Here is a 54143-nt window from a genome sequence, read left to right on the forward strand (position 1 = left end):
TCTTGGCCACCTGGGCACACTGCCGGCTCAAGGCTTTACCTGTTCTGCGCCATGCTGGTCTCCTTGGCTCATTTCCACTGCTTGTGCCACCAGCATGGGGACAGTCTGTTCTCTGAGCTCAGGTCGAGGAAACCCTGAGCAGCCAGAACTGAGAGGGCAGGACTGGGACAGCTTCGACACTTTTAGCACGTAATATTTGACAAATTTTCACTTTAAAAGCAAAATGGAGAATGCCAATATTTTAAGAAAGATTGTTTTTATTTCACACACCAAAGTCTGCTTTATTAAAAACAGGAGGAAAGAAGAAGGACATTTTCAGTAAGCTTCGATAGCCTGAATAAATGTTTTTTATAGGAGATGTAATGCTTTGTTTGCACTCGGAACAAAACCCGCAGCTGGCTAAGGGCTCCCTGCCGCCTCCGTCCCCTTCGCCCTCAGCGGCTGCCATTGCCCTCCCGCTCCCTCCTTCCCCGGGGCAGGCCCAGGGCCCCGGGCTGGGAGGCGGGCACGGCGGAGCCGGAGGCGGTACCTTAAAGCGAGGCGCGGCGGTGGCCAGGCTGGCAGAGCCGGGCCGCTACCCTGGACAGCGCCATGGTGAGTGCGCGGCACCCCGTTATGGCGGACCCCCGCCCCGGTGGCCCCCAACATGGCGGCCCCCTGACCCGGCGGCCCCCAAAATGGCGAGCCCCTGGCGGCGGCAGGGCGAGGGAGGGATGAATGGAGGGGGCCCGGCGGGGAGCGGGAGGCCGGGGGAGCGGAGCCAGGGACTGAGAGGAGCCAGGGACGAAGCGGGGTGCGCGGATGCCGTGGTGCGGTTCCCCCGTTGGCACTCGGCAGCGGGCGGGAGGCGGCTCCCACAAGATGCAGCCCGATCCGATCCCTTGCTCCTCGCAGGTGCATTTTGCTCTGCTCCAAGCACGTTACACAAACAGATTATTGGTGTGTTAAGAGAAGCTCTTCTTGTGTTAAGCGTAAAAACCATACTGGAACGCTTTCCTTTTTTTTTTTTTTTTTCCTGTAATGAATGAACAATAGAGTTTTAGACTCCAGTTTAGCATTTAAGAGAGTTACAGTGGAACAATGCCATCATCTGTTTATCAAGGAGGACCATTTCCCCAACGCATATTGTGTCTTTGCAGTCATGGTGACTTCCCCAAAGGATCTCATCCTGTTTATGAACAGTAATGTATTAAGTGTAACGCTGGCCTTATAAAGGAGGAGAGGATCATGCCAATATTTGTGCCTTGAAATCTGAGCTAAGATGGGGCTGAATGCAGTATCTTCCAAGCTTGTTGTATCAGAAGTTGTGACATGATTAAGAATGGTACCTAATTCTTCTTTAACAGCAAAAAACACTTTTTCCAAATGTCTTTGCAACATATGCTGTAATTTTTGCCTTTCATGCATAAAAATCATTTTGAAATCAAGTGACTGAGACATGAATAATGTTCAGATAGCCTTTACACGAATTAACGGGAGTCTCCCTACAGTCAGTTGCTGTAAGTCTGAATCTATTTCTGCTATCCAGTGTGTCTGCAATAAATTCAGGCATAGGATGATAGATGGGAAAAGACCCTCTCAAAAAAGACCAGGAGTGGTGCCCTAGTTGATGCTGCCTTGTAGCTCCAGAATGACTTTCCACTGCATAAATGAACAGCTATTTCTTATAGAACTGGGTAAGACATAAAACCGAATTATATGACCAAGTTACTATTACTGCATGAAGCCTAAATTGGTAATGTCTTTCTTATGATACAGTGATGGCAGCTACAAAGAAACCAGAAGGTAACTTGCATTATTTATCAATAACTGTTACAGATAACAATCAGGTGCTCAGAACTGCAGAGTCAACTTGAAAGAAAGTTAGAATAACAGTTAAAATATTTCACTTGGACTCCTTATAGGACAGATATGAGATCAGTCACATAGGTGCAAATCAAAAAAAAATAATAATATTGGTAATGTATGCATTGACAACTTTGTATTTCTGCTAATAAAAGCGATAGTGGAGACTTTTCCTTAATCTGTTATTTCTGGATCTTAGAGCTGTTTCATTAACCTTGGAATTATTCTTGGAACAGCTGGTTGCAATATCCAGAAATGGCTATTCAGAGCTGCACAGGGTTTTCTTGTAGCAAGTTTTTGCTCTTCTGTATCTCCAGCAATCTGTGAGAGTTGAAAAGTTGCTTAGATTTCTTATGCCTTGTTACTCATAAATAGAGGCATCCTGGGGAGAGAATGGCCAGTTTGGGGAAATCCTCTAAGAGGTGTAGAAGCTGGAGGTTGCTTTGGTTCTAAACGTTTGAAAGAATGTCCTTGGAGAATTAGCTACCTAAGATGAAACCTGAAGTTTTTCTGAAAACTGCTGTAATGATACTAATGCAGGGTTAGAAGTTGCAACACATAGATCCTTAAATTGACCTAGAGCTGACTGGAGGGAAGAGGGAAGGATGCTATTGATGGTACCAGGAGTAAATGAATGATGAACTTAGATTTTAGGACAAGTAATAGGAACAGTATTTTAGCATTCCCTTCTATAGTGGCATAGGAGTGATCAGGTGTATGTTACTTCAATTCAAAGAAGAGAGTTTATCACCATCGTGGGTGTTAAATCACTATTATTTCTAGAACGCAGCAAACCACAGTCTTCATGAGGCTTTGAGTGTTTCCATATCATTCTCACAGTATGAAGATAACCACAGTGGGACATTTCTGTTTATGTGGTTCATTACAGCTCTACTTACTTGAGTGGATCTAGGTCAAATTACACTGGCTCAGGATTTGGCTGCACCCTTGAACTTTAAACCGATTATAAGTTTTGATTTGTCAGTATATTTTCCATGGGGTCAAATCCCATTTTTACAGAGTAAGAGAGTACATAACCTTGCACAGTGCATGCCAACTAATGCTTACGAAGAGGCTAGGTAACACTAAGGTAAGCATAAACACGAGGACTGTACGAAGCTGTATTTAATAGGTTCAAGTATCTTGAACCTCTACAATAATCCAGTTGCAGAGAAGTTATACAGGCAGAAGCTAGATTTATTTTATTTTATTTTATTTTATTTTATTTTATTTTATTTTATTTTATTTTATTTTATTTTATTTTATTTTATTTTATTTTATTTTATTTTATTTTATTTTATTTTTTAATTCCCTAAGGAACACAGATAACCAATGTAATTTGAAATCAATGAAGAAAGATACCTAACTCTTCCAAGTGCCATGACCACCATGTCAGGGTATGATGCCTGATAAGGGCATACGGTCATTATAGGATATACAGAAAAGGTCCCTAGACAGAAGCAACTCTCTTGTTGGCAGTAGCCAAATGAAAGCCCTGCCTTATTGTCCACTGGTATTTGTTAAATGCCCTGAGCACCTTCTGAAAAAGAGTTGAAAGAGTTGAAAAAGTTGAAAGAGTTGCTTTTCTGAAAAGCAAAGACAATGTTCCAGCCCTTTCTTCTGGAGTCCCTGAACTCCAACAGGAAAACAGAAACTGGAGGAGAAAAATTTCTGTAAATAGTGATCAATCCACCACAAATTCATGGCTGACATGGGACCTACACCATCCACTGCCAACATGATCTCTTCAGCTCCATCAGAGTGAAAAGGTAACAGACTTCAGTACCCCCGACATCAAGAACCAAGGCAGCAAGCCAGGGTTGTGCTAGGTGAACAGAATTAATGAAGCTGGAGAAACTATGTTCAGAAACTACATATAGAACAGACAAATGGACACAAGTACTTGCACAGAAACTGAATGGGATGTGCTGAAGTCTTTAGCACATGATGAAGTGACAAGGGATTAATTAAGAAGTCCTCTAGGTCCTTAAGCTTGAGTCCAATGTTTAATTGGCAAAGCTAACAGATACCCACTTACAAAAACTTGCATATTACCCTTGGTGTTGTTTCCTTTCTTCTTAATGAATATCCTCTGATTTATTTATTTTTTTTTAATTCTGGTTGTTGAATCTTCATTACAAGTACTCTGATCTGTGAAAAGAAACAGATACCTGTTCATCAGGTACTTCATTTTACATTCATTTAGTTCAATAGCTTCTCTCAATTTTATTAAAGAAAATAGTTAATCAGATCCAAACACTTTAAAAATGAACCTCTGACTCAAAAATAGGGAAAAAAAGAAAAAAAAAAAAAAAGCAGTAGTAAATTCTTTAGGTAGTAATAAACTCAAGAATAATGTCAATATGTTGGCCTGGTTTATTATGTGGTTTATGCCAGCTTCAAGTGTAAGCCACATCAGGTGGGAATTTTGCCTGATGTTTTCATTCCATGCTATATAATCACTGCCTGTAAGACTGATTTAGACACCAAGACATTTAGAAATAAATCTCATACAATTTGAGTTGAAGTACATATTTAGTGATAAGGTAATATGTCCCAAGTGCAGATTGACTTGTAATTAAAGAAAGGAGGGAAATTAGGAGTTTGAAACGAAGTGTACCACTGGTTGTTCAGAGCCAGAAAGCTTTTGGGATGAGTCTGCCTTGTGACAGAGTTGTGGAAGGGCACAAGAACCATTCCCTTGCTACAGCGGAGAAGAAACACCTGGTGAGACAGTGGCCTGCAATTCTGCTGCATTATAAATGACACACTTCAGACTTCAAACATATAAATTAATTTGCCAATTTATAAGAGCCTGGCAACAGCTGAGCTTATAAATCTATTATCTGCATGTAGCCCACATGCCATGTCTCATCATGCGATAAATACATGGACCTAGGATTGCATCCTTACCCATTGGACTGCTGCACAGCTGACAGGTAGAGTTCAATGTGAAATTAAGTGAATATTTTTGTCTTCTATGGGGCTTCTTATCTACTTAAGTAACAAAAAGCAAAAAAATTCTCATTTTGGGGGGCTAGTTACGCGCAGATCTTGGAGAGTAGGAGGGATCACTTTAATTCTTGCATTATATTGGCATCAATACTGAAGGTACTCTGATTAGATGTCAATCTAACAACTGTGTTTTTTCTTAATGTTAAGTTCATCCAGCTAATGACTTCTAAACTTCATTGCAATTTGTCTTCCTCAGTCCACACTGACCATAATAAAATGGTCAAGGTCAGATGTGGTAAACTGAAGGAGATAAAACCCCACATGGCAGAAATGGCTACATGAAGATGTGTAATTAAGGGACGACAAATTAAAATTGTTTTCATCACTGCTGGGAGACTTTTACATGCCTCCTCCTCCCTCCCCCCTTCCCTCAGGAGGACGGGTAAGGACATGAAAGAAGTTCTTCATATTCTGTCATTATTTGAAAGCCAACCACAGCAAGAAATGGAAGCTGGAAGTAGGGTGGCCAAGCTTCAAGGAAATAGCCTAATACCAAGCAAAAGGAAGCTCAACAAAACCATTCTTTTCTCAGTTTTTTAAAGGCTCCCTGCAACATGCCAGTCCCTAGTTATCATTCATGACACTTTGCAGCTAGTGAAGTCAATGTGCTCTTGTCAATGTTCTCTTACCAATCTAATGGTAAGAGAAACCTATAGACATGAAGAGAAGTCCCCAGTTGCTTTTATCTCCCCTGAGCCAATAACTCAAGCAGTTACAGACACATGGTATTGTTAGGGCCTTACCATGCAGCACAGTCATTACCATTTTTATTTTGTTTTGAGAGATGCAGCAGTCTAGATGTTTCCATGGTATACGTGGTTTAAAAGTTTAGGACTTAACATTCTCATTATATGCGGGTTAAACTCTAGGATAACTACAATTAGAGATAATGCAGTAAGGGAGATAGCGTGTGCGCCTTTTTGTCCCATGTCAGCAGACTGTCCTCTGTTTTGGGGTTCTGTACCCTTTAAAAAGTTCTTCTTGGAGTTCATTAAAGTGATTTAAGGCTTTAAAAGAGGTAAATTTAGAACTTTTTTGAGGGGATAGTGGGGGAAGGACTTCCACAGTCTTCTTGGCTTCTTTATTAAACTGAAAAAACAACCGTCATTTCCCTTCCTCTCCTCACCCAATCTTAATTATGATTAAAGTAAAAATCATGAATTAGCATTTGAAATCCAAGTTATCCAAGTTATTACCCTGTAGGATTTAAGGGAGAAAGGGAGGAAAAACATAAGTAAGGACCGATTAACAGAACAAGAAGATATTTTCCTCTTTAATTGTTTTTTGTTCTTATGTAACACTTCAGAAAACACTCATCAGATGCTGTTTCTTCGTTTCCCTATATTACACATGCATTTTCACAGCCAGCATGAAGTAAAAAATACTTTGTTTCTTGCATTTCACTCTGAGCACGGATGAAACCAATCCAGAAAGCAATGTGCTTTCAAATTGGCAGGGAATAAATGGTTGGCAAAGTTGTGAAGGGTGATTTCCATGTTCAAGAATTGGCACATCTTTTAGTAAGGCAGCTCTGAATAATACCATCCACACCTCTGCTGGCTAGAGCAACCCAAGTTACTTCTATTGTAGTTTAAAAGGTCACATGAGGTAATGTGAGCTCTTCACCTTTTCCAAAAGGTGGTATTTGCGGCAGAACACTGTTTCAGTACATACATGGTTTAATTTTTTTTTTCAGTGTTTGTCAATAGTCCATACAATTTTGAGGAGAAAGCCATGAAGTCCATTTTCTTATCTACAGGCTTATTTGTTATTCACAGCTCCTTATGGACAAAATAGTTTAATCAATTTGCATTACTGTCTGTCTGCTCAAAATTTCTTTCCAAATGCAAAATTTTCTTTAGTCTGAAAAAAAACATCCTTGTACAATGTTTGTAGGAACATCTGCATCTTTCCCCTCAGCCATTAGGATTGTGGGGCCTCCTGGGGTAGCATCCCAGAGTCACCCTGCTGTACATAGGAGACGACATTGTGTCTTAAAATGCAGCAGCCTGTCTTAACTAGGTTGTGTGTACTGGATCCCACTGGAACATAGTAAGACTTGGCCTATGCTCTTTCTGAGATGTCTCTCTTACTACTGACAGGAAGCTATGCATGAAGCAAGACAAAAAAAAAAAAAAAAAAAAAAAAAAAAAAAAACAAACATAATTTCATAATTTCAAGTATTTGGATGAAAAAGACATAAGAAACAAACCCTATCCAAAACCACTTCAGATTGGCAAAGTGTCTATAAGTTCCTTTCTTCTTGCTACCTTCTGCTTTAGAAAGCAGATATGAAAGATGCCTTCTAACCTGTCAGTGTGCAGGTATGTTGATTTCAGCAGTTATCTTCACTCTTCCAAACAGTAAGCTCCAAATTCTGGAGTAAGTGTCTCTATCCAGAAGCTTAATGATCAAGAATCATGAATCTGTCTATGCTAAAAAGCACACAAGACAAAGCATATCACTTTCCTAGTTTTATGTTACTCTCAGAAATTTCTGAACCTCTCTTTTCTGGCAGTAGGCTAGTTCTTATATATCCTAAGATTTTTTTGTTGTTGTTGTTTTTCTGGCACATGTCAAAAGCATCATGGGATGTTCATGCTCCTCTTGAAAGCTGAGACACAGCTTGTGATAAAACACATTTGAAGCTTGGCTTAAAAATAGGCAACTTGTATTTTATACATATATATATATAATATATAATAATAATAATAATAATAATAATAATAGATAGAAAAGGTAGTATTTAGTTTTATTGCTCTGAAAAAACATCAGTAGCTCTCCATTTCATTGAAAAGCAATAGAGGACTTCTCGGATTTAACGCAGCTATTTCTTCCTTACTGCTGGAGATCTTGTAAGCCTGCATTTTAATAGTATCAGCAAAAGAAACCTTGAAAGATAAAGCACTAAATTAGAGTTATTTTGTGGGTAAAGCACCAAGTTTTTTCCCCTTTGCATTTACTGAACTACCAGCACATTATTTCAAATCAGATATCATTGAAATTTCTCCTCAGGATATAATAAAACTGCATATAAACTTCTTTTTCATGAAATAGATTATTTTTCATCAAGCATAATCTGTGATCCATGGTAGTATTACAATGTATCCGAGCTCTAAAAATAATAACTTAATCATATTTTTCTCTAAGAACAAGGTTTAAAATATTAGCCTTTTCACTTATTGTGGGTGAGAGGAAGTCATCTCCTTCTGTGACACCCTTGAGAGATGGCAGAGTTCAAATCTGAAAATGTTTTCCTTGTAAAGTGCGAAGCTGAAGCCCAAGCCAGAGAACAACTTCAGTAAGACAAGTATGAAAGGAAGAAACAACACAGCACTATACCATTTTTGCCTCCAGGTGTGTTTTCATGAGTTGAAAGGAAGGTTAGTATTTCATTATGTTGGCTCATTAAACTTTAAGCTTTGCTGAAACTTGGCACACACTCCAAAATACTCAAGTCCTGAACACTCAGTAATTGGAATATCTTGAGAAGAAAAAAAAAAAAAAAAAAGAAAAAAAAGAAACCCATACCATTCTCCTAGTCTTCAGCAAATATGGGGCTCGTACTAGTTTCTTTTATGATGTCCTGATCCCTCACTACTCACAAGTCCTCCTGCAGATACAAATGGCATTGATAGACATTGATGCACACATGATTCTCAGCAGTTCTCACTGAATGCAATAAGATGGTTATTTAAATGAAGAGATGAAGAGGACAACATTGTGGAAGTAATGAGGTCATGCAAATTAATACTGAGCTAAATAACAAGGTACTCACTGCAACATGACCCTCTGTGTTCCAAAAAGCAAAGTGATGTCATTAAACACACATGAGTAATTCATTTATCAATCCGGAATTAGAAGAGGCTTGAGAATTAATTACCTGTAATTATCTTGTATTTGTCTTGATAAGCCAGTTTGGTATATTGTGGTCAACATCCAGTTGTTCATAGCTTCAGGTTATTGTAACAGATAACTGAATCTTAATTATGAAGGAGAAATGTATATAGCCAGGATGGAAGAAGTGTTAAATTCTGTTAGAGCCTCAGATGACAGTGCTTAGACCTAGCTGGAAAAGTACTGAAGGAAACCTTCAGACATAATTTCTTTGCTTATTTCTTTATATCTTGCTAAAATACGTTGTTTCAGGCAGATGGATTATCTTAAACACTAGGAATACTTCCATTCCTTTTTACTTGCTTACTTAATTCTGTTATTGCACATTTACTACCCCATTGCACATACAAATTCCACACACTTCAGAGGTGTATGTTTCTTGCTAGTCTGTTTCTAGGCAAAATGCATGTCTTCTGTTTCCTTTTTTTTTCCTGTAACCCTTTGATACTGTGATATTTAATTATATTTATCATCATTATCTTATTTTTCTTTGTTTAGTTTGCATTCCCATACCCCACCTCCTTTTCTTCTAGGGTAGGCAACTTCCCATTTTCTCCGTCTTTAAGGATAGATGTAGTGATATGTGTAGTGATACTTAAATCATCTGCAACAGCTCTAGATAACATCAATGCTACTTTTAACTTGTCACCTAAAGTGAATACATTTATTACATTTACTTCTTAGAACATGTAATTTCTTCAAAAAGTTATTCCCATCAACCCACATTTAATGCAAAATAAGGAGCGATGCGTCTCCTCCTTTGGAGCATCTACTTCACATGTTGGAAAGTTGAGCTCCTGAGGATATTAATTTTCTGGAAACTAGTACCAGAGACTTGATTGGTGCCTGTGATGTATATCAGGTCTCACTTTGAGCTGACCAGCAACTCCTTTTTCCTCTGGACAGCTACCTGCCAAAACAGGGCAGCACTGAACCTCATCTATACTTAACAGTTAAGGGACCAAGGTTACAAGGAACAATTAGAAGATCAAAATTAGAAGATGTTTGTTAAACTCATAAGCTTAAAATCTGTATGATTTTAAGTTTAATGTACAGATTTTAGTTTTATAAGCAGACACTTTGACCTAAAAGCTCAGGTTTCTCTTCCAGAATGAGTTATACTTACAACTAACTGTAAAGTTTCCAGTACTCAGTTATGTACCTGGATTCCTTACGCAGTATTTAGATGGTTTCATACTTGGGTAATGACCTAGAAGTGAAATTGAAAGGCTTTGTGCATGTTGGAAGATTAAGGCTGAAACTGTAGAAGCTTGGATCTGGACTCTAATCCATGGCATCACAGTACAAACACCTCCTCCTCCACTCTTTCCCTTCCCCTTCTTCCACTTACATCCCTATAAATCATTCAGGAGAGGGTCTGTGCTAATGGGCAGCAACTCCTCAAGGCTTAGCAAATGACTGCTGAACAACAACTACCCATTTCTCTAGTGGGCAGATAAACTAAATCAGATTTCCTTCACCAAAGTAAGAACAAATTTGTGAGTTGAGTGTTGTTACTGCTAACGATGTGGTTAAAACAGGCTAAAACAAGGCCTGTCTTACCAGCCTCTGAGAATAATGGAAAGAGCACATTGTGGCATTTTTATCCCCATACAGAACAAATCTCTTTTATTCGTAGCCTCCCACACTCCAGCATATTTCAGTACCTTACCCTTCTTATAACCACGTTCTGAGTAAGGAAGAAAACTGGATGACTTCTTACAGCTGGTACAGCTCTGCCATTTCTCCAAGGCAACCAATTAAAGCACCTGTAGCTAAAGACACTGCTACAAGTTGCCCTGCAGCACTAAGCTATTCTGCCAGATTCCCTCATTACAAGTTTTGAAGAGAAATTAAAGTATGAAGGCTGCACTCCTGGCAGTGGGCCTGGTGAGTCAGCCAAGTGGACCAATACACCCACGTGGAGCTCTGACAGTCTTGGTGGCTCTCAGTGGCCAGCACAGATTTTACCCCCAAACTGATGGGTCATAGTTAGGCAGTGTGCCATCCTCCTCTTTGGTCTCCTGCTTCTCTCAGGTTTGCTCCTATATGGCAAGAAAATGTGAGTGAATACAATGTATAATTCAATAATTTTGATGCATTTTGCCTTTGAGAAGTTAGCCCAGTCTGACTGTATGCTGATACATACAGTTTTCCACAAAGGAAATAAAACTGAGTAGATTTCATCTCTGTGTCTAATTTAATCCTCACAATAAAGCTATTAAGGGGTTTGAGAAATAAAGCAAGTGTACACGCATTACTGTAGATGTGTTTTTTGTGGGTTACAATACAGAGGTCAGTGATAATCTTGATTTACAGGTATTTTTAAAAATATAATTCTAGTTTTACTGTGGCAGTAAAAAGTTTGAAAGCCTAACTTTAACCTCTAGAATATGTAACTTTAGGAACTTAGATCCATTGTAGCTGGAGTAGTTACTACAAAGGCCAACCAAGTATATGAACATCTGATCCAATTCCAGCTGTGCCAGTAGACAAGACTACTACCCTCAGCCCCTTTGCTGCAGGTCTGTCCTGTGTGGTTGCACACATGAGTTTTGCTTAATTTATTTAACTAAGGATGAGCCCAATTACCAAAGAGATCCTATTTGGACAGTTTTAATTAACTGGCTGCACTTGAACAGTTATAGCAGTTGTACAGCCAGCACTGCCAAGAAGTCTGAGGCATCCTATGCTATAATTGTCTATTTGCTCCTAGAAGTTTATATACTTAAAATAGTATTCTGTACACATTCAGTAGCAATAAAAGCTTTAAATTACTCAAATAGCATGAAAAAATAGTTGTGAACTCCAGAAATTCATAATACATTGACTGTATATACTGTACAGAATTAAATGTTGTAAACAAAATGTGTTTCCTTTCATTCATTTTCTTATGTACAGTATCTTTAGCATTACATATATTAGAAGTATGTTTTACCCTCTATATCTTAACAAGGTGAATTCCTTGCTGATTTAGGTTGAAACAGGTATTACTTACATATATGCATATAGCTGTTAGTTTTTCCAGCAGCTCTCAGACTTTCATTTTTGTTATGTGCTTCACAGGCTGTATTCAGTCTTCTGCTGCTGTCCATACCAAAAGCGTGCCTATAAAGGGAATTAGTATTGCAGGAAAAAAAAAGTCTTAATTAAGCAATTAATTAATAGTTAGCATTTTACCAGTTGAGTTTCTGACATGGTTTTCTAAAGGGCTAATGAAAATTGTCTGTCAAGGAAGGTAAGTTATATAAAAAAAAATATTTTTTTTTTCATTTCAATTTTAAAAAGAGAACCCCACAGGCTGTCTTTTAAGCTTGTACTGAGGAATGAGAATTTCAAACCACAGGGTATTTCAAGTATTCCTGATGTGTTTCCCCCACACACACCTCTGCTACACAGATGCCCTGCAGCACTGGAATGAGCTGCTGAAGGAAGCCAGGCAAAACCCTCCAGTACGGGAGAACCCTGCTCAGGGAACACATTTTAGAAAATCCTTTTTTGATCCTCCCTGCCTGCAACAGAAGGGGCACACAGTCCCTTGCACATTAATCCCTGTCATGGGGACACAGGGTTACATTGCAGACATCTGGGACAGCAACCAAGAAACCTACTTTTCAGGCATAGAGTACCCTTTGTCTCACTGTTCTGCCAGAACTGTGGGAAAACTGAAGCTTTGGCTTTTTTTTTTTTTTTTTTTTTTTTTAAAAGAAGGTTTCTTGTCCAGCTAGCCATGAGATCCTGCAGACAGGCTTAGGATCTGCTATTCATCCTCAATCTTACAGTTTATTACAATGGAAAACTGTGAAAAAGATATTCAGAGTGCTAGCAAGGATGTGTTGTCACTTTTGCTTTCTACAGAGAAGGGTCCAAACACATGCCAAGTACAAAAAAATAAAAGCCCTGCATGCATTATACTAATGTACAAAATAATCTTCTCAGTGACAAAATCTGAAGTTAGTGAGGAGGACAAAGTTGTCATGATATGGCATGCCCCCCCAAAAAATGAGCTGCCTTGTAAGCTTTTTACTATAATTTTTCCATACCATTCCACTTACTACCTATCCCCACTGTGTTTATTCATCATATGGCTCTAAATTTGGGGTGCTGGCTTTTCACTGCTAAATCTTGATAATAATGTATGTGGCATATGTGGAGCAGAAGCTGTGTATGTGTGCAAAGCTTTGGGTGCAAATGCATACAAATACTCTGTTCTTAAAAAAGAAAATCAACCTGGTTAATCCAAAGCCCTCCTTGCTCTGGTAGAATTAAAATTATTTTCCTGTGCTTCTTAAAGTGTAACCATCTAGATTGCTCTTATACAACACAAAGTGATCTGCTACCTCTTCATTGAGTAGCTTGGTTAGGCATCATTTATTAAGTCCAGCTGTTTGGAAGCAGATACACTGGACTGTGCAGGCTTTCACATTGCTGACATAATGTGAATTCTGATACTGATCTGTCTTCAGTCCCTTGTATAGTCAACAAGAGCTAAAGAGAATAATAAGGAAGCAACTGTAATAGAATTATTCTCTCTGTAAAAAAACACTTTGTGGCTCTTTACTTGTAACTTAAGGACCTTCCTGCTCCAAGGGAAACTTTCTCTTATTCAAGCCAGGACCAGTTCCAAAGTGCTGGTGCTTTGCCTAAGAAAGAGACTTATTCACTCCGGCATAAATGGGGAGGTGGAATTTATTTTATGCTTTCATTTTTGACTCATTTCCTTTTAGTTTATTCCCTCACAGTCATACAGCCTTACCACTGTCAGGAATCATGCTCCACCTCAGGTCATGCTGTCATTTTTAAATCTGATTGTTAGAGCAAAGGAAAAATGAGGTCAATAATTGCTGCCATTTTTTGAGGAACTGACAGGCCACATCTAAGGTCTCCCTAGAGAAATCTTCTTTAATTACAAGTTAAGCTGATGTTCCCCTGTGTGGTAGGTAGAATTGTGTGGGATTACTTTTAAAAGGATTGTACTAATCTGCTCTGGTGACAGTTTCATTTTGAAACTCTGATAACAAGCAAGTGGATGGATTATACAGATGTGGTTTTGGGGAGTGTATATGACTGACATATAGCAAATTGGGCCACAGCGGTTACCTTTTCTTTCCATTCTTCTTTTAAAACAAGATATGCTCTATTTTGAGCACTGTGATTGCTGTATTTTAATCATCACTAAACATGATTATAATGAATTGAGAAAAAAAAAAGTTTGAAAGTTGTAGAAGGGATATCCTGCAAGCAGTTATTCTAGAAAGGGGATTTCCCATGCTGGAGAGAATACAACCACTCAGCATTTTAAAAGATATAACAGTGAAAAGTGCATGATAGGTTTCAAATAATGAAATTACAAATTGATGTTGGGAAACCAAGTAATTATTAATTGGTTCTTAAAACACTTTCATGCTAACCCAAGAAAGTGTGGTGAAAAAAAATTCTAAGTTCCTTTTCCTTAAAATAATATTTTTAAGCAATAAATATTACTTACAGTAACTAAACAGATGATTATTTTTATTTTAAAAATTGTCTCACAATGACATTACAATCTGACAGTGGCATGGCTAATACAGTCAATAAGCCAGGCTTACCTTAGTATGTGTGATAAATTAATACAGTATTGTTTATGACAGCTAGCAGGTTGAATAGTCTAGAAGCAAAGACTGATGTCTGAAATAGCTTATTACTTGCTTACAGTATTTTCATGATAAGTTGTTCTGCCTCTTAGGGCTTACTCACCGTTGGCAACGATGGTGATCCGAGTCCTGGCAGAAGCCATAAAGCAAATGTTTCTCCACCTGTGTCCGTACTCCCAGATGTAGGCTGAGCAGCTGTGGCACTGAGCAGGACTGCAAAACCCTGCTGAAAAGAGACTTCTTGTTAAAACAAAAATAAAAATCCCGAAGTGGAATGAGCCTAAGAATTAGTGCCATTTCTCCAGAAGCAAAAAAGCCTGGAATATATTTGCTCCTTATCTGGAAACAGTTCAGACTCCTCAGAGAAAATAGCCTTCTTTTCTAGAGCCTCCTGGCTGTAAAGGCCTTTCACACAGACTCAAGGGGCTCATAAACTGACTACTTCTGATGGCAACCCCAAAGCCAGGGAATCTGGTTTCAGGAACTTTATGTGAAGTACAACACGGCACAACTCTGCAAATATAACCCCATTAAAGTGGTACACGCTGGTCTTGGTTTTTCTTCCTGTATTATTATAATTCTAGCGGTACAAGGTAGAACTTATTATTCTACTTCATTGCAGATAGAATTTAGCATTTCCAGAAAGACAAAAGAACTATGACGGTTTGTGAAGACTTACAGTACAAGTGCTAAAACTCAGTGCTAAGCAAGTGTTACTTGTTTTACTTTAAAAAAAAAAGGTATTAAACCTTTTGGAAGATCCGAGTCCTGGCAGAAATAAAGCAGAGTACCTTTTGTTCATTAGGAAGCCAGAATGAAAGCACACAAACATTTAGCATTTGATCTTCATTTTGTGTGACAATTTTTATTTTTTTAAGGAAGGTGAATGTTGGGAAAGCCCAAAAGTAAATTATTCCTCCCCCCCCCATTGCATTTCAAACATGATGGAGCACAGATGTGCTGCATTAAATACCCAGCATAATTTACCTGCTTGGGTAGATCTCCTAGCCTGAGCTGAAAGCTCAAGTCTTGTCTGAAGCACAGAAACCTCCTTAAGCAGATGGCTGTCCCTTTTTGCTCCAGCACAACCTGCTGCCTGCAGGAAAAGCCAAGCCCAAGAGGTGTTTTACTTCCTGCTACTGGACACTATGCACAGACAAACAAGGGAGATGGGGAAGCATGCTGCCTTCCCCATTTATCAAGACCCCTTCCTCACCTAACACCCCCATCTATTCTTGTTAGGCAACACCATATTTTTCAAATGCAGTGATGAAGGTATATCGCTACCAACTACAGCCTTACTAGGCACAGATTTTTGTTCACGTGAAGAAAGGGAGGACCAAGTAATATGATTTGGATGGCAACACTCCTCTCTGTGATTAACCATTGCCCTCAGCGCCTGGCAGGAGCCCCTCACATGGCATGTGTTTTGGGGGGACAATGAGCAAAGCATGCTCAGTGCAAGTGCCTCGTGAGCAGCATGGCAAAGCTCTGCCATTAGTAGGCCACTTTCTGTTAATGCTCTCTGGGAGTAATTCCCTGTAAGATGTCTAAGCAAGAGCTTGTTAGAAGGGCTGTGTCCTTAGTCTTTTATGTATGCCACCCAAACACATGCTCCACAGAGGTGGATGTGGAAGTTTCTCCACCTTCAAGCCACAAAACCACCTGCTGACACAGTGCCATTATAGGCACTGTCCAAGATGCTTTAGAATCTGCAATACCCCCAAGAACAGCTGGAAAAAAGAAAAGAAGGCTAGGAGGGGTTCTCTGGATCTCTAACTCCACTCCTTGCTGTTTGCTATGGAGCACAGGCATGCTGGGGATGTAATTTTGCAATACAAAACCACATCCTTATTCACAGACACCAACAGGCACAAATACTGCAGCCCTCAATCCAGACTGGAGCAAGGAACATACTTTCTGAATCCTCTTTATTGGTCTTATGGAGAGATTCCTTTTCATTTTAAGCTTTGTTTTTTTTTTCTTCTCACAAGCCCACTCATAATGAAGACAGTTTACAATAAAGGTAATTAGTGAACAGACTACACTCAAGACTCTTTTGAAGATTTAACCCTCCGTTGCAAGATGAGTTCAAGTAGAAAAATGCAGAACTAAGAGTCAAGGTGGTAATGAAGAAATCCATTTTGCTGCGTAAGTTGCATCTTTTAGCATGCTCCTGGAAACTTTGGCAAGCCAAATGTTTTGCTTTGGTGATGCTGTTAGCCTACTCCTTTCCTGAAGGCACTGCTAAACCAAGTGGTAAATGCCATCAAGGTGCAATAAAATAAGAGAACTGTTAGACACAAGTGCCCTCACTTGAAAGTTGTGAGAAGAGAGAAGAAAATAAGTAAAATGTTTCAGAAAAAATAATAATCTATAATTCTAAATCTAGCCATCTGGACAGCCCAATTGCAGTAAGTGCTGAAAATAAAAGCCTCTGTCTACAATTAGACAAAACTGTACAGCTCTGTACCTATAATCAATCACACATTCAGCTGTGTCTTTCCACACTTACCAATCTTTGCATTATTACATTCATTTTTCACATAACAAACCATTAACTGATCTGCTTATTGAGGAAGCCACTGAACGCACAGCACTTTATTGCAGGCAGCATAACCCAAGCAGCTACCAAAGCAAAAATCTGTGAGGCTCACATTCCTGTTAGCTTTATAACCTCAGGAACACCACCATCAGCTCAGCTTTTTCTGTGGTGTCTAAAGTAGCCAGGAGAAGGTGCTCAGTACTTTTGGCTGTAATCACTTTTCAAACAGCTGTTCTCCATCTCCTCCAGAAAAAAAGTAGAAGCCAGCCTATTTGATGACTCAGCTCCCCTACTAACTTACTCTCAGATAACCGGTATGTCTGAAAGCTACCAGGTTCATGCAGGATGCTAACATGCATTCAACCATTTCCAAATACTTGCAAAAAATAACCCTCAGATGCAAAGATACTACCCTCTTTCTCACAAAAAGTGCTGAACTTAGTTAATAGTGACTGGAAAATGCCCAGGCATTTGCATGTAAGCATGCAAGCTTTACCAGTAGAATGGAGCATATAATGTGAAGTGTGAGAAAATAATAGGAATAAAATATAATCTGGTTGAAGGATACTGAAATTCAGATAAACTGCTTTCAAATAAAATGTGTACCCTACAGAAATCCTTTAGAAATACTTTATATTCTCAAGCGGTGTTATTATTTGTTGTAACTTTTAGGATGCTCTTGAAATTCTTTAAATAATTTAATGTCCAGAAAAAAATAGCATCTTTATTTCCTGGAGCAATAACAATTTATTGTAAAAGCTTTTAGAAGAAAGGTGGTAGAAAGAAAAAAGAAACATTTGAAGACTGTTTTTTATTTTCTGTTCTAAGCTGGAACAGCCTTCTTTTGTTTGTTTGTTTTTCTCTACCGTACTGTATTTTTCAAATAAATTTTTGCATTAAATTAAAATGCATTACACAACTTGCATTTCTGTAACAAAGACACAGATCTCTCTTTTCTTGTAGCTCTAAAATAACTATATCTTTAGATGAAGTCACCAATAGTTCTCTCTATTAATCATTTTTTATTATCTTCTGCAAAACTGGAGTGTTACCAAACATTGCTCATGTATTACACGGGCACCACTCTGGACCTGGATCACCAGCAGAACTTTCCTTCCTGCAGTACTGCTTGTCTTGGGTCACTGCTGTTGCACTGAAGTACATTCCTTCTTAGGACAATACAGTTACAAAATTCTGCTGGCTTTGCAAAGCCAATTGTTAGGAAGGAATCAAACAGCAGGATTGCTGCACTAGCAAACACACCCTGCATGGATGCATCTTGCATTGACAAAATAGTCCTTCAGCCAGCACAGTTTATCACAGTCAGAGGACTGTGCTTCTCCTAGGAGCTATGGCAGTATTTCTGGGCTGATTAAGTTTCTGTGATGCTAGCTAGCCCTTAATCTTAGTCTGTCATCAGTGTTGACTGAATGTCCCAGAACATGGAGCTACAAAATTACCATATCAAATAAAGAGTCCAGTTTCTGCTTCTTTAAACAATTCATCTGAAGTGCTAAAGAAGATCTAAGATAGGTTCCTTTCTAGCTATTTTGTTCCTTCCCTCCCTGCCTCCCTTCCTGTCTATCCATTGGGATAAGTGGCAGTCCTCCCCCACCCTGCTGCCTCTTGAGCTCACTCCAGCTTGTTCTTACTTTCAGTGAAATTATCTAGCAGTCAGTTCCATATGCTAATTATAAATTGCTTATAGCAACAGTCAGCTTCTGGATGTCTTGTCACCAAATTTCATTTAACTTCCCCCTTGTTCTAGTGACATAGCCTATAGCAGCCTCTGACTCATCTTTCTGCCTTCAGCTTCATCTGTCTCTTGCTTTCCCCTACAGATACAACACAGAAATCCTAAAAGATGAAGACAAAAACCTAAAAGGTGGTCTGAAACAATCTTTTGAAGAAGAATTGTCCTGCATTGCACATCTTTGTTCCAGATTAATTTTAAATCTTCCAAGCAATAAGAAAGATAATTCATTTTGTGAGCAGTTACACCACAGTCCTGAGACTTATTTTAGCCTTTTCTTTGCTTCATTTCAGCCCATATTGCAGCCATTCTGGAGTCAACAGTACAGTTTTCCACTACTTGTTTAATACTTGGCCATTCAAATATGGGCAGACATCTAAAATTGTTTTCTTTAAACAAGCTGATAAATTCTGATTAATTCCATTAGTGCTCAGTAGCTGACTATGGAGCAGAAGTCTTGAGGGAATCAAAGAAAAGATGTCATCTAAATAATAAGAAAGAAATCACCATACACTTAATATATATGTTTTCTGTCATGGTTGTTTCAAATATCACATTTACTTCCAGAAGCTGTATGGGCAAGAAGAAGCTGACACCTACTTCTGTTTTTTGTTTGAAGCCTGAAATGAGATCTCTTTGCATGTAGAGTGCATTAGTTTCTGCATAGCTGTGTAAGAACAAGCAACAAATTGTCTTGGATTTTTGAGATACTAACTGATATTCCAAGCATTTGCATGCAAAAGATTTCCAGACAGTGTAAGAAAGATTAAATGCAGTTTACTCATCTGTAGGACCTTTATTTCAGAAAATGATTTAAAATCCACATAATCAAACAAAAAGCCTCACAATGCATATACTTAAGAATTACCTTTTATTTGTATTTCAGTCAAAGTTATTCTCTGTAATAGTACTTTATGCACACAAAGAATGTTTTGAGTGTAAGTTCCTCACCCCATCTCAGAAACTCCAGTATCGCTGTCTCTGAATTTCAAGGAGCCTTTAATTTTAGAATACCAGTCCGTAGACTTCTCATGGTTACAGAGACCCCATACCTGGGAGCAAATTCTCATTCTAAAGGGTTTGTGACAGCAGCCAAGAGATCCACTTTAGGTGGGTTTCCTGTCCTGTTGGTGGTCATTCCTCTTCAGTGTCTCCCAAAAGATCAAACAAGTTAGTCACTTATTCCCATTTCTGTTCTAAAAATACTGAAACTCATAAGAAATCTCTATGTTGCTTTATCATCACTGGCTTTATTCTCCCTCCCCATCTTTCCTCTTGGGTGCTTTGATCTGTTTGAATAACCTAATATGTGTTTTTGTAGGTGTAGGTAAATAGATCTTCCACTAATTTGTCCTAGTCCTGCCAAACTGCTAGCATTCCCAATGACAAGAGCAATGTCCTGTACAACAGAAGGAAAATTGGAAAATCAAGAAACACACATTAATCTTTAGCCTTGTAGCTGAAATACTTTCATTGATAAAGGCTATTACAGTGATTTTCCAGAGAGCATTGAGTTCTCAGAGCATGTATTTTTGTTCAGACTGGTTTTATTTGCTTTTCTTTACAAATACAACTGACCATGTTGAGCAAGACATTTTCATCTAACCTGTCCAGAGGCAGGAACTATTAAGGACATGTTCTAAAGTCCAGAAATACAGTCTAGTCTTTTGAAGACATAGAGAAAGCTCCATAGAGCTTTCTTAATAAGCACCAAAGAAAGGTGACAGAGCAGTCATTCAAAGCAACCTAACTTTTTAAAACTAAGAATATTTTTTTCCAAAATATTACTACTAGCATTTAGTATATAAACAAATATATCATCTTTAACAACACTGTAAATCTGTAAGACAGCCAAACTTTTTTTTTTTTTTTTCTTCATGTAAGCTAAAATAAGTTGCAGAAGAGTTAAAGGGGAGGCAAATGTTGGGTCATTTTAAAGTATATTTATTTATTTTGCTGTGCCTCTTACAAAAATTTCTACTCTCAGATGACCTATGAAAAGCAAACCAGACACTGAATCAATCAATTGCTAATTAAGGTAGAGTGGAGCAGAGTTGGGAGCTGGTACAAGCTTTTTTTTTTTTTTTTTTTTTTAATCTTCATTCTGCTCTTCCTTCTTAGTGATTATTCAACAATTTCTATTCCTCCATCTAACTGGTAGAAGTCATCCTAGAATTTCCATTTAAATGCAGCCTAGAGTAGATTTGTCTACAGAATTTAAATATAAAAGGAATACACATGGTTTCTTACTTTATTCCTGACATGATGTAAGATGTGCTTATATAAAGTAACCATGAAAGCAAGTAGCTTTGAATGCTCGTTACTACAAGACATTTGATTCCATTAAAGTATTTTTTACAAAGCAGTCTCCTAAGTCTAAATGCACACACACACACAAAACAAACAAACAAACAAACAAACAAACAAAAAAAAAACACCAAATACATGAGTACCTCAGTTTCATATTAATGCAGGAAGTGGGCAAGTCACAGAGGAACAGTAAAAAATGGCATTGCCCAAATGGCAATACCTACACCATGAAATGTTAGCTGATGAGCTGCATAGCTGAAGGTGTAGAAATGGAAGCAGATATTTTGCACATCCTGGAAGCAATGTGGCATCCTACAACTGAAGGCATCCTTTGGCTGCCAAGGGGGTTGTCTGCAGCCAAGAAAACACCCTTTCCCAGAGCCAGCAGGCAGGACAACTTGCTAAAGTCTGGTTCAGTTTCTTCAGTGCTGTGAAGTATGAAGTATCATGAATAATCACTTTCCTTCTCTCCGTTTTCAGAGCAATTCCTTTCTGGTGTTTGTTGATTCCTTTCTGTTGTTGTTATACTTTTTGAGTGTTTGCTTCTTTTTTTTTTTTTTAAGAAGAATAAAATAATTTTTTATTTTTTTTTTTGGTGGTGATGGTGGTGCATTTTTCTACGATAATGTGAACACAGCAGCATTTAGGAGAAGCAGTTTTGCAGCCTCAGTTACTGCAAAACCTCTTGCTCCCTAGGAGGTCTCAGCTGTACCTATATATTCACATAAAAGCTGTTCACTTTGAGCATCCTGAGGACCAAAACTTCAGAGGGGAAGAAACACATGGGGCTTGGGAGGGCCAGCAGCTTTTCCCTGCCCACACCACAACCCAGCCCCTGTACTTGTCAGGGTGCAAATGTTGCTCTTCAAAAGGCAAATCTGCTAATGGAAGCTGCAGCCCAAGATGTCATTAAGACAATCTGGCATTTGAAGGTGCACACAGCCCTTGGCAGCTCTTGCCACATGGAGATGCTCTTTGTCTCTGTCTTTCTCCTCAGTTTGGCTGCATTTGCTAAGTGCTGAAATTGATTTATCAAGCACAGGAAGGAATTGTTGGAAAGCACAGAGGAAGAACCTGGCTGAAGCCAGACTTGGGGCAAAGAGCTGTTCATGCACCAGCGTGCAGGAAGCAGCTGCCCAGAACCGGAGTCTAAGAGGAGGTTATTTTGGAGAGGCCACCACATCTGACTGAGGGAAGGCCTGCGCCGGTCAAGGCTTAGCTCCCAACTCAGTCACCAATTGTCACAAAAGCACTGAGCCTGCCAGCTTAGCAGCTTTATTGGCTTAGACCTCAAAACACAAAGTCTCTGTAAAATTCCTCCTTTTCCTGCCTCCCTGCATGGCCTGAACGTCATTACTGGAGGCCTGAAATCTCCTGCTGACTTGTCTTTAGAACTCAGTGCCTCATTTAGTGAAATCTTAGCTGGCTCGCCCCAAAGGTTTCCCTCTTTAAGAGCAAAGTGTCAATATATTCAGCTCATGTGCAGTTATTAGCCTGGTGATAGCCATGCAGCTTTGTGAAACTTACCAAAGCAATTGCCAGATCCTCTCTACAAAAAGTGATTTTACTTGAGGAAGCAGAACAAAAAAAAACAAACACAAAAATATCTTTACCAGAGAGAAAATGACATTCATCACAGATGGATTTGCGGTGCAGTTTACTTCACTGTCTACTTCCACACTGTTGTATGGCTTTTACTTCATTAATAAAACTTCATTTCAGACCTGGTTCACTTTCTAAAGAGTTCTAGAGTTTTGGCACTGTTTCCAGTAGTGAGGCCTCTTTTAGAGTTTTTTTTTTTTTTTTTTTAGAAGACCTGATGTGTCATACCCTGGAAATACTTAAGCATCACAACATGCTCTTTGCCACATTACTCTATTCTTATTATTGTATTTTCTATGTGAGCTATGAGATAATATTGTTGTTATATGTTTTTTTTTTTCTTTTTTTTTTTTTTTTAGGAGCATCTGAAAGCTTTTGACCAGGAAGTAAATGAGTTTGTGGACTATATGTTTGGACCTCGAGGTAAGTTGCTCCACCTATAGCCCTTTTAGGAAACAGTGACTATCCTGATTACCACTCAAAAATATTCTGGTAATTAGAAGCAGTCAAAATTTTGTTTATGAATAATTTCTCATTGAAAACTGTGAACTAGGCAGAATTGTGATATTTGCAGGAACACACCGTTATCGTAGGGAATTTGTCAAAGCACCAGGCTTTTAGAAAAACAATGCTTTTTGTTTTGACTGTTTGACATATTATCTATAATACAAATTAAAACTAGTCACAAGTTATACTGAAGGTGAAAGAAGAAATGAAGGTGATTTAAAAAAAAAATATACAAAAATCTCTGTGTTATAGAGCCCTTTGATTCTTAAAATATCATAGGATTTCAACTTTATGTCCTTAGAGAAATTAAAAAAAAAAATCTTTGATTTTTCTGAAAGCGGAAGTTTGGAAGTTCTGTTTGGGGATTGATGCTCATTAATAATCTAGTCCTTGTTTGGTCCTGCTATGTAGCAAATAGCCTAATTCAGAAGCACACTTAGCACAATAGCAAGAAAGCGCTCTCAGCACCCTGCAGGATGACATCCAAAATTTCAGTAAACCGGTAGACAGTATGAGAGAACACATACACCCTTCTACTGCCTATTCTTGCTTTCTGAAACAGTTTGGATGAGAATAACTTGAATTGTTATAGTGCTGGTTTAGCAGAGCTTGGACGTGCTTCATGATCTGTTAGGCCTGAAAGGGGCCTAATAGTTGTGCAAATAGTTAGAGCCAGCGGCAAAAAAAAATGAGGTAGGACTGCATAAAAAAGAGAAGGGCTATGGCAAGGTGGGATAGGGCCAAGCAACTGAAGTAAAAAGTAAGAGAGGAGCTTAGAGAGTAGACCCAGTCCTCAGGGAAGCACCTTGTGTGGCCATCTTGTTGCTGGTAAGCCTGTGTTTAAACATTATTCAGCATGTCCAACTTCAGGAATAGCCCTGCAAACTTTGCTCTGTGTTTAATGCCAATATTGCTGTCTGTGGAAATATGGTTATGTATTCTCATTTTGTTGCAGTAATATCCTCTTGGTCCCACAAACAGTTCATGCTTCATTAGGATGACAAGGAAAAGTATAAGTAGCATTCTTAAAACCAAGAAATTTTCATTTTTCTTAGCTGTCTGGCTGAGTACAAAATATCTACTATCATTTCTGCAGTAGATGTGAGGCTTGAAAGAAAGTTTTCTAGTGAAAAGACAGTGAATAGCTTGGGAACTGCAGCAGAAGCGATTAAAACAGACAGAGTAGGTTCGTCTAATTAATGGTTTCTACAGTAATTCATTTTATTAACAAACAACTATGATGACAAGCGTATAAGTACTACTATTTTATTTTTAAATCAACATGATGTTCTCTTTCATTCCTCCTTCCTCCTTGGTCCTGACCACATTGTTTGAAAGGACCAGCTGTAATTAATCCAATGCAGAATCTCACACAGATCCCTGTGGACTTTTAGAAAGCACTTTAGTTAAGTATTATTTATAATACTTGCCAAGTACATTACCATGCCTCTCCAGACACCAGTGCTGAAGATAGCATTTGTCCATGCCTCTTCACCACGCTTTTTTCTTTGTAATTGGTGGTATAGTGATTTCACAAGTAGCAAAGCTCTCTCCAGTATATTTGTATACATAAATAATTCATGGTAGACTGCAAACAGTTTTAAATTGGATAGAATGACACCACAAATGATAATCTAATGAATTTTTGAGAGCTTCCCCAATTGTATAAAACCAAAAAAACATTCCTATTCTTTCTCTCCCCCAACTTTCATCCACAACACCCACTTAATTCAGCAGCAAGGTGGCTTAAAAAGAGAGATACCAATGCTGCATTCTTTCAAAATCAATCCTACATTTGTGGTTTGTATTTGAGGTAGCAACCCTTGAAATAGTGTTGCTATTATACTGGTTGTAGTTATTATTACCTGGTGTGGCTGAGGCCACAGCAGGAGACAGAAAGCCAGGCACTAATTCTTGGAGGTTCTCTCTGCTCACATTAGTAGTTTACACAACCTGCAGTACTACTGTACTAGAAAAAGGGGTGTGCTATCAAATATATTAATTTGATTTAGATAAAGGCCTATTTTGTGTCTTTGTTCTCTGCTGCCAGATAGACTTTGTAAATGAATTTACCTAAAATTTGCTTTTGACCTAACAGACCAAGTCCCTTGGTTCAGGGAACAGAAGCCACATACATGCCCATTGATTGCATCTCTTAATAAGAAGCGGTCTTACAAAGTGATGTTGGTACATATTGTTCTGGATTGGAGTTTATCTAGGTTCAGGACAAAATGAGAAAGAGTGAAATAGCTATATTGTTCTGAAAAAGAACATTTTTACAGGGCCTTCATGTTCTACAGAGTATTGTTTGGTGTTAGGGCATGAAGCTATGTCAATGGAGGGTCAGGCTGGATGTTAGGAGAAGGTTCTTCATGGAGAGGATGATTGGGCCCTGGGACAGGCTCCCCGAACAATGATGACAACACCAGGCCTGCTGGAGTTTAAGAAGCACTTGGACAATGCTCTCAGACTTATGGTTTGATTTTTGAGTGGTCATGTGTGGACCCAGGAGTTGGACTTGATGATCCTTGTGAGTCCCATCCAAGTCAGGATATTATATGATTATGCAAAATTAAGGAATACTGAATTACAGGAGCTAAATCTAGTTAATGAGTTGCTTTTTTTTTTTTTTTTAATCTGCCAAAGAAGCAGAAGTGATTGAGAATAGATATATTTTAACAAAGTTATGTTAAAGTAATAATCACTCCTTCTGTAGTCAATTGAATATAAACAGTAATAAAGCATTGGTACAAAGCCACCTACCCTCAGCATCTGAAAAGGTATGAATCTACTCATACAACATTTGAATTTTCTCAGACACCAATCAGCCAAAGCTATACAGCAACCTGAATCAAAATGTTTCTAAACCTCACTGATAAAAGCCTGATACATTTAAAGAGCCTGTGAAGCTTGCCACTCATTTCAAAGGTGCCAAGATTTCACCCCAGGGGTCTAGCACATCGTGGCCAGTGACTGTGAATGAGCTTATTCACAGAGCAACCAGAGCTTGGGTGCGCCTGCTTCTTTCTGTGGTTGTTGTCCAGTACTTTCACACTCTGACTTTATTCACTGCCCTGGTCTCAAATTTAGATGCTGTGAGGGTTCAGCAGAGTAAAAATAATGCTTTCTTACATTAACACTGTACCTTTATATTACAAGAACACAGAGTAACCTAACACAGAGTAACTGTCGGTCTCTTTTCTTCTTCTGATAACCTGTTTTTTCAAAAATACACTCCCCTTCATCTGCTTTCCCAACACATAAAAACCTCCCTCTTCTTGGCATTCAAGGAAAAGTGAACATGGAAACAGAACAGTCAGGATCCTCTGGCTGCTTTTGATAAACCATTTTCTGCTAATAACTGTCCTACCCTTCAAGGTACCAAGGTCAGGTTGGAAAATAATCAGTACGGGAATAAGTTTTAAAATTTCTCTAGACACTTGAAAATTAAATTGTACAGATCTTAAAAATATTTGATATGCTGACCTGAACGAGCACAAGGAGTTCTGCTTTTGTGTATAACAGGCCACATGCTTGTGGCCACTCACAGCACGAGTGACAAAGCTTTCTGAGGGCATACTAGGGCAGCATTTAATGCTGTTTAGTTTATTTTGTATTCTTATCTCTTCCAATTATTTTTCCTCTTTGAGCAAATATACCATTTAGTTATCTGATGCCAGTTGGCCTTTGTGCAAATAACCTTTATGCATTAAATATTGCAGTCCTTGGATGGGGGGATCCTTTTTAGAGAGCAGTCTTGCTGAAACAATTGCTTTCATTTAGAATACCAATTAAATAAATCAAAACCTTATGCTCCTAAAACATATGCTAGATCAATGTTTGTGCACACAAGCTTTACCTGTCCTGACTCACATGTCCTGTTTATAGCCCATATAGGAACAGAATCACCTCAAAAACACCCATTCCACAGCTTCCCAAATGTCTCGTGACCTTTGAGAGGGTTGTTGGAAGCATTTAGTCTAACACTGAAGTGATCTTAATTGGGCACTGAGATATCAAGACAGAAAACAGGCACTCTGGCTTGGTAATGCGCACCAAAGCAAAGCTGCCCTGAAGGAAGGGCTGTGCTTTGCAGTAGGTAATCATGCTTTCACAACTCTTTTAATCCTATGCCTGTCATCTTTTGGAGAGAGGAGCTGGTTCTTAGGAGTCCAGAAGGGAGAGTCAAAGCCAGGAGAGCACTGGACTTCCACAGTAACTCAGGTCTTATTGAAAGTCTTTCCTGCAAAAGAGCTTACTTCCCACGTGGAGCCCAAATCCATGATATGTGTTACAGCTACTGCAATGGAAGCAAGGTGGGAAGTGGAGGGAAATGCTAGTGAGAAAGAAAGTTCCATTAGCAGATTATTCTAACTCACTTAAAATCTCACTTTACTTATATCTCTCTACATATTTCTGTGGAAAGAATAGTTGGAAAGAATATGATAAAGCAAAATTGTCACAAGCAACAGTTTTTTAAACACTAAGGCACATTTGATGTGTGCAATATCCATTGCCCAGTCCTTTCCACCACAGGTTGAAAAAGTAGTAAAATGTTTTTTCATCCAGTGTGAACATATTCTCTTCTGTTACAGTTTTTAGCATAATTCTTTAAAAGAGTCTTCAAAAAAAAAAAAATCTAAATAATTTAAAACAGTTTCTGAGAGCAGAAAGAACTACTGCAACCTACACAATAGCTTCTCATTGACTTATTTCTTCATATACTCCATAACTCTTGACAGATTTGTCTTTTTGAAAAACTAGCCATGTTGCCACTTGCCTTTCTCTTTGATAAATGTCCAAAGATTGTTGTTGTAAAAAATTAACTCTAAATCTTCCTCTATCTTGGAAAAATAAAAAAAGGAGGGGAAAAAAAACATTTGCTCGTGACATAGAGTTGCTCATAGGACAATGAAATGGTGCTTCCAGATTGGCATGCAGGATTAGGATTTGCTTATATACACTGAACTATCTGATTACCGCCAATGAGATTACTTATGTGAATAAGGCAAGCAGGATTTGACCTTAATATTGCATTTCAGGATCAAACAAATGGAACAAAAACTATGAGAAAGCAAGCCCGTATGTTAGCAAATATCTTCGATAACCATCAAAGTAAACATTTGCTATTTGTTTTTCATATTTAATGTTTTTGAAAAATCCTCTCCTTTTATAAATGTTTTCTAGCCTTCATACATACGTAACAAATGCAGAATCAAAATAGTATAATACTGTCTTCAAGTTGTCTGTTCCTTGAGCAAGTCAAGATAAGGCTTAATTAAGTTAAAACATTAATGAAAATACATACAGGTTTTTTTTCCTCTTTTCATTTTCACTTTCCTGTGAAAATGAGGAGATGTAAGTGACTTTAAATTATTAGGGAATTTTATGCAGTTTTCACCACACATTCTGTGAATTAGTATGCCACTTTTGGGAGGTGATAGCAATGAATAGCTCTTAATGAAAGCAGAGCACAGCAGATTTCCTTTGCATATGTTTTGCATATGTTTTTAATTGTACAACCTGCCTTATTTTAGCAGTACTTTACTATAACATTCTTAATTGCTTGCTGCATGCATTTCTTTTCAGATTCCAGGGTTAGAGGATGGCTACTTTTGGATTCTTACCTTCCTACATTTTTCCTTACTTGTGCATACTTACTGTGCATATGGCTAGGCAACAAGTTCATGAAGAACAGGCCTCCGTTCTCCCTCAGGGCTCACCTCATTGTATATAACCTTGGGATTACACTGCTCTCCATGTACATGCTCATAGAGGTAAGTGTTCTTCAATACAGCACAGCTGAGAAAGGTGAGCAACGTACATTTTTTAGCAGAAATACCTTAGATGGTTTTGCTAGGAAAGTTGACATGAACGGTAAATTTAAGTAAATTTAACATCAAGAACAGTCCCTAAAAGCACTTTGCACTTGGGCAATGACTTGTAGAGTACCTTCCCTGCATTGGTCTCAGCATGTTTCAGCTGTCCTTCCTGAGCTACAGTTCACCCCTGAAGACAGCTGGCTGCTACTATGACAGTGTTTACAAGCTTGAAGATGAATCTGCAGCAGTTGCTGAGTTCAAATATGCCTACACCTCATTATTCAGCATGTGTAAAAATTCCCAAGAATGGCTTTTATTTGTATGACTGCCTGTGAAGTAATTGTTCTTTGTACAAATGCCCATATTTAAATGTGAACAGATTCACATATGAGAGTAAGTACAGATTTATTTATGGTGTTGGCAATTCAATGTTATTTTTTGTGCTCTCCTGAGTACAAAGCTTCCATCATATAGTCAGAGAGTAGAAACATTAAGTAGCGGGCATGATAAAAACCTGCCACTTCAGCCAAGAGCAAGTCCTTTGGGGACTTGCAGGCTGAATATGGTCTCACAGATTATTTTCTGAGTGCTTATCAGGAAGAAACACGCTTACATAAAATCAGGTTCCATTCATAACCAGAAGGGAGGTTTGAATGCATCTGACAAGTTCTATAATAGCAAAGGATTTGAGCAGCATTCCTCTGCAAAGATACGTGTTTTCACCTTCCTGTACGAACAGAGCTGGCCTGAGAGTCAGTTTAAGACTTCTGAGGGTGAGACTCATGCCTCCAGCACCCAACACCTACAGGCCTTGACTGATAACAGGGCAAAGACCTGGTGTGCTGAGGCAGGGAACACAAGCACAACTCATTCTCCTCTCCTGTAATGGAGAGGATGCATTTATTACTGCATTTCAGCTCCATTCCCAACTTTCAACATTTGCCTGACTGATTTCAGATACTGGTTTATTCAGCTCTTCGTTGCAAGGGAGGCTTTTGTGGAATAATCCTAATTCCCAACGAGGCCCTGCCATTATTCCAGTATCATTTTCTCCCCTCTGCCAAAACTGTAGCATCTCCAACTGCTGACATTGCTGCTCTGCTTGCACAGCCCTCTCACAGCATTTCTTGCTTCCTGGGCTCTCAACCACAGCAGCAGTTTCTATGAAAATAACAAGGACTGACTGTTCCATCAACCGGACAAGAAACTTTGCTTTGTCCAGAAGCCAAACAGGACTCTGAAGATTTCAAGTTTTAAATTAATTTGAGCTAACAACCAGGTGAGTGGCCAGGTCAGAAGGCCAAACAGCAGTTTGTGCAAAGGACCAATTGTGCTACACAGTGCTTTTTCCTGGTCAAAGCCCCAGCTGGCTTCCACAATTGCATTGGGTGTCTCAGAGTGCAGGATGAGGTTCAGAGAAAAGGAGAAACAAGCACAATTGCTGGAAGGTTTTATGGTGCTGTACTGATTTTCCTCCAGAATTTAAATCAGCACTTCAATGTTTAAATCTCCATTCTGCTTGAAGGTATATGGATAGCTGTCTTTGGTAGTAAGACTCAATGGAAACGATTAATTGTATAGAAAACAAAAATACCACTCCCTTTCCCTTGCAGTTTGATTTGGCCTGCCACAAGCAAATGAACAAGCAAACAGAATTTTAGCAAGAATATGAATTGAGGTTTTTTTGCCACCTTCATACCTTTGTAGGAACTGTGTTGAGCCAGCTCCCATTCAGCTGCCTCACTGCCCTTTCTTTCCCAAGGCTAACTTTGACAATCGTGGAGTTGCATGAGTCCTCCCTAAGTCCCTCCAGGCCTTGACTCTGTAGCTGGAGGCTGCTGGCTTACACCTCCAAGACCACAGCCAGGCATGGCTGGCAGCGCCTCCATGCTCCCCATTCTGCATTTGTCAGGAACCCATCGGACATCACAGCTGGTTTATTGCAGATGGCACAGCTGTGGACTGTCAGCCAGGCTGGTTGTACATTGCACAAGTCGCTCTTCCATAATAGTGGTTCTGTACTTTTTCACAGCCGATTCGTGTGGTTCCTATTCACAATTTTTCCTGTGAAGGAGCAGAGTGGGTGTTGAGACTTGCAGACCTACCTGAGGAGCTTGCACATCCCTGCTGAAGGGAAAAAGGCAATGATGAAGGCAGAAATCTTCTTCAGCAGTGAATAAGGTTACACTGACTCAACATTGTCTTATTCCTGAAGCCTGTCTCTCACCCCTGCTCCCTCTGTCTTTAATAGAAGGTAAGCTCTTTAAGGCAAGAGTTACCTATATTTAGAGCATTCTCCGTAGTGGTTTATGTAAACACAGTGGTTTCTTATGTAAACACAGCTGATCTCTCCAAGGAGTATGATTCAAGATTAATTCCTAATTAGAGAGATCTATAACAATGGCCTTATTCCTTCATCGTCCCACTGCACCTCCAACGCTGTGGTCTCTGTAACAGAGATAAACATGAAATAATAAGCCCTATTATAGAAATTAACTACAAAGAACAGTTATTGGCATTGTTCTACTTGTCTCTTCTTGGTCTTGTTTACAAGTTGCCACATCTTGAGAGAGCTCCAGAATGGAGTGGGTGCTTCTTAGACATTCATGAGAAAAAGACCTATTCTGTGTCAGAGGTGCATCTCCAAATGCAGACTGTCCCATATGATAGCTTCAATAAGAAACATGATAAACCAACCAATAGGGAAACTTATACTGCAATTCTTACCTCCTCATTGTGCCTGATCTAGTTTAGCTGTCCCCTACAATCAAGTCATGCAACCTCAAGGCAAAAAGGCAAAGGTTATAGCAAGGACTCATAACAAAATTGCTAGATTTTTATGCCTCCAAAGGCAGACTTCCCTTTTGAGCCAGAGCTCTGTGCATTGCTCCATGGACATGAAACTGTAGCTCCATTAGCTTTGAGTCCAACCAATCTCTCAAGCACTTAAGATATGCCATTAACATAAGGTCAGATATCCCTATGATCCCTAAAAAGCAGAATCTCAAAACTCGTGTGTCAAGAATTTTGAAGGCCTCTTCAAATCATTTTGAAGGCCTCCTTGAAGAACAGTTTATTAGACCTTAATCTAGAAACCTGTGCTAGGCAAACAGATTTTTCTGAAGCCACCAAAGACACTTACCTTTTCCTGTTAATTGTAATGGAGAAGTGGAACACTTGTTTTTGGAATGCAGCTTTTTCCAAGTACCTGAAACTTAGACACATTTCCTGTGCTTAAATTAGGCAGGCTGCAGGTGCACTGCAGGAGGGTCAGAAGGTCAAATTCCCTCCCATCTTGTCACTATAAGAGAAAGCTGCATCAGACATTTGTTATTGGATGTGTACTCTTCTGTACCATTAAGTGTTAATAGACTCAGGTCAAACAGATCCAAGAGTTTCCACAAACATTGCCAAAAACCGTGCATAAAACAACCACTACCATTTTGTTTAATAAAAATCAAAACTTCTTTCAATTTCACTGAAAAGAAATATGCCTTTCTTCTACACAAATCTCTGCTTAATATTGTGAAAGTGCCAGCTATGCACAGAAAACCAGCTTAATGTGAAAAGCAATCAAGTATTTGCATATTTTAAAATGAATTCATGAGCAAGTCAACTCTCAGACCACACTCCAGAGACCCAATGTGAGGCACCAGAGGCCCAGATAAGGTATTGAAGTTTACCACAGGATGAGATCCTCATAACTTTCATACTTAATTAAACTTTGAAACAAAGCAGACCAATGCTGATCTCTGAATTAAGAAATTACTCATGTGATACTACTCTTTGTCATTAACAGGAAAAGACATAATCTCTACCAGGGTCTTAAGTTGCTTTCCCCAGCAGTAAGTATCACCTCTGCCCTATTTAAATTAAATTTTAGCTAGTCATCAAGCTCTCATCCAAGTCCTTGTGTTGATCAGACACTAAGAAAAACAGGACAACGGCACCAACAGTCATATTAAAAAGGAGATCTAGAGATGTGTGTTAGCATACATTAGCATACATTAGTATACAGGTGGCATGGTATCTCAAGTGTTTGTATCCCCAGCTAGCTTCACAGAATTATTACAAATCCATAGGACTTGAGAACTGTAAACAAGAAACCATATCCATGTGGGGAAGCAGGACTTGCATGAGTGACCCATCAATCCAGAGCAAAAGTCGGAGGTTCCTGCTGGGTGCCAAAGGGAAAGAGCAGAACTGTACAGGTATTGCAAGCCCAGTGCATTAAGCTGTTTACTGAAGTCAGAAGATAATTCTTATACTTTGCACAGTGTGCAAAAACAAACAAACAAACAAAAAACATCAAGTTTACCTCCACTTTTCCTGTTTCTAGGAGCTAAAATTTAAACCCACAGTAAGTCTGAAGATTCTCAAGTACAGTAATGACATGGAAGTAGATCCATAGGTGCCAACATGATGTGAGGATTCCTAAGAGTGCCAGGATTGCCTTCTCTGTATCCTCTGATAGAGCAAGGAAGGGCAAAAGCACAATACTTGTACAATCAGAGCCACAAGGCACCATTTTTATCTCTCTATATGATATAACTGAGATGACATCTCACAAATGACTAGAAAGGTCAATATGATGCCAGAATTTACGATAACAGTGGGAAACTGAAACAAAACAAAAATAGAAGGAACACTTAAATTCTGTTTGATTCCATTTTATTATAATGGCTGAAATGAGAAAGATTTAATTCCTAACAGTGCAAAAGATAGAGCAAGTAGAGCTTGAGTAGCAGCAGGTCCAAGTAAGGTTTTAAAAGTGCAAGTGAAACAAAAAATCGTAGTTTTGCACTGTCCTGGAATTTTGCTAGCAAAATCTATAGATTAACTTCAACATTAGTTGTTTTTGTTTGTTTGTTTGTTTTTGTTTGTTTGGTTTTGTTTTTTGTTTTGTTTTGTTTTGTTTTTTGTTTGTTGTTTTTTTGTTGTTTTTTGTAGTTGTTGTGGTTTTGTTTGTTTGTTTTTGTATTAAAAAAAAATGTAGTAAATGGTTGTTTAGAAGTTAAGTAAATTTACCAGAGAAGCAAGGAATGATTCTGGACCCATAAGGACTGGTGGCTTCAAAGATTTCCTTTGAAGTATTTCTTTAATTAGGACAGCAGTACAACCTCAAACTTGGGGAGTAAGAAGAAAGGAACAAAGTGAGAAAACCAAAGAAATCAGGTAGACTTTTCAATCATTTGAAGAAAGAGAGGAGTGAGAAAAAGAAAAACTGAACAGCAAAAGGTCACTGAGAATGTAGTGCAAAGCAGTGAAATGTAAGGACAAAAGTAAAAGTTTATTTGAGTAAGAACTCACTCTGGCTAGAGTTACATTCCCAGGTAACCCCTGCATGGAGTCCAGCTGTACACACTGCAGGTCAGGATATCTTACCCCGTCATTGTATTACAGTGTTAGCCAATCTTTTCTCTGGGCCATTACACTTTTAATTATTGGACCTCTAACTAGACCAGTAGAGAGCCTTTCCAAGGAATAGCCCAAAGCAGGCCCTTTACGTTTCTGTCTCTATGAAAAATCTCAGCTGCATCTTAAAGAGAGTCAGCAAAAAAAAAATAATTGTGAAAAATCTTGTGGGCTTATTTCCCACTCAGCATACATTTCTTGTTTGGCAGGATGACGTCGTGAGCTAACACTACATTTGGGAAAACAGAGGCATTGACCAAGGGGCAGGATTGCAACCAGGCTCCTTGAATACCTCAGTCCTAAACTGAACAGTCTAGTTCAAGATGCTTCCCAGTAGGGTTTATAGTGTTGCCAGACTACAGTTTGAGATCTTCAGGATGCAACAGCAGTTATCTGGAAACACGGGCTATTCTGCATCTCAGCTATCCATCCAAGATCTGGGATTATACCACAGTTCTTGGAGGCTTGTCTAAAAATGGGCAACCTACATAGACAGATATTCTGCAATTAATACTGTTCATAAATGATTTTACAATTGAGTTAATGATAAACCAAGAATGATTAATAGTATCGTCTACTATTTGCTTATTGTATAAAAGTGCGATTGCCCCCAGTAGCATTGCAGCATGCCTTCATCCTCTGTCACTTGGGGATAACAAATCAGATTTTGCAAATGTTTGGAACTGAGCCGTGCTACAGTCAGGGAGCTCAATTCTCTCTTTAAAACCTGAAAAAGGAAAGTAAGGTGAGACCAGGATCTAAAAAGAGAGGTGCCTCTCTATCTAGACACTAATAATTTTCTGAGGTGAATTCACAAAGAAAAAAAAATTCAAAAAATGGCAAAAAAAAACAATATAATTCCTACTGCCTTTCTGAGTCACTGACCTGAGCCTTTGCTCTGACTCCTCTTCCTTGGGATCTGACCTGCAGTTTACTGCTTCTAGGACTGTTTTTGCCGAAGTAGAAAAAACTAGGGAGGAGATGCCATTTACAAGGGCTAACAAGAATGTCCTACAGTCAAGGAAAATATGTGATTCATGGCACTGCAAGTTAGACCTTTCTTTCCATTACATTTGTCTCCTGAGTTAGTTTAGCAAGACCTCCATTGGTCTGAGAGCTGGCGTGCAAGCAAAAACACAATAAAATACCATATAAGTAATAATGCTAACCTGCTCCAATTTGTCACCAGTGCTCATCCTCTTGCTCTGAACTTTTGAGAGTAATTCAAAGTATTTGTTTTATCTTCCCCTTCTGAACTGTTTCGCTGATATTGAGGTGTTTCAGGTGCCTATTTGGGATAGCTCTGATATGGAAAAATCAAGGCAGATCAAGCTACAGATTACAGTCATGAACCAGAAATCAAAGGGGATCTTTCTGGAGGTCTGCAAACACCAACCCTCTTTCTGGGTACTCTCAAAATATTCTGAATGTTTTACAAGGCTTACTCATCTCTGAGGTGCTGGTGCCTCATCCTCTATCTTTCTCGTGGCCTGGGACCAGGGGCAACGTGTTGTTCTAGGCATTTTCTCTGTGAAAGAACCCAACATGCGCAGTGCTTTTTCCACAACTCAAAGACCACAAAGAAATTGCACTCAGTAGAAATGTAAATGTCCATTCAGAAAAACACACTGCTTTCCTTTCTGGCCTACCTGGCCTAGAGGACAACAGCAGGAACAGGTTGCAGCTGTGAGGTTCTGAGGCTGAAAGCCTGAAATGAGCAGGACACAGGCCCCTAAGTTCAGGCTCTTGGTGCTTAGCTTGCTGCTGAGCAAGGTGAGATGCTTTGGCACCATCTTCTGGAACTTGCTGGCCCTGGAATTTCATAGAGGAGCCAGCTCTCATTCCTGGATGATGTGATTCCCCATTAAGAAGAAAAGAAAAGAAAAAAAAAAAAAGTAAAAATAATAAAAAAATGCATTAGACTGCTGTAGTGAAGCAACCATTGTGAATCTTCATTCTCTTTATACTTGATAAGGAAAGGTCATTCATTGGTGTAACAATCATAGAATCATAGAATCATAGAATCATAGAATATCCTGTGTTGGAAGGGACCCTTAAGGATCATCAAGTCCAACTCTTGACACCGCACAGGTCTACCCAAAAGTTCAGACCATGTGCCTAAGTTCACAGTCCAATCTTTTCTTAAATTCAGACAGGCTCGGTGCAGTGACCACTTCCCTGGGGAGCCTGTTCCAGTGTGCAACCACCCTCTCTGTGAAGAACCCCCTCCTGACGTCCAGCCTAAATTTCCCCTGCCTCAGCTTAACCCCGTTCCCGCGGGTCCTGTCACTGGTGTTAATGGAGAAAAGGTCTCCTGCCTCTTGACAACCCCTTGCGAGGAAGTTGTAGACTGCGATGAGGTCTCCCCTCAGCCTCCTCTTCTCCAGGCTGAACAGGCCCAGTGACCTCAGCCGTTCCTCGTACGTCTTCCCCTCAAGGCCTTTCACCATCTTCGTAGCCCTCCTCTGGACACTCTCCAACAGTTTCATGTCCTTTTTATACTGTGGTGCCCAGAACTGCACACAGTACTCGAGGTGAGGCCGTACCAGCGCAGAGTAGAGCGGGACAATCACCTCCCTTGACCTACTAGCGATGCCGTGCTTGATGCACCCCAGGATACGATTGGCCCTCCTGGCTGCCAGGGCACACTGCTGGCTCATATTCAACTTGCTGTCTATCACGACTCCCAGATCCCTCTCTTCTAGGCTGCTCTCCAGTGTCTCATCGCCCAGTCTGTACATGCAGCCAGGGTTTCCCCATCCCAGGTGCAGGACCCGGCACTTGCTCTTATTGAACTTCATGCAGTTGGTGATCGCCCAGCTCTCCAACCTGTCCAGATCCCTCTGCAAGGCCTTTACACCCTCATTTGAGTCCACAACTCCTCCAAGTTTGGTGTCATCAGCAAACTTGCTCAAAATACCCTCTATTCCTACATCCAGATCGTTTATAAAAATATTGAAAAGTACCGGCCCTAAAATGGAGCCTTGAGGGACCCCACTGGTGACCGCCCGCCAGCCTGACACAGCCCCATTTACCATAACCCTTTGGGCCCTGCCCGTTAGCCAATTGCTCACCCATCGTATGATGTTTTTATTTAGCTGTATGGTGGACATTTTGTCCAGTAGGATCCTATGGGAAACCGTGTCAAAAGCCTTGCTGAAGTCCAAAAAAATCACATCAGCTGGTTTCCCTTGGTCCACCATACAGGTGATCTTATCATAAAAGGAAATCAGGTTAGTTAGGCAGGACCTACCCTTCACAAACCCATGCTGGCTGGGACCAATGACTGCTTTGTCTCCCAGGTGCGCCTCAATAAGTCCGAGAACCAACTTCTCCATGATTTTACCAGGCACTGACGTGAGACTGACAGGCCTGTAATTGCTAGGGTCTTCTTTCTGACCCTTCTTGAAAATCGGCACAACATTTGCCAGCTTCCAGTCTACCGGGACCTCTCCAAATTCCCAGGATCATTGAAAAATAATTGATAGAGGTTCCGCGATGACATCCGCCAGCTCTTTCAGCACCCGGGGATGAATCCCATCCGGACCCATGGACTTGTAGGGATCCAGGTGGAGTAGCAAATCCCGCACACGTTCAGGGTCAGTTGGGAGTTTGTCATCCCCACCGTCCCGGTCCTCCAGCTCAGGGCACCCTGGGTCCCGAAGCCCATCATCGGCATTGAAGACAGAGGCAAAGAAGGCGTTAAGCGTCTCTGCTTTGCCTACGTCATCGTCTGTGAGGAGACCTTCCCTATCAAGGAGCGGCCCTATGTATTCTTTAGTTCTCCTTTTCCCATTTACATATCTAAAAAACCCCTTTTTATTTTCTCTCACAGACACAGCCAGCTTCAACTCTAGCTGTGCTTTGGCCACTCGAACTTTCTCCCTACAAACACGAACAGCATCCCTGTATTCTTTCCATGACGCCTGGCCCTCCTTCCAGTAGCGAAACACTCTCTGTTTCCGCCTAATCTCCATTAGAACATTCCTGGTTAGCCACGCCGGCCTCCTGCCCCGCCTGCCTGACTTGCGATATTTTGGAATTGCCTTATCTTGTGCTTCTAGGAGGCATCGCTTAAAGAGTGACCAGCACTGGTGGACATCAAGGCCTTCAAGAGCAGTTTCCCAGGGGACCTTACTGACTAGTTCCCTGAGCAGCCTGAAGTCCGCTTTCCCCATATCTAGGGATGAGGTTTTGGTGGCACTTTTCCTTCTGTCACCATAAATTTTGAACTCAACCACTTCATGGTCGCTCTGACCGAGGCGGCCACCAATCACCACATCTCCCACCAGACCCTCTCTGTTTTCTAGCAACAGGTCTAGGAGGGCACCTTTCCTAGTTGGCTCCGTTAGCACCTGCACCAAGAAGTTATCATCTAGGTGCTTCATGAACCTCCTGGACTTGCTCGTGTCAGCCGTGTGGCACTCCCAGTTAACGTCCGGCAAGTTGAAGTCCCCCATAAGGACAAGGGGAGTTAATCTCGAGGCCTCTCTTAGTTCTGTAAAGAATAATTTATTAATTTAATTATAATTTATTAATTTAATTAATTTATTAATTTAATTAATATTAATTTAATTTAATTGCAATCTATTGAGAACACTAGAGCAACAGCAAAATACGAAACGTCTGCTAGGGAATAGGATGTTGCTACTTAGCAGAATTTTTTCACAGGGAAGCATTTTCTTCTTTACATGATCCGTATGCTGGGGTGCATCAAGCACGGCATTGCTAGTCCGTCAAGGGAGGTGATTGTCCCTCTCTACTCTGTGCTGGTCCAGCCTCACTTCGAGTACTGTGTGCAGTTCTGGGCACCACAGTACAAAAAGGACATGAAACTGTTGGAGAGTGTCCAGAGGAGGGCGACGAAGATGGTGAAAGGACTAGAAGGGAAGACATATGAGGAGCGGCTGAGGTCACTGGGCCTGTTCAGCCTGGAGAAGAGGAGGCTGAGGGGGGACCTCATCGCAGTCTACAACTTCCTTATGAGGGGGAGTGGAGAGGCAGGTGACCTATTCTCTGTAAACACCAGTGATAGGACCTGCGGGAATGGTTTTAAGCAGAGGCAGGGGAAGTTTAGGCTGGACATCAGAAAGAGGTTCTTCACCGAGAGGGTGGTTGCACACTGGAACAGGCTCCCCAGGGACGTAGTTACTGCACCAAGCCTGTCTGAATTTAGAAAGCGATTGGACTGTGCACTTAGTCACATGGTCTAAACTTTTGGGTAGACCTGCGCGGTGCCAAGAGTTGGACTTGATGATCCTTATGGGTCCCTTCCAACTCGGGATATTCTATGATTCTATGATTCTTTGATCCGTTTTTCCAAATAGCATCAAACAATGCATGTGTTAATATTAGCCAGGTTGCCAAGAATGCAAAACATCCAAAGGAATGTTTTCTAGGAAGATAATTTGTATTTTTAAGGGGGAGAAAGAGGATCTCTCATCTCTTTATTGTATCCTGCACTTACACAATCACTGCATGATAAAACATAGCACAAGTTCTGTAGCATCATGAGAGTGCTCAGCATGTGGAAGGGAACATAACTGAACCACTAAAAGTAATGTATGAGTTTGGTATCATAGAAATAGAGCACTAGTAACTGGATGTCTTGTGTCAGGTTACCAGCTTCTGTTCCAGATATGCAGCTGGCTCATTTGATACCATTAGGTAACCTGCTTTCATTCCACATCACAGATAGCCAACATGAAAGTCATGTTCTGGGATCACCAAGATGCCAAAAAGCATTCTCTGCCTTCCAAGTTTCACCACCAACTTTTTATTACAGAGTTAGCCAGAAATCTTAAAAAGTATCTTACAAAGCAGAGTAGTCAAAACTCAAAGTGGATTCTCCTGTTTTCCCTAAAGGAGATGAACAGCATACAAGTCACCTACTATGGAAAGCTGACATGTCAGAAAAGCCAACATGAAAGAACAAGGTTAAGACACTCAAAATAGATTTTCACACTAAGCTGCTGGCTGTTGAAACACAGATACAAATCAGAGGGAATTTTTCTGCCAAGTGAAATGACTGGGGAATAGGCACATGATATGATCTGCAAATCTGGCATTTATATAGGGCCATGGAAGAACAAACAGAAGAACAAATTAAAGAAAAAAAAAATGCAGCTAGGTTGTGATATTCTTACCCCAGATTTTTCTCCCTGTTTGCATGGTGTGATGAATTACAGATTTTTGAACTGCCAAGTTAAAAATCTATGATACTGAAATGAAATTATATATATTGTTTAAGTTTCTGAGCCTTTAAGAGTTCTCATCTCATTTTTGAGAGCTATGAATGGAATTCTTGAAACAGTCTTGTGAGCAAGCCAGTTCAATATAGCACCAGCAGGAAAGTTTCCAAACCTGTAACAACAACAAAAAAAAGATTTTTGAAAAAGCAGTCTATTGTAATCATATACAAGTCAGAAAATTTGTAAAGCAGACAAATCAAAAGATTTCAAATGGCTTTTTTTTTTTTTTCTATTAAATTTTTGTAATTTAATGTTTCAGCTACCATACCAGAGGGTTTTGTGAGATTTGATATTTTCATGGGAGGAAAATGAATTAGCTACTAAGGAATGCCAAAAAAAAAAGATTGAAAAAAAGGGAAAAAAAAAAAAGTTTCCACAATGAAAGTTTCCACCTGAAAAAAACAACAACAAAAACCTACACAATAACAGACTTCCAAAGATGCATGAAAAGGAAAAATGAACAAATTCTACCAATTTAAACATAATAAAGGTATAAATTTACAGTTACAGAATGCATTAGAATGAACCAAGTGAAACTGAGATATCGAAAGTACTGTTTAAACTTACATACCTCTCGCAAGGTAGAATTGTTTAAAAGCCTAAGATAAAAGATATAGGCACATTATATCATAAATGTAGATTACAAAAGATTGTGTCAGATAAGAACACAACAAATTGCGGACGTTCTTACTTTAACAAAGCAGTAGACTCCATTTATGATAATAATTTACAGTTCCTCAGTAAAAGCAGGGGAAGAGTTCCTTTCTAGTCCATGACGTTGCTTTTTACAAGAAGGGAAAGGCAGTCATCTTTTCTCCTTTATTTGTTTTCAGGATTTTGAATTTTTAGAGGGCACAGCTTCAACTCCCTACAATCACAAGGGCTAGAGATGGTACCACTACTACCATTTCCCACCAATAAAGCTGCGAGGCTATCATAGTTGCTGTCAGATAACAAAACAGCAAGAGGCAATATCATTTACTTCCTCTGCAGAACTGTCCACAGAGGTTTCTGGCAGAGCTGTTAATGCTTGTGTTTGAGGCCATATCTTACCAAAGCTCCCAGATGGAGTTCAGAATGCTGACTCCAAATGAGCTTCTGATACCCCCACGCTGCTTGACCTTGCTGCTTGGCTCCTAGCCAAGGCCAAGATGACAACTCCATTTTCTTCAGCATTTCTCAAGCAACAAGGCAGAGTTGAGAGCAAATCTTCAATAACAGCCCATCAACAATGCTGTACCTGCCTATTCCAAAAGTCGCAGTCTCTCAGGGATCTCTTAGTCACTTCTGATTGGAGGGAATATCCAATGCAGGAGAGCACACAGGAAAGGCACCAAGAGGAGCCATCTGTAAAAACAACTGTGCAGTAACATCTCCCTGAACATTGCTCCTGAAGCTGCTGCATATTGCCAGCTGCAGCACAGGCACAGATCTGTACACCTCCTTCTACCCAGAGGACAGAAAAAGCCCATGCATTTGGGACTGGAAAGTACCCTTTCCCACTCAGCTGATTTTTGAAAGATGGGAGGGAAACAAAGTGCCATACCTAGGAGCTTTAACCCCCTTCTCCTCAGCATCTCTGCAGGTTAAGCAGGGAGAGGAGTCCGCAAACTCCAGCCCTGCATGCTTGCAAGCACAGCACACGCTTGGCTAAACACTTTGTGATCTCAGCTGCACTGAGCATTTGCTTGGGGACCTCCAGACAGGTTTTGCTGTTGGATTTTCGCTGTTTTCGGACCGCAGTCCCATCCTGTTTGATTTTGTGACCTCTGGCACACTCTGTAGATGAATGCACTGAAACAGGGTCTGCTCCAGAGGAGTGGTTTTGTTTCAGTTCTCCGATAGCAGCCATCTAAAACACCTACGTATTGTCTCTTCATCTCTCTCTCTATATATATACACACACAATCTAAAAGATACTCCACTGATTATTTTGGCTGCAGACAGACACTAAATATGTTGGAAATACAGGGACAATTGTATGTGATTCAGAGAAAAAGTAATAGAGAACTTTGGCTTTCTAGGTCTTTGGTTTTGTTTGTTTGGTTTTTGTTATTTTAATTTGAATTTATAATATACATTCTGACTTATTTGCTAATTCTGTAGATCCAAAGAAATTATTGCTCTTAATATGTATTTACTCTAGGAATTAATTCAATATGATCACTGAGAATAAATCTACTTTGCTTTATATAGTCTGTCACACTTTGTTAAGCACAGGAGACTTTTTCAGTCTCAAGTGGAGGGGAAGGTCTGTACAGACACCAATACACACCTTCCCCTGAATGTAGTGCCAGAGTCAAAAACAACACATGCCTCACAGCATCTTGCAATGCTGCTTACAGTGTAACTCTGCAGTGTACTTCTCCCACCATACCTTGCTGCACCCTCTGCAGACCCCAGAACATGAACTGCCACTTGGCCACAGAAGTACTTTTCACATATTCAAGTAAGGAAGTCACTTTTAAAATCTCTCAACTCTACTTCATAGTGTTGTTGATTGGCAAAATACTATGCTGCCCGAAAGAGCTGCCAGTTGCTTTAGGTAATCATTACTATAAAAACATTCCACATCAAAAGCCCCCCATATGGCTTTCCAGATACCTTCTGCTTCATCACAGCATGGTAGACTGACATTTCATTGCTTTGTCTGCTTCCCAGTATGACATGGACAAAGTCTCAGAAATTACTTTTGTGTCTGTCATTTTCTCCACTCAGCACCACGCACGCTCTCTTCTCTTTCTTCCTGCATTTACAAATAAAGGATAAAGTGATGTATATGTGGCATAAAGAAATATTTCTCCTCTTGCACTACTTTAGATTTACATTTGTTTTTTTTTTGCTTGTTTGGTACCGAGGATTTTTCTCAAGGATAGGAAGGGTTTTGCACTAGTAGAGCTGTGAAGCTCTGTTCATTCTGCTGCAGGATCACTGCACTAAGTAACAAGAAATATTTGTGGATGCCTTGAAGGCTCTAAAGCAAGAGGAATGTAAAAGGTGCACCGTGTCAGTGTGTATTTCCAATAGAATGTGAAACCTTTTCCATTGCAAAGGGGAAGATATTAGCAAGTTGTCTGGTCTAAGAGCATCAGTTCATGGAACTAATGGGAACCTACAATGTTCTCATGCTATTTAAAAAAAAATCAGAACAGCTTGTCCTGGTTTCAGTTAGAACAGAATTTTCTTCCTAGTAGCTGGTGTAATGCTGTGCTTTGGCTTAGGATGAGAAGAGTGCTGATAACACCCCGATGTTTTAATTGTTGCAGAGCAGTGCTTATACCAAGCCAAGGACATCTCAGCCTTTCGCTCTGTCCTGCCAACAGGCAGGCTGGGGGTGCAGTAAGAGCTGGGAGGGGACAGACCCAGAACAGGTGACCCAAACTAGCCAAAGGGGTATTCCATACCATCTGATGTCATGCTAAACAATATATAGGGGTGGCTAGCCGGGGGGAGGGGGCCGGACTGCTCGGGGTTAGGCTGGGCATCAGTCAGTGGGTGGTGAGCAATTGCATTGTGCATCACTTGTTTGTACATATTATTAGTAGTAGTACTATTATCACCATTGTATTATTATTATTATTATTATTATTATTATTATTATTATTATTATTATTATTATTTTCCTGTCTTATTAAACTGTCTTTATCTCAACTCACGGGCTTCACTTTCCATTTCTCTCCCCCGTCCCAGAGAGGGAGGGGGAGGGTGAGCAAACGGCTGCGTGGTGTTTAGCTGCTGGCCGGGTTAAACCACGACACAGCTAAAGGAGAACTACTTTGTTTATGAATGTAATTGCTGTGTTTTCTGTTCCAGCTCATCCTTGCCACATGGGAAGGAGGCTACAACTTGCAGTGCCAGAACCTCCACAGTGCAGGGGCGGCCGACATCCGGGTGAGGCACAGCAGCAGCTCAGCCCCAGCACCTAAAGCCAGCCTTCCTTCCCTGTGCTGCGGTGCAGCACTTCCACATGCACTGCGGGTGCACTGATGCCATCAGGGACAGCTTTAGCATGAGGGTGTTATCAGAGTGGCCTGATAGCTGGTAGCAAACAAGCAGAGTTAGGCTTTTTATTTAGTACAGAGGCATTCTGATCATTGAAAGCGTGACAGGGAGCATTTTTAAAAGACGTATTTCAAGGTCTGTGGTCAAAAGAGTGGTGCCTGACTATTAAAACAGACAATATGGATCCATTAAGAACTCAGGAGAAAAATCCATTACCTGCAATGTTGGGCTCTAGCTGGAAATATATTTGAGCTCAACTCTAAACGTTGGAAAACTTCAGAGCCATTCTGCTGCCTTGGCTCATCTCTAGTTTCAACCCTTATTGCATCACAGCAATTCCATGTAGTAACCCTTTATCGTTCCCCCTTTCAGGCTTGTTTTCCAGATAACAATAGAGCTCAAGGGCTGAAAGACTGGATAACACACAATTTTCCCCAACCTTCAAATTCTGTCTGTGTTTTAGCAAAGAAGAGGTCAGTTAAGTGCCTTTTCCCATCAACAAAAGGTTCCCCCCCCTCCTCCATTTTAAATAACTGTTTTTAACTGCCCTGGGATATATCCTGAGCTCTGATAAACCATTTCAGCCTTAGAGGAGTTACATTCCAGTGAGCTGAGTGTCAAACTTGGATTATTTAAAAAAAGAAGCTGCCTGTGTAACCTATTCAGCGTTAAGAAGCTACAAATGATATCATCTTTAAAATAAACTGTATCCCTGATTCAAAAAAGCAGAACAATTAGAAGACCTATCCTCAAGTTTATATTTTCTTAAACTGTATTTAATTATATATTTAGACAATCCCATTTTAAAACATGATGAATTTTCTATACACTGCCTCTTCAAAGAGGAAATAAAATTGAAGCCAGAGCTTGTATTCCTCCTTCAGTGGGACACTGATGCCTTTGGGGGAATTGTGTGCTTAAAGACTAATGAAGTGTAACGATAGTTAAGCCCTGTTATGGACAGGTATTGATCTCCTGCTGCTTTGTTCTTGCTCACACAGGTAGCCAAGGTGCTGTGGTGGTATTATTTTTCCAAAGTAATTGAATTCATGGACACTATCTTCTTCGTACTGAGGAAGAAAAGTAGCCAGATCACCTTCCTCCATGTTTATCACCATGCCACCATGTTTAATATCTGGTGGTGTGTCCTGAACTGGATACCCTGCGGGCAAAGTAAGTCTCTGTTCACTTCATCACCTGGGGTGTGAATCACCTGCTGCTTGGGGGGAATTGCACCACCATGCAAAGCAAGTGCTTCACTGTGCTGCTGTAGCACAGCACCATTAAGGTTCACAGCCTCTTTCAGAATTGCAGCACAGTTGCAGATCTCAGTGAAATTAAAAGCATAGTTAGAAGTACAGGGCAGAAAAAAAGTCCTGAGCACTAGGCCCTGGATTTTCCACTTAGCTGCCACAACCTCTTATATTTACATTTCTTCAAACCACTTTTAGACAGGGTAACGCTCCTGGTTGGTACAGAAGAGTGATCATATATAAAATCTACGTCAAAAGCAGAGGTAGAATGAAATCATGACCCTAGTGAAGTCAATCAGAACAGCATTTTTACAGATCTCACACAGAATCACAGAATGTTAGGGAGTGAAAGGGACCTTGAAAGATCATCTAATCCAATCCCCCTGCTGGAGCAGGAAATTTCACGCCTATATGCATCAATCTGTTATATTCTGCTTTGGCAAGATACTCCACTTACACAACCATGAATTAAAATACAAGTAGTTTCGTTTTGGGATTGTTTTATTTTGGTTTTGTTTTGTTTTGTTTTTCCAATGAGATTGCTGTGCCATTAGACAGCTGTTGTAAACTGTTGTAAACAAAAAGGGTTTTCTCCCACATCAGGGATTGTTTTTAACAATTACTAGTTCGTATCTTTACATAGCAAACAACATTTTAAGTTATCTATGTTACAAAGTTACTTTAATCTTTAAAACTTACATAAATTTATGCTTGTGATAGAATCAACCTAAGGGCCCACAGCAGGCCAAACTAAATCAACATTCCTTCAAGCAAACGTGGCAAAAAGCAAAACTATTTCTTGAATTCTGAACAGGACAGCCAAAACTAATGGGTACTGTCTTATTTTTCACACTGAAGTAGTAGAAGCATCAGACTTCCTTGGCTCATCACACTTTGGGTGCCGTGTTTCACAACAGTAATCTCTAAGTGTCTTGGGTCTAAGAAGCTATTGAAATAGCCATCATCTTCCCCATTGAGGTGGGGAAGTGCCACAGGCTGCTCACTTGGTATCTGCATACCAAGAAAGAGCAGAGAACTATTTCATGTATCTCATAACACATACTTTTCCAGGGCTTCATACAACTGGAGGCTTTCCGCAGCTTTGTTATCGGAGTTGAGAAGAAAATTGGTTTTCCTAACTTTAAGCTGTTAAATGGAATCACCCCGGTCCCCAGAAATATTTTGTAAGGCAATTTGTTGCAGGGATTTTTCGGTATCAGAAAGCAGGATTGCCATTTGTTCGTACTTGTTTTGGCCAGCACAAAGTCCAAGTAAATTACTGTTCTAGGTAGAAGCAGAGATCAAGGATTTCACAGTAGCTACAAGCTGTTTCTGTAGAGGGATAAACTCAATGGAGCAAAGTTAATAGAAAGCACACAAACCTGTGTGTCTGAAAATAATTCCCACACTTTGCACTCATTTTTTGCTATTATGATTAACAGCGTGGAAAAACAGTAGTCCAGTAATTAATCAATAATTATTCAGTAATAAATCAGTGGAAAAATCAAAACCAGTCGTGAGACCATCTCATTGTTGTCAAGCACTGCTATCAAACACATGATCATACATCAGATAGACTAGTGCTGGTGCTTCTCAGTACTCTGTAAGGTACAGAGGGCAATTCTTTCACTCTCAATCCAGTATTTACTAAGTGCAGCTAATGAGAGCGGCAAGGTGCGACAACATTCTGGAAATCATTCTGTGAATCTGCATCTAGCAGAAGAGCCCCTGAAGAAGGCGAGAGCAATGCTCAAATAAAGTCACATGAAGCAAGTTTCATTCAGAGGCTGACTAAAGCTCTTACTACTACATCAGAGGAGACCAGGTGCCACCTAGGGTGCAGCAGCAGTAATCCACAGCACAGAGTGAAAACTTAATGTATTCAGGAGGCACTGCTAGCAGCAATATCTTCTAATTTTTTAGCAGTTGGTGATATAAAATGTTTTCTGTGTTGAATGTTCATAGGTTTCTTTGGACCCACTTTGAATAGCTTTATCCACGTGCTCATGTATTCTTATTATGGACTGTCAGTCATCCCTTCTATGCGCAAGTATTTGTGGTGGAAGAAATACCTCACTCAGGCACAATTGGTACGTATCTACATTACTCCCATTTTTAACGGACAGAAGTCCTTCAGAAACGTCAGAGAGGGCAAAACAAACGATAGACAAACAGTCATTTGTAGAATTAAGCCAGTTAGAATCCAGTTACAACAAAGCTATCATGCACAGTAATTCACTAGTACAGCCCAGTAAAATTTAATAACTGAAATAATGCTTGCAACTATTTTCTACAATGCAGTAGAAACTCTGCAGTCCGTAAAACTCCATTAGTTTTGATCTCCTGTGTAGAAAATGGATGCTGCTTAATCATGGTAAATGGACTACTGATTAAAAAGCTGTGAAAGCTATCGACCATGTAAAACGTTAAAAAGATACACTGCACACTTAAATGGCTGTACAGTTTGAAAAACTCGTTCAGTGAAGAAAATCAATAAGTCACTTCAAACAAGAAGTGTAACTGTGGTACAACTATGAAACACAAGATGATATAAACAGCTCTTAGACAACAAGACAGAGCAGACTTCTAAAAGTCTGTTCCAGCAGCTTCCATATACAAAGAACAGAGTCATGCCAAATGCTATCAACAAAATGCAAGGCTTGATATGAAAAAAAAAAAAAGCGTTCTCTTCACTTTTTTAATCTTACAACCTGTGCATCTCATTTGGGAGTTTGCAGTGAGCTTAAAAATGCCTCTGCAGAATTGTTTTTTAGGTAATGCCTCTTATCTGAGCTGGGATCACCCCTGCAGCTAGAACAGGCTGCCCTGTTTACATGTAAGTGCACCCGAGCTTGCTGGACTGAGGGCACCCTCAGCTGGTGAGCAAGAGACAGATACAGCAGAATTGGCTGGTATTGCAGTCCAAAATACTGTCAACCCTCTTTCTCCACCCCATTTTTTTGCTTAATTTGTCCCCATCTTAGCTCTGTCAGTGCTAGTGCCCTCCTACTACACTTCTCACTCCTGGGATTTCTATTTTTCTGTTCAAACTTGAAAAGCCATTGCCTCGAGTCTTCAGAGTTTCTCAGGTTTCTGCCCAATAACAGAGGCAACACTGTACCTGGCATGACACAGCCTAGAAGGTGTAACAACCCCTGTTAAAACAGCTTTCATTTTGCCAACAATTTGCCTAGAACCTCTTATTTATAGGAATATCCCACCCCTTTGTGTGTTGTTTTTTGTTTGTTTTTTTAAGATGTCACAGGAGCACCTTTTTAACCTTACCCTCACAATGCATTCACTTCATTGTTCATTGAAGGAAGAGCTTTCAATGTGGGGGACTGAGCAGAAAAAAATAATCTTTTGTATGTCTGATTTTGTATAGAGGAAGTAGATTTAATTCAAGTTGTATTACACACTGAATCTTTATCACTTCTGTCAGTGGCCACCAGCATTTAGTAAGTCCAGTGCTTGCGCTGGATAAATGTATGCAAGTGTCCTGGCATTTCTGTTTGCACCTGCACTGGGATAAACTACCAAAAATTAGCTTTTCACTGTCTAGGTTTAATTTTTCTGTTTCTTTTTCTTTTCCAAGGTAGTAAGAGTGTTCCAGCTTAATTGATTATTTACTGCTGTTATTGGGTTTTGCTGCCGCCTTCAGGAAAGTAGCTCTGGGGTTTAAACAAGTTGGAAACCAAGGCAGCTGCCATGCTGCTCTTTGAGACTATCTAGTGATGCAGAGGTAGTAACAGATTGCAAGTCACTTCTCTGTTCCAGAATGACCACAGGCTTTTAGGAGATGCGTCAAACAAACTGTCAAACACCAGGACACCAACATATTAAAAAAAGCTTGGGATAAATCAGAGATGAAAATCTATTAGCAAGAGCGTAAGAATTTTGAACATACTCAATAGAGGAGAAACATGAGTTTCTTTATGTGTTGTCCTTTATAATTCATTACAGGAGCATCAGGGCCAGTGGGGCTGGTTTAATCAGTAAACAGACCCTCAGCTGTCATAAACTAGTGTTCATTCACATTCACATACTAGTGTTCATTCTTCCATTCACATGGTTCAGAAAGGGAGAGTGTTCAAGGATACTCAAAATTTCAAAAGGGCAGAACTAGGTAGCATTGTTATATTTGATTTAGCTAGTACCAACCCTTTTTTCTCAGTAAATATTTATGCATGATCTGTCTTCTCCAGATCCAGTTTCTGCTCACTATTGTGCATACACTCAGTGCAGCTGTGAAGCCATGTGGATTTCCATTTGGCTGCCTCATGTTCCAGTCTTCCTACATGGCCACACTGGTCATTCTCTTTGTAAACTTTTACATTAAGGTAAGGAGTCTATCCAAAAGGATTGGTGATCCAAAATGGTGGGTGGTGGGGGAAAGCAAGCTTTTTGCATAGTGGTCTTGACACAGACCACATACAAAACATATACAACAAACCTCAGTACCTAAATATGTTTGTGTTCACATAGACATGTCAAGTAAGACTAATAGATGCAGTAGTGTCTCCAAAATACAGTCAGTAGTGACACTGCAGCTGAGCTCTTCTATACTGCACTGAAGTGCATTCTTGTGCCAGGGCCCAATTCTGCACTTATGTAGCCTGTCAGGTACTGCATGCAGGACCTAGGAGGTCTGAACTTGCTCTGCTTAGCAACTTTGAGTTTTCCTCCCTTCCTGGAAGAGCAAAAAACAAGCAGTTCTGTTTTTGCATCATTCAACTTTTTTTTTTTTTTTTTTTTTTTTTTTAGCAAGGAATGCCCTAGCCTGCCTGCATACATACAGCTTCTAGTGAAAAGGACCCCTTTAGACACAAAGAAGTATTACAGTAATACTAGGGAGGCAATATCATCCACAGCAGCAAAAATAATACAAATCCCTGAACAAAGTCTAAACCAAATATATACCTGCATCAACAAACACCAGACATCACCATTTTACAGTTAACCGTAAATAGCATTTGGGGAACACTAATTAAATCAAAGTAGTTACTTTTCATTTTGCTTTTGTAGACATACCGGAAAGCACCTTCAAGAACAGCTGTGAAGGAGACCCCTGTCACAACAGAAGTAAAGAATGGTTTCCATAAGGACTACTTCACTGCTGCCAATGGATTCCTGAATAAGAAAGCACAATAAGTATAGTATTTCCCATGATTTTTTTTTCTAAAAAGAATAAGACTGAAGTACAGGCTTTAGCTGAAAACCTATTTGGTTACATTTATCAGTTCTTTGTACCAGACACTTCTTAATGTACTGCTATTTAAGTTTTAACAAAACGAGTAGATTTATTTGTCCTGTCAAAGATCACCATCAGAACAATAAGGCCAACATCATTCTCACACGAAAAAGAAAATCTTTCTGATTAGTAATGCTGACACAAAAACGCCTTATAAAATGGTTGATGGATAAATCCTTCAAAGCCTTCAAAAGGTTAGGACTCTCTTCAGACTTAACACCCTGAGTGCTTTCTATGCACGTGAGATGTCTCGAGGCAAGTCTTCGCAGTGCATCCAGCACATTCAGCTAAACTGTGGTTAAGGTCAGAAGAAGAGAGATGAGAACAATACTGTTTCCATTACCATACCCCTCTCTGCCACTTCCTGGCCATTCTCCCCAAGCATGTTCCCTCCCATAGACACCAGTGAGGTCTCTGTTCCTGCAGGAGCTCTGAGGAAGCATGTAGCAGAAGGCAGAGACCAGGTGCACAATCCCAGGGTTTGTAGACAAACAGGTACCATGCTTGCTTGCTTTATGTGTGGGCAAACTGGCTCAAACACCACAAAGGTTGGCAGCAGTTTGCTGCGTCAGGGGGCTGGGACAGGTGGCACCTGGAGGCTGTCTGATATGAAATTTAGAATACATGACATCGCACAGTGATGTGGAGTTTTGAGCTCCAGTCAGAGCAAAGCAAGTTTCTTTGGATGTCCTAAATTAAAAGAGATGTAACTAAATGGATTTTGGAAGAAACAGGAGCTCAGCGACTTAATGAACATAAATCCTTTGAGTGTAAATGTGCAAAAAGTTAACCCTATACAAACACTGTTAATCTGAAGGAAACTGGCATGCCAAATATTAATAGATAGGAAGATAATGAAAGTCTTAAAAGTGAACATCACAACAAGCCAAGTACATCATAGAGGGATTTCTGCACTAGGTGGGCCTTATTCAGACTGCTGTCTGACAGGAGAGACTGGGACTGGGGCACAGTCTTCTACAGGGAAAGCAAAGAGATATTTCCTGCCTGTAGTTGTAATGGTGCGTCTCACGCAAAAGTCGGTCATTATCTCTGCAGCTTCAGTTAGCTTTTGCTTCCCACTTACAAGCAATTAAGAATCCCCATGGTTAGCTTTGGGAATCTGCTCCATTCCCTTTTCTCACTTAGACCATTTCAAAGTCTCTGCTAAAAGCAAACACAGCCTTTTTCATCATGAAGTAGTTTTGGACTCTTCCAGTCTTGTATTCTCTCAATGAAACCACCTTTGGAGTCACCCCAACCCACAGCAAGCCTGAGAGACCAACACAGCCCTGTAAAGGGACCGTGTCCTTTCCCTCCCCTTGCCCTGCAGGGTCCCACGGAGGAAGAAGAACCGCATGCACACAGCCAGCAGAGGTCAAGCAGCAGCAGGGGACCCCTGAGGAGAGAAAGCTGTCCCAGATCCAGCTCCTCTAATCCTTCTCCACCTCCCAAGCTGATCTTTCATCAGGGGCTCTTGGAGACAGTAGGCACAAAGGCAGGGAGATTTGTCCTGGGACAAGAGGCAGGGTAGCCAGCCTTGCTGGGAACACCCTGAGAAGCTGCAAAGAGAGTGAGAAGAGGGAGAGAGGAAAAGGTACAGGATGGATACAGGGGTAAGAAGAGAAGTTTCTAGACTGCAAAAGCAAGAGGAGGAAGTGGCACAGAGAAAAGTGGCGCAGGTCAGAGTGCAATTTGAATTTGTGCTTGAAAGTCCCATTGGATGACCCATCTCAAGCCAGTTGTAGTTCCTACTCCATAATGGCATGAACAAAACCCTTTGTCACCAGCAGAATACTGAAGCCCTTACTATGCTGCAGCATGGGCAGTACGCTTGAGCTACCTGGCCATTAAACTACATCATTGTGAACTGGATAACCAAAATTACTGCAATACCCAAACACTTTTACGCCACCACAGACATACATCTAGCTGCTGCAGTCACATTTGCTCTCTCTTCGTTCAGCTGACCACTGCGAAGGTCAGCGTTTCGCTTTATCTAACATTTGATAAGGAGGGAAGGCAGCAACCAAAAAAATAGACACAAAGCCCAGACTCGGTGTATATACTAGTTCTCACTAGCCCTTCCAGAGATATTGCAGATCTTTCTGGTCAATACAGTAAAACTCACAAGCTGTAAGAAATTACTGGGTTTGACCGAGGGTGTTGTACGTAGCCCCAAGTCAAGGGAGAGCTTCAAAGCTCTGCAGATGTCAGCTCGATCCAAGAAACACCTCCAGAAGGGATAAATGTAGAGGGAATCAGAAGAAGCAACAAGATAGTATGCAAGGCAACCAGTTGAACCATTTGGCTGAGGCAGACAACAAAACGGTTGTGTGTCCAAGCATGGATTTTAGGCTGAGTGGAGTCCCTAACTTTTTGATGGCAAAGCATGCGTTTGACTACCAGCACAGACCATGTCAGCATGCTAAGTGTTAAAGTTTACTATGGCAACCAAACCCACAGATATTGATTGTGTTTTGTTGAAACCTCATTAAAAAATAAATGAATGCCTTACTTGAAGCTCAAAGGGCTTGGAAAAAAAAAAAAAAAAGAAACAAAAATACAAGATGGTCTCACCTTTCAGATCCAGACCAGGTAGGCAGGCTAGAATCAAAGCAGGTATGGTTTAAATTCTTCAGATCTGTCTTAACATCTTCAAAATGCTGCAACTCTGAAGAAAAAGAAGCATTGACTTTTTAAACTGATTTTCCTGTAATACATAACACTGTAAATAAACAGATTTTACTATTGGGTTGTCTCTCCTCCCCTTTGTTTACGGCATGAATTACTGGGAACTGGTAACTAGAGATCACTTTTTTTCTGAAAATTTTCAGAAAGCTTTTAGGCCATTCCACTCAGAACAAGAGAAATCTCCCACAAACACACACCACCTGCACTCACAGTGGTGTTAATATTCTCTTGGTTTTCATACAACTGTTGGCTGTGCTCTGCCCACAGTTGCAGGTGGTATTTCTGCATCCCACATTCATACCTACGTGCACAATAATTGGGTTGATAGGACAAAGTTTCCTACAGCGTGCA

The 54143-nt window shown here is 40.1% G+C and overlaps 1 protein-coding gene across 1 annotated transcript; it reads left to right on the plus strand.

Moving 5' to 3' along the window:
- The first annotated feature begins 577 nt into the window (after window positions 1–577).
- ELOVL2 (ELOVL fatty acid elongase 2) lies at window positions 578–53661 on the plus strand. The gene is made up of 8 exons (XM_082752809.1): window positions 578–594; window positions 22960–23023; window positions 28697–28884; window positions 44409–44486; window positions 45599–45770; window positions 47816–47940; window positions 50056–50190; window positions 50876–53661. The coding sequence occupies exons 1-8, from the start codon at window positions 592–594 to the stop codon at window positions 50999–51001; spliced, it is 891 nt and encodes a 296-aa protein (XP_082608935.1). The 5' UTR covers window positions 578–591; the 3' UTR covers window positions 51002–53661.
- The last annotated feature ends 482 nt before the right edge of the window (window positions 53662–54143 follow it).

The sequence above is a fragment of the Aythya marila genome, assembly GCF_965140915.1.
Source record: "Aythya marila genome assembly, chromosome: 2".
In the NCBI taxonomy this organism is placed as follows: domain Eukaryota; kingdom Metazoa; phylum Chordata; class Aves; order Anseriformes; family Anatidae; genus Aythya; species Aythya marila.

Excerpts from the sequence above, each read along its gene's own strand:
- ELOVL2 (XM_082752809.1), top strand. Across the intron at positions 44,487-45,598 it reads CAGGGGCGGCCGACATCCGG|GTAGCCAAGGTGCTGTGGTG; the intron begins GTGAGGCACAGC and ends TTGCTCACACAG. Across the intron at positions 45,771-47,815 it reads CTGGATACCCTGCGGGCAAA|GTTTCTTTGGACCCACTTTG; the intron begins GTAAGTCTCTGT and ends GAATGTTCATAG.